The sequence below is a fragment of the Pinus tabuliformis genome, chromosome 1_1 (genome assembly GCF_031772625.1).
Source record: "Pinus tabuliformis cultivar Carrire ecotype Pingquan chromosome 1_1, CPIR1, whole genome shotgun sequence".
NCBI classification, from domain to species: Eukaryota; Viridiplantae; Streptophyta; class Pinopsida; order Pinales; family Pinaceae; genus Pinus; species Pinus tabuliformis.
Genome location: NC_142297.1, coordinates 918,484,384 through 918,556,472, shown reverse-complemented (window position 1 = coordinate 918,556,472; position 72,089 = coordinate 918,484,384). Strand labels below are relative to the sequence as shown.

The 72,089-nt window shown below is 33.2% G+C and overlaps 2 protein-coding genes and 1 pseudogene across 2 annotated transcripts; all 3 read left to right on the top strand.

The window, feature by feature from the left end:
• The first annotated feature begins 5,919 nt into the window (after window positions 1–5,919).
• On the top strand, window positions 5,920–7,054 carry LOC149217410 (myb-related protein 308-like). The gene is made up of 3 exons (XM_089391361.1): window positions 5,920–6,080; window positions 6,197–6,326; window positions 6,490–7,054. The coding sequence occupies exons 1-3, from the start codon at window positions 5,948–5,950 to the stop codon at window positions 6,839–6,841; spliced, it is 615 nt and encodes a 204-aa protein (XP_089247487.1). The 5' UTR covers window positions 5,920–5,947; the 3' UTR covers window positions 6,842–7,054.
• Window positions 7,055–27,526: 20,472 nt separating this feature from the next.
• LOC149217409 (myb-related protein Hv1-like) lies at window positions 27,527–28,734 on the top strand. The gene is made up of 3 exons (XM_089391360.1): window positions 27,527–27,704; window positions 27,829–27,958; window positions 28,114–28,734. Exons 1-3 carry the CDS (start codon window positions 27,572–27,574, stop codon window positions 28,463–28,465), a joined length of 615 nt encoding a protein of 204 aa, XP_089247486.1. The 5' UTR covers window positions 27,527–27,571; the 3' UTR covers window positions 28,466–28,734.
• Window positions 28,735–31,880: 3,146 nt separating this feature from the next.
• LOC149217408 (myb-related protein Hv1-like) lies at window positions 31,881–33,272 on the top strand (annotated as a pseudogene).
• Window positions 33,273–72,089: the final 38,817 nt, after the last annotated feature.

Genomic DNA, 72,089 nt, shown 5'->3' with positions numbered 1-72,089 from the left:
GGACAGAATCGTTGAAGTCGAGATCGAAATTGCTAAAAGTATATAGCCGAATGATGCAGCCATAGTATATTCTGACAAGTGTTTTTTTATGGCTCCTATGTATATATATGGCTCAGGTCTATATAATAAGAATTGTTTTTAATGCGATTTTTTGAACTTTCCCATCCATCCAAAAAACAGAATCTTTCATATTGATAAAATTTATTTATCATATTTGTATAGCTATATATTAAATTTTATTGTTATTTAAAAAAAAAAATTAAATTATCTAATTTTCATATTATTGATTAATTTTTTAGGGTGTTATTTCAGGCCCAACTACGGCCTTTTGGAGTTTGAGAAAAGCACTAATACCAATTTACTTGGGTGAAGTCTCGTCACGCTGTTGACGCGATGATATGGATGGATTGAAGGCGAAACCGAATCTCTTTTCTGTAAGGATGGAATCCTGCATATATATCATGGACAGCAACAGGCTATCAGGGAGAGGGGCAAGGATTGATCGCTTCAGATTTGTGATCGTTTCAACTCTTTTAAGGTGATCGATTTGAAGGGATCGCATGGTCGCTGCAAATGTTAGCGTAAGCTATTTTTAAATCAGGTAATCTTGTTAAACTTGCTACACGTTCCTAAATAATTGAAGGTAAAGTTTAAATATTACATTTTTATGGAGTTGTTTTTAGTGCTATTTTTTAAACTTTTTAGTGCTGGAATCTCCGAGAAAAAATTTGAAGTGAAATTTTGATTTGTGTTATTTAAATTGGTTTTTTAATTGCATATTCTAATTCAACGCACTGAAAAATCCCCAGGACATTTTGATTGTGCCAAATTACCCATCAAATTTGTGATTTCAATAAATTGATACAAGATTTTAGGGAAATTTTACCAACCAAAAAAAACCCTCCAAAAAACTGACTAGAGACAACTCCCATTTTTATAAATTTTATAAATGTCGTGTCGGCTATCAAGTAGACTGCTCAAACTGTCAGATATCAAAGTAAGTTGATCACGTTATCTATCTTAAACATGGGACCTCCTATATGCCTTAAAAAGTAAGGGTGCAATTAATAAATGGATACGTTTAGATCATTAACGAAAACATTACAAAAGAAAGATATATATTATTTTGAAATTAAATCTACGTTCCTGAAAAGTGAATTTGGGCAAATAGTTCATGGTTGTTGGCAAATAAGAGCTTGTCAAGTAGGTTATATATTTAACAATGTGTGTGCTTGAATTTATAATGGCGTCTCTCTTTTGATTAAGAAGCATTTATGGCTAGTTTCTAGCATGGCGTTGAGGTCGGTTCTGTGTCAAGAACAGGCGGCCTGTGTGTCCATGGTAGAGCATTTTTTTTCTTCCATATGCGGTAAAAGGGGCTCCAATCCACGATTTGAGTGACAACAAAAGATTTGAAGTTAAACATTTTTAAATGCATGGCTTCAAGGTCAACCGCAAGCATCTGATCTCTCCAGGGATAGCTTTCACTGCATAGAAGGATCAAAGTAGAAAGCTTCATTCCTAAAATTTCCACTCACGATGGCTTAGGCTAATGTCTTTTATAATGTCAGGATCAATAAGTCTCAGAAAGCAGACTCAACACAAAATGATTTATGACAAATAGGTATTGACAATTTCACACCTCACAACTCAATGGTTGATGAAGAAGCCTTGCAGGAATAGTTTTCTCACTGTTGTAACACAAACTCTTCTTCCCGGAAATTTCTTCCAAACCATTTTAGATTCGTAAAGAAGTATTTTGGGAGGTATGCATGTGATATCGCTAGTGCTGGTTGCAATATAATAGAAGAAAGAAATAGGGATGCTGAATTTGCTAAAGAAACATGTTGGCAATCATCTTCCAGTTATTTCCAAATGATTTATGTTGGCAATCATCTTCCAGTTATTTCCAAATGATTTATGTTTTAAAGAATACATTACTGCATATTAATGGTAACTTCGCAGTCAAATGAGAAAAACTGAACTCCATCAAGGGTTTGTCATTCGAACTATTTTTTAACCTTGGAATACTGTCCTCAAATTCAGTTAAAATTGGAGCAGAAGCATCCCAAGATAAATGAATAGACAGATAACACAGGCGCCAATGTTAGAACACAACCAGAAGAGTCTTCTGTCTTTTTCCATGAATAAAGCTCAGAATTTTTATCTGCTACCGGCTTTTAAGTATATGGTTTATTTACATACCATTTTGAAAGGAGATACATGAGCAGACAATTCCTTTTTAGCTAACGTACGGCTTGCAAGAATGGAAGGAATGCTGAATGTATTACGGGATTACACTACCAGAAACGACCAATGAAGAAAACAGAGGCCAAGTGTTTATAGCTAATGAAACTGATCATATTTACCCTTACGATTGAGATATTTAACCTATCATTGACCAATGTAGAGAAAGTGAGGCCCATACTACATCATTGAGAAAATTTATGAAGCACATACTACATCATTGAGAAAATTTATGAAGCTTGTGCTTCATATTGGATGATCTATTCATGATTATAGTTTTAAAAACTGGTCGGCTTTAACCCGAAACTGGTTAAACTTACTAGTTCATTATGCGATCGGGTCAAACTGGCAAAAAAAAAAATCTGCTTATAGGTATATTTCGCCCAAAAGAAACCACAAAAAGTGGCCCAAGCCGACCAGTTTATGAAGGATCGGCCCGGTTTTCCCGTAATCTAGATTGTTCCTTTATAAACCGGTCATTTTATTGTTGGGCCAGCTACAGACCCGATAATGCAATTTTCTGATTTTTGATGTTGTTTTGCCAGAAATTTGGAGTTGTTTCCCTTCAAAAACAACATGTCTAAGAAAAGTATGCCTCCCCTCTCATTTGCCTCACAAATATCAACCCTAGCAACACTAGCCATCAATGTCAAATCGTAATGTTAACTTCTTAAAGTAAAAGTGAGATTTTCTTTATTTTTCATTATCATCCTTTTAATTAAATTTTTAACATTACCATGAAATGACTCATGATCTTTGAGAGTGGTTTTGACCTCATTGGATTTCATATGCAAAAACTAGAATTTTAGAGTTCACTCAAAATTCCGCTGACTTAATGGTTTTTAGGATTTTATGGTTTGGGGGTTTGCAATGTTTCCATTTGATTCTTTCATGTATGAGAGTATGAGATTGGCATTTGATCAAGAGCATGAAGCCCTTTAAGGACCTTGATGTTGGTGTGATTGATTTTTGAACTTTGTTGATGTTGGTGGTATTGATTGTTGAAGTCCTCTACCATGGCCTTGACAATAATGTGAAAATAATACCCTTTTTCTACCACATTATAAGGTTGAGAAGATGAACCCTTCACTCAAACCAAAATCACTAGTTAGGCATGTTAAACTTCAATTTCTATCATATTATAAGGTTGAGCAATCCAAGTCTAAAGACTTTGAGCAAGATGATGTTTATGTATCTCTCGCTGATGATCCCATTTTTGGTAGGGCTGAATCAATGATGAGTTTCATGAGTGATCATGTTGCTTAGTGATTTGTTGTTTTGATGTCTATTTTTGTTGTTACTACTACCACTACTGCTAAGGTTACAAAGGACTTTTAGGAGTCCTCAAACACTCATTCAGATTATTTATGTAGTTCATGTTGATGATCCTTTGTCCATTAGTGGTGACAAGTTTGATCATGATGAGGAGTGATTGTGTTGATCATTGACATATAAACTTGTAATAGGTTGGTGACCGTATAGCTTATAACATTGTTTTTGGACTCTAGATGCCATTTAGAACCTCATTGAATATGTATTATGTTGCTGATATGTATTATAATCGATGCCAATTTGATATATTCACCTTTAAGTGTGGTATATAAATGAGCAAACTTTGTATATTTTATTTTTATTAGTTTGAAATTATTATTTTAAATCTTAAAAATAATTTTTTCCGTTTTACCGGTTTCAATTTGAAACCCAGTTTGATAAATAAACTGATCCGGTCACGAATTCTGGTTTTTAAAACCATGCTCATAATTACTCAGATAAAAAATTGTTTTTTCTCCTCGTTCTTTTTCAGATACACTCAATCTTAAAGAAATTCATGCATGTTTTCTTTAATTTCGAAGATATGTTTGTTTTAGTTTGAGATTTATTTATTTATTATTTTAAAATTTTCACGCTTCAGTGATTCTACATTCTTTGAGTTTAGCATTTGAATTAAATACATGTAGTGGAATGCATAATATAATCTGGTCAAGATTAAAAATAAGCCTTTTTTAAGTCTTTGTCGCTAATTAAAAGCCATCACATATTCTAGAATGAGTTTCCAATGGAAATGATCACTCGTACAAGGATCTTGATAATAGTTTAAGCCACACAGGATTGCGTGGAAATATTCAGTTTTTTCATTCACGAGCTAAAAACGAGGCTATTGACATGGGATTGCATGGGAATATTCAGTATTTTCATTAACGAGCTAAGGGTGTTACTTTTAAAAAACATATTGTTCCATGATCAAATAAAACTATGTTTTTGTTTCACAGAACTATTTTTTTAAGTTTAGCACCGATTAAAGCACATATTATGTTATATAGAGAACTTTGTATTTATAAAAGGTAAATCATTATATTTTTTTCACATTTTGTTGTTATGTTTCTACAAAACAAGTAGAAGGACCATAAAGAGTCTAAAAATGAGCGTCAATGAAAAGAGGTATAACTATTAAAATTTCTTGAAAAAATTGATATATATAATTTATATTTTTTTTTGGGTTAAGTGTGATTTAATTAATTTATTTGATTAAATGTGATTTAATTTAAATATATAATTTTTTATGGGAAAATCTATTATAATTCAATTGTTAAACAATCAATGAGGATAATTATCTCTGGCTATTAATTACCCTTAATCAAGGAAAACCAGGTTACATGGAATAACCCCGTGGTGGTTTGTAAAGGGGCAAGGTTTCATCCTTAATAAAAAAAAACCACGCCACATGGAATAACCTTGTAGTGGTTTGTAAGAGGGCAAGATTCACTTCCAAAGAAAATGAACTTTTAACCAAATACATATCTTTCTAAAACATAGTCCAAACCCATAAATAAATAAATATATATATATAAAACTATTTAAAAAAAAATTAAACATATAATTTTACCGTTATATAATTATTATGTTTAAAATGTATTATATATTTTATAATTGCAATTACTCTATTTAAAAAATGTTTAAATATAATTTTAATATTATAATTATATTGTAATTATGTTGGGCATTTGCCATATATCTCACCATTACAATTACTCTTTTTCAAAAGTTAAAAAATATAATTTATTTATATTATTTTCATAAACTTAATAAGCATCCAATTAAATTTTTTAATATATATATATATATTTAACTTATTACTAATATAGTTATGATTAATTATCACACACATGTAAAACCATATAATAGTTTACTTTATTAATGCTAAGTTAGCAGCAATATGCTACTCGGTACCAAAAGCACAAAGCACATATATATTCGCTTTTATTGTTAGAAGTACAATAATTGTCAAATATTTTTATCACAATTGAAGGTGATATAAATGAAAATATGTGAATTTAAAAAGTCACTGTTGATTTATTTCTGAATGCAGCCTTCAATAATAGCTTTGAACTTCTAAGTCATTGGACAAAACTTTCGTACACGTATTGGATTATTCTTCCTTGCGCATTTTAGGGACAGGAAACAGGAAACATGGATGCGAGAAATAAGGTATATGGTTCAACTGCAAAACCCGTTTACAATAGAAAAGACCTCAACTTAAATAATAACATCAACGTCATCTACCGAACAATTAGATATGTATTGGTCATCTCACCAACCAAACGAATATGATGGCCGCTTGGTGACCGCTATATTAGTCTTCCCGTTATCCCTTCCATTCGGCGTTAGCGACGCTTTCGTAGAAGTGCGTCTGTCTGTGAAAATGGGGAGATCTCCGTGCTGTGAGAAGGCTCACACTAACAAAGGCGCCTGGACCCAACAAGAAGATACCCGCCTTGTCGCCCACATTCGAGCCCACGGGGAAGGCGGCTGGCGTTCCCTTCCCAAGGCAGCAGGTTGCTTGCTTTTTCGGGATTAACAGTTTCTTCACTCTGCAATGGAATTAACAGCTTTTTCTAAATTGCATTGAAAGATTTTACCATGTATCTTTGCTTCATATTTTTAACTGCAGGACTACTACGCTGTGGGAAGAGTTGCAGGCTCCGATGGATAAACTACCTGCGTCCAGATCTGAAGCGGGGAAACTTTTCAGAAGAAGAAGATGAGCTAATCATCAGACTCCATTCGCTCCTGGGAAACAAGTATGTAATTTCATCGCCCCTATTGCTTCAATCCCTTAGGACCGATACTTATATAAATCAGGGATCTGTCATGTGCCGAGAGCTTTCAATTTTCATGACGAGTTATATTTGAAGTTTCAATTATGAACGAAATAAATAACAATTAATCTGTGAAACTGCACAGGTGGTCTCTTATTGCGGGGAGATTGCCGGGGAGGACAGACAACGAGATAAAGAACCACTGGAGTACACATATCAAGAGAAAATTGTCGAGTAAAGGGTTCGATCCGCAGACCAATCGCTCCCTACGCCCGCCTAACAACAGCAGCACTTCCCTTAACTCTCCACCCGCTCCCGAGCACAAAATTCCGGCGTTCGAGAGCAGGAGAAGGGCAGAGATAGCAGACTTCTTCCAACTCGAACGTTCGAAAAGCTCGCCGATCGAGTCAGCAGCTTCTACAGATGAAGAGCATCCCTGTCCCCACATTAATCTTGATTTGTGTATGGGCTTGCCCTCTAATTCTGCCCACACCTAACTTGTGGCAGTTGCAGTGAATCTATGACGCCTATTTAGTTGAAATGCAGTACGAGTAGAGGTAGAGTGAGGACAGAATCGAAGATTCACGGGGATGTACAAATTGCATCGATGCTTGACGTGAAACCCGAGTGCTAGTATCGGCTGGAGATGTCAATTGTGGAGTCTTCAAGCGGTGAAAACCTCCCCGCCTAAAAGAAATGAACTATAATCTTTCTCTACTGTTCCTATGAAATTAGAGGTTGAGATTACGTTCATTAGATAAACATTTTGTTCGTTTGAGTGCAATATTGATTTAAATTATTAAAAACCTGTGAGAACTTTCCCATAAATTATATTTTAAAAGGTCATTTTTATTAGTTAATAAATTTAAATATATAATTACTAGTGTAAATATGGATTTTTTTAATATATTAAATTAGATAAATTGAAAATAAAACCAATTTTTCAAAGTAATATAATGTTGAATTAAAAAAAACTAAAGTAATATAATGTTGAATTAAAAAAAAACTATTTTATTGAAGGGTTTTTAATATCTTCATAAAATATAGTTTTTAATTTAATGTTTTAGTGATTAATAACAATAAATGATTTGAACAACGTCCATATTAAAATTTATATATAATATTTTTCCAAAAATATTTAATATAAATCATAAATAACAAAACTTTACATTCCAACTAATAAAATAGTTGTTAGTCTTGTTTTATATAACCGTTTCTAGTTAAATTTAGCATCAAATTTAGTTGTTGGAAAATCTGCTCTCCCTATTTAACATGCAGGGATGATCTGATTGTTCAACTTGCCTTGACAATGAACCACACTCCGTTGATATATCATAATGTGATTTACACTAAAAAATCTTCTCATAACTTAATATGTATTACAAAATCCTCAATTCAACCAATAAAATTATATATATATATATATATATAGATATATTCTTAACATCATGAAAAATAAATTAGAATATGTATAAGAAGAAATTTACGAAAAGAAAGATTAGCTAATGTTTTTGTTACACCATATCATTTATCCCCATGTCGATAACATTTTCAGTCCATAATACCCACGCTTCACACTCAAATAATAAAATTGGATATATGAAATTTCATATTTCAGGTTTCCTTAAACTCATAACTGAAAAATAAATTAGAATATGTATAAAAAGAAATTTACCAAAAAGAAGATTAGCTAATGCTTTTTTTGACACCACATCATTTATGCCTCAAAATGTCGATAACTTTTTCATTCCATTATACCCACGCTTCACATTCAAATAATAAAGTTAGCATATATGAAATTTCATATTTCACGTTTCTTAAAGCTCGTAAATGAAAAATGAATAATTAAGTTTAAAAAAAAATGATTTTTTTTGTAAGTTTCATTTAAAAACTTAAAATTATAATTAGCTAAATTTATTATATGTTTATATAACATGAAGTCGTTCATAATAATCTTAATATCAATAATTTAATTTTTTATTTATTTATTATAGTTATAGTTATAGTTATAGTTAATTAATGTTTTTTAAAATTTATATGGTTTATTGAATTTTAAGAAGGGAAAATATTAATAGGATTTTTAACCTTGTATTTTATGTTTGAAAAGAAGTGAAAAAAGATTCTTATATCACTATAGTTTTTCTGATTTAAAAGATCAAGAATGTTGGTATTGTGATAAATATTTTGAAAATTAGATTGAATGTGAATATAAGATGGAAAATCTAAGAGAAAATTGTTTTTATCTTCAACCCTCTTACTATAACACAATTAATGCTCAAATTCACAATTACGCTCATAAGAATTAGTTTTTATCTTAAAAATGTTCATTTTTTTCCATAGTAAAGTCAAAAAAACAATTCTCAATTTTGAGATTGAGTTCATCACCTTCTTATAATATCTTAGTTTCCATTTTATAAATTGATAATCATTAATGGATGAACATTTAATGTTATTTTCTTTGGTAATAATTAAATCGCATTCCTCTATTTTAAAAATAAATAAAAAATAATATTGGCTAATAATAATTAAAAAAATGAATATACATGTTTTGTTAGTTTTAATTAAATTAGCTACCAAACCTTAATAATAATAGACTCATTGTGCTTAGTTTGCTAATAATAATACAACTTAGTAAAAAAGAGATGTTGTAAAATATTTCACTCACTCACAATCATAATGTCCATATGAAATAACATAACTTATATCAACTTTAAATATATATAAAGTAATTAAATGTTAAAAAAAATATTAGATTTTTTAGATATATGGAAAAGGTATATTTTTATACTTTTAAGAATATTTCAAATTATATATATATATATATATATATATATAATAAAATAAAAAAATCAAACCAATCAAATAAATAATAATTTATTTTTAAAAGAGAAATAAGAGGGAAAAAATAATAAGAGAAATATGTGTAATTCATTTAATTTTTTATATAAAATTATTATACGAAATTTCAGAAATATTAATAATAATATAAAAAAATCAATATTTATAATAAATAAAATATTTCAATATAAAGAGTTAGGTAATTTTGATGTATGTTTTGTAATTTGAATAATAAAATAAATAAACAAAATATTTCAATAGTCCTGTTAAATAAAATATTTAGATATCAAATATGTATAGATTAGATATGGTTGAAACACTTACGTATACATTATATAAAGCAATCAAAAAAAATTCTTATGTTTAAAATATTTCAAGTAATTTAATTGTTTTATATTTTGGTCCGCTATTTTGTTTGAAAACCAGTAAATATTTGTAGGAATTGAAAATTTAAGTTATGTACTCTACACAATCTAAGTGTCTAAAGAGATTTTCAAGGAACTAAATTCATATATGCATTCAAAAACATAATTTAAACAAGGAAAAATTACACATGTGAGATAGATATACATGCCCCAAAAAGAAAGAACATGTATAGATCCATCACACTTGAAGAGAATTGATCCCTCTCAACACTAAATAATTTTTTATTAGAATGAATCTATATAGGTATGATGCCAAATGTTCTCATCTAAATAATTAATTTGAGTTTGATTTTCCTTTCATCATATTTATTTTATATATACTTTATTGCAATACTACAATAATAATAATAATAATAATAATTATGAATGCATCACTGTAATTAAAACCAACAAAAAAATATTAAACTTTCATTAGAAAATAAAATAGCTAAAGAAATAAAAAATAAATATTTTCTCTATATAAATAATCTCTATATTACTTTATATAAAATTAATTGTTTTCCACTATTTGCCTAATTAATTTTGCTTAAAATCTGGTAGAAAATTTAAAAAATCATAAGTTTAAATTTTTTGATTTTATAAAGTTAGAATATATTAAAGATTTTCACAAAATTAAAACCACATATTTATATACTTAAAATTTGGAAAAAAATTTTAAAAATGATAAATTTAAATTTTTTTATTTTATAAAATTAAAATATATTAAGGATTTTCACAAAATTGAAACCATTTATACATTTGTGTGTGTTTGTCACTATTTATTAGTTGACTAAATTATTTTCTATATCTCCATTAAATATTTTAAATTTGTTTATTTTTCTTGATGAATTTTCCGAGGGTGGTGGAAACATCGTGGAGTTTGGAAAAAGAAGTTCATACAAGTGTAATAACTACATTAATATCAATTTACTTGGGAACTATTTAATTAGGTGATTGATTTGACCATTTATGGTTGAAAATCATTTTTTTTATCAATTTTTTTTTTTAAATTTAAAATACATTCATGGATACATAAATGGATCAACCTCTTGGGCACTAAAATTACTTAAATTTAATTTTTTTAAAATATCTTCCAGATTTTTGTTAAAATTAATGAGAAAAATAACGTCTTAAAAAGCCATTTCCTCTTATTATTAAAAATACATTTCCTCTATTAGTACGACTAATATATATATATATATATATATATATATATATATATATATATATATTCTAACAAATAATTTATTCAAAATTTGGTAAAATTTTTAAGAATCACAATTTAATTTTTGTATTTGAAAAATTCAAGTATGTTGATTTTTATATAATGTGTAATACTCTAGTAAATTGTGAATATTCTATTTACTTTTTCTATATCATGCATTTAGTCAACCATGAAAATTACGGTGGGAAAATATGTTGAAAAAGATTTTCACATTCAAGAAAGTTAAAAGATAGTTATAGGTAGAGGTGGTTGCCTTCTAAGATTACTCTTCCCACAAACAAAGGAAAAGGGAGCCAAGAGGGGAAAAATCCTTAGGCAACCTTGTGAACTTGAGCTTAGTTGGAGGAGGCCTAAGAGAGGAAATTGAAAGTTGTTTAGCTTGATTCCCTTAGAACAAGACAATGTTCAGGGAGGAAAGACACTACCAAAAGGGGGTTCTTGAGTTAGTTGGCCAATGAAATTCTAAGTTGAACCTTGTGGTCAATAAAACCCTAGGTTGGACCTGGTGTTGTCAGGGTCAATAAAACCCTAGGTTGGACCATAACACCCTAGGTTGGACCTAGTGTTATAGTCGAAAACTACTCTGGATGTGGAAGTGGCTCGAGGGGAGTTCTGGTAGACAATACTATACTAGTTCTCATTGGTTGAGTGGAACATTATTATCCGCAGTTATTTTCATGGAAGCAGTTATTTTCATGGAAGACAATACTAGTTCTCATTGGTTAGGTTGAACATTATTATTCCGAGTGATTTTCATGGCATTAAAAAATAGATAAGTGAAATGTGTTTTGGAACAATTTTCTTGTATGTAGAAAAGATTTAAGTTAGTCCCATGTTTTGTTGACAAAACATGGTCTATCCATTTAACTCGAATAGCCCTTAATTCTTAATATACTTAGCACTAGAAGGTATATGGCCGTTTAGTCCCACTAGTCACCCAAACTATAAACATAATAATGTTGTAGTTGTACGTATAATATATATTTATTTGGTCTATTAATAAATAGAAACCTTGGTTGTGTGAGAATAATGTTGTTTAAAGAAATTCATATGACACTACAGAGAAGAGAAGAAAGATGAGGTTTTACAACCAACAAAATTGAGCCCTGCTTTTCTAAACAGTACAGGTCGAAGCCCTTTTCCTTTCCCGTATATAAAATGGAAGGAAAATATCAGTCTTGAAATAAACTTTATATGCAGAGTTCGATAAATGTCTTTCATCAAGAGTCGTATTCACGGTACAGATTTAGACGAGTAAACATTTACTGTAAAAAATGCAGCTAAATATCATGAGGTTAAACGAAATGCAATTTGGAATATATATATATATATATAAAATAAACTCTCTGTCCAAATGGCTAATGGCAATGAGAGAAAACTAACCAATTCCTGAAAGAAACCAGTTTATAATAAGAGCACATGCTGCGAATGCCTTTGGAAAACATTGAAAGATATGTTAAATACATTGAATTTTCAAGATTGCCGAGAATAACAGTTAAGCCTCATGGGCAAGTTAAGGTCGGGCAGGTCGTAATCTAATTAACATAAATTCTATAAGAATCTAACCAGAGCGGCACAGTAATACTTAATCATAAATTCCTTACACCATATTTCGAATTTGACTCTTCAAGTACCTGTAGTAACATAGAAAAAATTGGAGGGTTTTATCATCACCTGGAAGAATCGTAGGAAAGAAAACAAGGGGGTCTTTCGATGCCGAACACATGCCCGTAAGAAATGGAACATAACATGGGAAAATTCTAGAAATAGGGGTTCGGTTAGAAACCTAAACACGCACAAGAGAGAATAACTTCGAGACTATAAAGAAAAACATGGTTGGAGTTGCGTATTTACCTTTAAACTAACGAAGAGCGGTTGAACTGCTGCGGAAGAACTCAGAAATTAGTTGAAGAATTACATACCTAAAAAAGAAGGAAGATTAATCGACCATAACAATTGGGATTTTATATATATATATATATGGGGGAAGATAGTGAATGGAATAAAAATTAATAAATTTTTAGTCCCTAGCTCAAGCCCAAAAACGAATTGCAAATTATCCGAGTATCGACGTCACGTGGCAAGACAAAGATGAACAGTCTGCGAGCAGAACGGTCCAAAACCAGGGAAGACTTTGAGGGAGGAGCGACGTCGTGGAAGTGGGGGTAGTTACTGCTAACCACTTAAGTCCATCAAAGCCGTAGATCAAAATCCTAGACATTAGGGCCATTGATCACCTTCCGTATTACCCCTTCCAAGGCAAATCATATTCCGAACAACTGGCAAGTATAGGAAACTCAGAAGAAGCATGTTAACACTGTTGTGTCCACGTGAGCATTGTGTATGAAATATTTAAATCCATATGGGCACATCGTGTGGTAGACATATTGCCAGATAGAACAAAGAAAATTAAAGAAAAACATAGTACTTACATTGAGAGAGGAACCCAACACAAATTCACATATGAATAAAATATAATGATATAAGTTATGTTAGTTTACAAGGAACTCCAATGATAAATACCATGGAGAGGTGAACTATATGCGTGGTACAAATATTTTATACCATGGAGAACCTCAAACACACATAATGTGATCCGAAGTTCACAAGAAAAAAAACATAACAATGTAATAACATATAGTTGGTGATCATATTAATTTATCTTTACCTTAAAAAGTATACAAATTTATAATAAATAAATAAATAAATAAAAAGAATTGTGTTATAGGTTTTTTCTTTATATATTAGTTAGTAAATTATTTTTTATATTTTTATAATTATTTTTTATTTTTTTCTACTTGTGGTTTGTGGTTTGAGGTTATTAAGTGGTCATTACATGGGTAATAATCTGGGAAGATCCATTTGAAGGATCTATTTGTATTTATGGGGAAAATTCCGGGAAGATCCATCCGAAGGGATCTACTCGTATCCATAATCCAGGAAGATTATTCACGGATGATAATTCGAGAATCCGATGGGATCATTTACAAGTAATAATATGAGAAGATCCATCTAAAGGGATCCACAAGTAATAATTTGCGAAGATCATTCATAGGTAATAATTCGGGAATCCAAAGGGATCATTCATGAGTAATAATCCGGGAAGATCCATCCGAAGGGATCTACCCATATCCATGGGTAATAATTCGAGAAGATCATTCATAGATCATTCATAGCTAATTATACGAGAATTTGAAGGGATCATTCACAGGTAATAATCTGGGAAGATCCATCCGAAGGGATCTACTCATATCCATCCATCCGAAGGGATCTACTCGTATCCATAATCCGAGACCTGAAGGTATCTATCCATATCCATAATTCAGAAGATCATTCATAGGTAATATTTCATGAATCCGAAGGGATCATTCATAGGTAATATTTCATGAATCCAAAGGGATCATTCACGAGCAATAATCCGGGAAGATCCATCCGAAGGGATCTACCCATATCCACAGGTAATAATTCGAGAAGATCATTCACAGTCCGAGAATTTGAAGGGATCATTCACAGGTAATAATCTGGGAAGATCCATCCGAAGGGATCTACTTGTATCCATAATCCAGGACCCAAAGGGATCTACCCGTATCCATAATCTGGAAGATCATTCACAGGTAATATTTCATGAATCCTAAGGGATCATTCACGAGTAATAATCCGAGAAGATCCATCCGAAGGGATCTACCCGTATCCACAGGTAATAATTCGAGAAGATCATTCACAGCTAATTATACGAGGATTTGAAAGGATCATTCACAGGTAATAATCTGGGAAGATCCATCCGAAGGGATCTACTCGTATCCATAATCCGGGACCCAAAGGGATCTACCCATATCCATAATCCGCAAGATCATTCATGGGTAATATTTCATGAATCCGAAGGGATCATTCACAAGTAATGATCCGAGAAAATCCATCTGAAGGGATCTACCTGTCATCTGGCCTAATCCCAATGGACTCAAGCAGATTTGACCCTGTGACCTCCCAATTCGCAAGGTACTTAGTAATGGGAAGTCAGCCAATTGAGCTATTCCCTAGGGCTCTATTTTCATAATTATATAGTGTATCTTGAATTTTATTGTTTCTTTAATTTTTTTTTTTTTTTTTTTTTTTATTGATTAATTTTCAGAGGGTGACTGCGATATCCTTGAGTTTGAAAAAAACACTCCAAATGTAACACCCTCAGGTTACGTGAAAAATTACTGCAGTTAATTTTATGTTTCACTCCATTTAAAATTTTAAATTATGTTGTTAAATATAACAATGACTGGAAGGTCACTATACATTTGGTTACCTAATTAATGCGTAATTAGGAATTCAGATATGTTAAGTAAAATAATAACTTTCTCCAATAATTAAAAGAAACAGTTATCAAGAAATAGTTCCCATCTACCCTCGAAAGGGAAATATAGATGGGGGAAATATTCAGTGAGCTCTCCTAGAGTTGCGTGGAATAAACTAGTGGGAAGAATACTCAAGAATAGTGTGGAGAGGTACAGGACTAGGCTGGACAGTGGAGTCCTGAGGCCCATGGACAGTGGAGTCCTAAGGCCCAAGGTACTCGACTGTAGCTAGATATACACTTACTTATCTATAAAGAAAAATGAAAGTGCTCGGGGGAGATTCTGGACATAATCGCCAGCCTCGTGGCTAGGAGGAGAGACTTTCTAGAAAGAAATAGATTTTATATATATTCTCAAGTAGTAGACACATAAGTAAAATAGCATGCTTTTAGAAAATATATATATATATATATATATATATATATATATATATATATATATATATATATATATAGATATATATGCAGTAGACAGATAAGAAAAATAGCATTCTTTCAAAAGACCATATGCTCGTAGGCAGAAGACAGATAAGTAAAGCATAACATTTCCAAAATGTACAATAAGGTTCAAAAAGTATTGTTAGAGTTATCAAAAATAATTAAGTAAAATTTTCTCGAATTTCATTTCTAAAAATTAAGTAAAATCTTCTTGAATTTCATTTCTGAACCAAACCATAATCGAAAATGCTAGTCTAGGCATAAATGGTAAGTCAATACAGTAAAAACTCAAATACTAAATAATAGACATGAGTATTACAAAGTGAATGTAATTCCTTTCTTCTATTCTTTAGATATTGTACACAAACTTAAAAGCTGTAGAAACCCATTTTATTAAACAGTGAAAACAGTGCCTTGAAGTATTATTACCAGCAATAGAACTATAATACTCATAATAGTACCGAGATTTCCAAACTAATTCCATGAAAAACCAAGCCTAGAAACTATTAATTAACTGTCTAAATACTTATATAGTTACTGTTCGAAATAAAAAAATCGGGAATAAGAAAAATGCAGTGATTCACATGTGAAGAAGTTAGTGGCGAACTATATATATTATGCAAGAATTTCCATTCCTTAAAACAGAAAGTAATCAAGTCCATCACAGTAGCAACCACATCAGTTAAGTACATGACGGATAGTTACAAGGCCAACTTTAAAATTATTAGTGAAGGCTACTAAAATTATTAACAAAATACCCTTCTTCCTTGTATAAATTCGCAGCAAAATTAAATATCAAATATATAAATATGAGTCTGAAATTCCTACTACAGGAAAACCCTCAAATATGTCATATGAACCCCAACTCAAAGTTATACAACAGTTTAAATAAAACCAAAGGGAGAGTTATGGGCCTTAGCCTCCGTCATGGAGCACACTACAAGTTTAATATTCCATAAAGGAAGCAAGTATGGAACCAAAGGACATACTTCCAACCTAAAAGCAACCAAAGTAGACAACCATGAGGACTTCGGCATATGCCTTGACAACCTCGAACAAAACCGATGCGCTGAAGGAGTCTTACCTGCAAAACAATGCTCTCATTTATCAACCAACTAAGGGTTTAGAACTTGCTAAGAAAGTGAACAAAAGGAGTGTCACGGGTAGGACAGTCACCTATGTGTCAAGGACTCCTGTTGTTGATGGCTCGTCTGCATTGCCACAGAAATCGAGACCTCTTTCATTTCAGTACTCTTGACTACAAAAATAAATAGTTAATTAACTAAAACATCAGAAGGTTTATATATATATACCTTTGTTAAGATTAAATTGACCCAGGTCACCTTTCGTGGCAGTCGAATACCCCTGAACCATTCTTGAGCAAGGATGACCATCAGTTAGCTTCCAACCTAGTTAATCAACAGTCGCAGAAACCCTACCTAAGCCACATGAAAAACTTGGACCGAGCATAGAGGAATAGATGAGAATACCTTGTGCTATTCGGTGGTTAGTGATCACCATTTCCAGGAAAGTTTGAAAGCTCTCAGGTTGAACCAGCTGTAACGCAGCAAGATCCTCCCGCTTACCAACTTGAATGACTAGCCAACCGACCCGATGGGGTGAACTGTTGAGTTTGTTAAATCCTAACCCTCTCGCACTGTTGGATTGCCTTCTATAGATTGACGGTTGAGAGTGAGGCCATTTGTAGCTAGCCATCTTATCACGTTGACCCTTGTAGGCCGAAGGAATGTCTATATTCACGATGCGTGGTCTGGACTTCAAGGTAAATTAATAGAATATCGTGATTTTGGGATTACACCATGGGAGTTAATGCAAACGATAAGGTTATGTGTGATGACAACCAGCTTGTACAAACACGTTAATTTAAATAGTGTTAAAATATGTAACCACTATAAGAAAACCCTGTGATTAACGTCCCTTTTTACTTCTTTTTTTGTGCCTAGAGCCCATTTTTGGAGCTATTTGTGTCCATCTATCAAATATGGTGCAAAACCTGATGAAAAATTTGCACCAAGTTTTGCACTAAGTCTTACATCAAGTTTAGCACCAGGTATTGTAATAGGTTTTTCACCAAGTTTTACACCAGGTTTTATGCCAGGTTTTATGCCAAGTTTTGTGCCATCCTTTGCACCATGTTTCGCGTCAAGTTTGGCACCTAATTTTGTTTCACCAACTTTTTCATCCTCTATTGCATCCACTTTTTGCGCCTACACTTGCATCAAATTTTTCATCATCTCTTGCATCCTCTTTTGCATCACTTTTTAAATCATTTTTTGCATCCATTTTTACATCTGCTTTGCGCCAAGTTTTGTATCAAGGTTTGTGTCTAGTTTTGCATCTACTTTTGTTGCATCCAATTTTTTATCTTGTTTTGCATCCATATTTACATCCTCTTTTTCATCTGTTATTGTGTCCACTTTTGTATCCAATTTTCTTGTGCCATAATTTGCACCTAGTTTGGCACCTCCCTTTGCACACATTTTTTCTTCTAATTTTGCATCCATGATTGCATCCTCATATACATATAGGTTTTCATCTTATTTTACATCGATTTTTGCATCCATTTTTGTATCCACTTTTGTTCAAGATTTGCATCAGGTTTTGTGTCTCATATTGCATCTACTTTTGCATCGAATTTTGTTGCATTAACTTTTGAATCCATTGTTGCACCTATGTTTACGTCCAATTTTGAATCCCCTTTTACATCTTATTTTGCATCTTCATTTTCTTCTTTTTTTGCATCTATCATTACATCCAATTTTTTTGTACCACAATTTGTGCCATGTTTTTCACGTACTGTTGTACCCACGTTTTCTTTCAATTTTGCATCCATCTTTGGATCAAATATTGCATCTATTTTTTCATCCACTTTTGTGTTGGGTTTTGCGTCTTATTTTGTATCTTATTTTTCATCTAATTCCATTACATCCATATTTTGAGTCCAATTTCGTTTCTCATGTTTCACCCATGTTTTCATCCACTTTTGCATCCCTTATTGCATCTTGTCTTGCATCTAAGTTTGCATCTTTTTTTGGTCTGTTATTACATCCACTGTTTTTGTGCCACAATTTGTGCCATATCTTGTGCCTACCATTGCAACCAACATTTGATTCCACTTTTGCATCTACATTTGCATCCTCTTTTGTGTCCAAGTTTGCATCAAATATTGTTTATGTTTTTTGGATCTACTTTTACATCCACCTCTGATGTGTACAATTTTGCATCTAATTTTGTGTCCACTATTGCACCCATGTTTGTTCCATGTTTACATCCCTTTTTGCATCCAAGTTTTCCTCCTTTTTGCATCCATGTTTGTGTCCCTTTTTGCGTTCATTGTTGTATCCACATTTGTTTCACTGCAATTCATGCTAATATTTATGCCTACTATTGCACCCATGTTTTCTTCCACTATTACATCCACATTTGCATCCTATTTTGTGTCGAAGTTTGCATCAACTATTACATCTACTTTTTCATCCACTTTTGTGTTAATTTTCTATCGTGTTTTGCATCTACTTATGTTGTGTCAACTCTTCATCCAATTTTATGTCTATTGTTGCCCCAATTTTTTTTTTTTCACTTTTGCATCCCTTGTCCAACACTCGTCACATTTTTTGCATTCGTGATATTTCTTATCACATTGAAAATTATGAACAACTGATGACAATGTCAATAATTATGCTAATGATGATAATGAAGATGATGACGATGACATGAATTGTGATTATGATGATAAAGATGATGGCGATTACAATGACAATGATGATGACGATGGTAATGACCTTAACCAATCTTCCCAAGTTTTAAATGTTATCATGGTCATAATCATAATCATTATCTTTGATGTCGTCTTCCAAGTCATCATCATCTGATCATCATTATCATTATTTTCATCTTGGTCATCATCAACAAAAATAATGTCATGAGCGATCATGATGATGTCCATGAGGATGATGACAACGATGTTGATAGAAATTACATTAATTATGATGATGGGGATGATGAAAAGTACAATGATATTGAGAATGGTAGTGATGATGATGATCATCGATCATCTCTCAAAAATAGAGTTGTTATTTCTCTTGCATATATCATGTGTCCTAACAACCAATCTATAGCACTGATAACATTTTTTGGGTTGATGATATTTCTTACAACACCTATATGTAGAAAATCTTGTAGATTCACAAGCTCATGCAATGTAATAAAGCACAGGACAAGAATCTACTTTTACTTTCAACCAGGGGAAGCCAATAGATCGATGAAAACAATATGAACAAGAAGAATATAAATCAATGGCACATAACACAATATGTATCTGGGGAAAGCCACTGCTCAAAACCTTGCTATCTGTATTGCACATATCAGAAATATGAGTGAAGATACAAAGCTTGTTCTCACTCGAACAATTCCGCACAAGTATGCTCAACTCTCTCAGGTCACAAGAAAGCTCTTGGCCAGAACTTAGCCAATGATTGTGTTTCCTAGACTAGGATTGTGTTTCCTAGTTTTACATACCTCCCTTAACTCAATTTCCAAAATTACACCTCCCCTCACTCCATAACATCTATTCCTAGCCCCCATAATTTTCCTAAGAATTTAAAGGCCCCCCTAACCCCTTCATCTCCCTCAATTTCAAAAAATGCCCAAATACCGGGTTTTTCCCTACACCAAACCCTAATTTTCCTTCCCATTCAACTAGGGTTTGCTATGGATTCTGAGACTATTGAGTAGAGCAGGCATAATAGAGGTCAAATTAGTATGTATGATCCAACTTCAACACATGACATCATGTCTTCACCATTTCTCAAGAAATCATTCCAAGAGACAAATCATTTGCCACATATTAGGATAGTATTACCTCAAAATTCGTTTCTAAAGTAACGAAAATGAATTTGGTAAAAGTGAAAGAAGTTTCTACCAATAAGCGACCAAGGAAAAAAACCCTCATTCAGTTTATACACAGGGGTTATTATTTGGGAAAAATTCCATAAATATTGTTTCTATAGGAGAGTTGCTCCATTTCTGGAGTAGTCTTGGGAAAATGAGTTTTTCTCAACCTTGGAGAGGCCATTTTTATTTCCTGGGGAGTCTATTAACAACTAGAAATCGTACACTTTCCAATGGTACCTTCCGATATGGATTTAGATCTCACGAAGGCAGTCAAATGTATCCTCAAAGTTGGTGCTGCACTTTTAGAGTAGTTGTGGGAGAATGAGTTTTTCTTGGTCTTGGAGTGTCCATTTTGCTTGCTTGAGCTGTCGAATGACAAATAGACATCCAAAAATTTCCATTGATATATTCAGATCTAAACTCAGAGCAGTGGAAGTCCCTCAAAAACCTCCTCAAATTTGGCGTTGCGCTTATGCCTCATGGCACTGCACTTTTACAGGTGGCGCTGTGCTTTTGCCTATTACTCCAAATTTCTTATTTTATTCAGTCAAACTTGGATTTTATGATGTAATTCCTCATGTTGTGAGTTGAATTGATGTAAATGATGGTAAACATGTCTTGTTAGAGTCATTTTGACGTTGATTCATCATCATTAATGGTGGTTAAAAGTCAAATGTATCAGTTTTTCTATTTTGAGGAGAGTTTCTTAACCTCCCTAGCCATTAGGTCTTGTTGGAGATATTCTTGTGATGAGTTCCTAGATTGAGGGATTCGACCCCTTAGAGTGGGGAAGCTTTTTTTTGGTCTATTTGTATCTAGTTTTGAGTCAAACTGAGGGTTGGACATGAGAGAGTGGGAATCTTGTACCTTCTGTCTCATCACACTTTTATAGGAAATCAAAGGCCATTTGCAGGTATTATCTAGAAATTCTTCTGGTATTAGTTTGTGATAATGTTTTTCTTCTTTTGATAGCTTCTATGAAAGATAAATGCATCTTGTTTCCATATATATGCTCTTAAGTGATTCTCATGAGAGATATTAAACATAATTCTTATGATTAAGCATTGTTTTGTAAGGAAATCATATTTTTGTACTTAGTCTTCTGATATATGAATTCATAGTTCACATGCTCATCTTTATTTTCATATCTTTTCAACCCTACACTACATCAACCAACTCTTAAAATATGACTAAGGCATACCTACTCATCTCCTTTATATCTCTTGCAACTGAACCCTTGAGACATAGCCTAGTTCCTTGATTTTGACTCCTGATCTAGCAAACCCTAAATCTGAAAAACCCTAGTGTTGTAATAACTAGCCTAACATCTTTTCCCACTCCATTCATAATTTATTATGAACTCATAGAGAGAGCCCTCTCTGGTTTAGCAGGGATAGCTGTTGAACCCTAAATGGTTTGAGGTTACCTCCGTCAATCTCCTTTCTCAGCCTTCGAACATTGTGCAGGATAACAGTTCTTATTGATATCACTTGGGTCTTTCCACATCAAAATAATTTCATTTAGGGCCTAAAATAGCCTCAAAAATTCATGACTTGAAAGACTATAGAAAAACTATAGAAAAACAACCAATATGGACTATGCTTTGAGCACGTGGAATAGGTGGGTGGCCATCAATATCCGCTTGGATAAAAAATTTATCTTCATAGTCAATATCTTCTTGTACATCTCCATTTACAACTAATCATGCCTTATATTTTTAATCATCCCCATCCACATTGAATTTTAGCTTGTAAATCCACGTTATCCAATAATGGATTTCCCATCAAGGAGATAAACTAAGTGCCATATATCATTCTTCTCAATTTGTGAAATCTCATCCTCAATGGCATAAATCCATGGTTCATTAGTAAAAATATTATTTAAAATTAAAAGGTTTTATAATGTACATAATAGAGAAGAGCATAATTTTCCATCTCATTTTATTGTTTTCTACTTGTTTCGTTGTAATTCTTCTTCTAAGCTCATCATAAAACATTTTTGATGGAGGATGTGCATTATCATTTTTGTTCCCATAATCTTTTGTATCCTTTGTGACGTAATAGATGTATATAACTTTGACAATAAACTCAGTAAAGGTTAACTTGCATTACTTATTTTAGACGACTGAATTGTTTGGTTATTATCATTAAAGAATAAATTCTCGATGTTCAAAGTAGTCATTGTATCCTCATCTTCATCCTTTTTATAATATCTTCCATCATAAAATATTGCATCCCTACTAACATACAACTTTTTAAAAAGTGGATTATATTTACTTTTACATTAGATTGTTAAAAAAAACTAATATATTAGTTTGTTAAAAAAATCATTTTTGGCGTTGCAAATAAGTCAAAATAGGCTAAATTCAAGCTTTATTTTTTTATGTATCCCTCCCAAAGGTCAATTACATAATGCTAAATATTATAATGTTATATTATTGAGAAAAGAGAAAATTTCCTATAGTTTATATCTTCTTTGTAGCCTAAAAGACAAAGCCATTGTTATTTGTTGATCACTGGGTTGGGAGTTCATGGAGATTAACCAAATCTCAAACCCATGGAATGATTAAATCAATGTTAGTGGCTTCTCCATGTAAAGGATGTATTTAGATATTCTAGAAGAAAGAAGATCAAGATCAAATCTTTTACAGTTGCCCATAGATTTTGGGCTTTAGAGATTTAGAGGACTATATCTAAATAGATGGTCTCCTAGGTTTGATCTAAAGTAGGAACCCTTATGTTGCATTCTCTGCATGGATTATATTACCACACTTCTCCCTTAAACTATGGTTTTTATACCCTTAAGAAATAGGGGACAATCTTGGGAGATATATACATATAACTTTGAGAAAGTCTCAATGATTGTATTCTTTTGTCCAAATCTACATTAGAGTAAATATTGAGGAATGTCTGCTAGAAGTAATGGAGATACAAATTGATTATCAAACTCATGAGAAAACATTGGGCTACAAGGAACTTCCATCACTATTATGCATGTGTTTATTTGCATAACAATTTTTCTAAAGATGAAGGTTCCTTCCACATTAGCAAATGAGGAATTTAGTTAAGAAAATCTAAAACTAAAGGAGATGACAATGTTTCGTTAACATCAAATCCTAAAGTGAGCCAAATATTTGTCTCAGCTAAAATCATTTTGTAGTTTTGGAAAATATTTAAATGGAAGAATAATAAAAAAGATGCATCCCTCCTTCCCTAGTTTATTAATGCTTCCTTGGCATAAAAATAATGGTTAGTGAAGTTTGGGGGAATTGATCCATCTCGGTGAATAGATTGCATGAAAATAAATGCAAATAAAGGACGACAGTTAAGCGATGAACAACTAAATTCCCTGCACTAGTAAAGGATGTTCAAGAAGAAACCAAGTATGGAAATGAACAAACTAGGAGATTTTCTAATGAGCTTAGAAAATTATTTGAGGTGCCTCTCAAGTAGAGCATGAAAAGGAGCATCTAATTCTATCCAAATACCAAACGAGTGACTCTGTGAAACCTAAGGAATCATCAATGACATAGAGGAAAATATAGAAGTGGTAGAAATGCATTAGAAATCAAACAAATAAAGTAGAAGAGGACAAAAAAGAACTAATGCAATGGGTGAAGAGTGGTTAAGATGAATTGATGGTTGATTTTCATGATAGAGCAAGCTTAAATAGTCCCTTAGTTCACTGACATCAACTCATGGAAAAAATTGAAGTATAGTTAACCAACATCAACTTATGAAAAAAATTAAAGAAAGAAAGAAGAAAGGGATAAGTTTAAGGCAATAAAATAATAGCCTCATAGTCTTGGTTGGCCAAGTTTGGCTACACTTTATGAAATTTCTCCTTAAATTTTAATGTAGTCTCATTGAATATTTCTAGGTTACGATTTGTGTAATATTACTTTAATTAGATTGTTATTTAGACCATTAATTTTGTGGAAGGGAAAGTCAAAACTCCACCTATTATTGAATGGAGAGTGTATTTGTATTTTTATTTGTGTTGATTATTGAATTTTTCATAATTATGTGAATCTTTAAGTTGCCTTAGGATGCAAAGCTTTTTAATCCACAAAAGTATCATTTTCTAAAGAAGAATTGCACCAGGTGAATAAAAAATGTTACTCCAAGTATTAAAATTAGCAAATGATAAGACTCATTCATATTGGAACTATGTGAATCTTTAATTTTTCTTAGGTTACAAAGCTTTTTAATCCACACAAGTATCAATTGGTAAAGAAGAATTGCTCTAGGTAATTAAAAAATGTTATTCCAAGTATTAAAAATAGCAAAGGATCAGCCTCATTGATATTGGGCAAAAAATGTTATTCCATGTATTAAAAATGGTAAATGATAAGCCTTATTGATTTTGGGCTTGGGGTTGGGATGAGCCTCATTGAGGTTGGGCAAAAAATGTTATTTCATGTATTAAAAAGCGCAAATGATAAGCCTTATTGATATTGGGCTTGGGGTTGGGATGAGACCCATGAAAATAGAGCTTCACGAATTATCAATTAATTGATAAAGAAAAGTATGATAAAAAATATGTTAATTTATAATGTGCGTGCTTGAATTTATAATGTTTAATCATTTTAGCTAACCTAACACAAACTCTTCTTCCCGGAAATTTCTTCCAAATCATTTTAGATTCGTAAAGAAGTATTTTGGGAGGTATGCATGTGATACCGCTAGTGTTGGTTGCAATCATCTTCCAGTTATTTCCAAATGATTTTATTTTTTTTAAATGCAATACTGCATATTGATGGTAACTTCGCAGTCAAATGAGAAAAACTGAACTCCATCCGTGGTTTGTCATTCGAACTATTTCAGTTAAAATTGAGGCCAATGTTAGAACACAACCAGAAGAGTCTTCTGTCTTTTGTCATGAATAAAGCTCAGAATTTTTATCTGTTACCGGTTTTTAAGTATATGGTTTATTTACATGCCATTTTGAAAGGGGATACATGAGCAGACAAATCCTTTTTAGCTATAAACAAGTTTGCAAGGATAGAAGGAATGCTGAATGTATTACGGGATTACACTGCCACAAACGACCAATGAAGAAAACAGAGGCCAAGTGTTTATAGCTAATGAAACTGATCATATTTACCCTCACTATTGAGATATTTAACCTATCATTGACCAATGTAGAGAAAGTGAGGCCCATTCTACATGATTGAGAAAATTTATGAAGCTTGTGCCTCAAATTGGATGATCTATTCATTATTATAGATTAAAAACCTGGCCGGCTTGAACCGGAAATTGGTTAAACCGATTGGTTCATTGCGCGATTGGGTCAAACGGAAAAAAAATCCCGTTTATGGGTTTATTTCACCAAAAAACCATAAAAAGTGGTCCAATGAAAGATCGGCCTGTTTTCCCATAAAGTAGACGATTCCTTCATAAACCTGTCATTTTATTGTCAGGCTAAGGACAAATCTCATAATGCAATTTCCGGAGTTTTGATGTTGTTTTGTGAGAAATTTGGAGTTGTTTTTCTTCAAAAACAATTTATCTAAGAAAAATATGCTTCCCCTCTCATTTGCCTCAAACATATCAACTCTAGCAACACTATCAATCAATGCCAAATGGTAATGTCAAATTCCTTAAGTAAAAGTGACATTTTCTTTATTTTTCATTTTCACCCTTTTAAGTAAATTTTTAACATTACCATAAAATGACTCAGGATGTTTGAGAGTGGTTTCTACGTCATTGGATTTCCTATGCAGAAACTTGAATTTTAGAGTTGACTCAAAATTGTGCCGACCTAATGATTTTCAGGGTTTCATGGTTTGGGGATTTGCAATGTTTCCATTTGATTCTATCATGCATGAGAGTATGAGATTGGCATTTGAGCAAGAGCATGAAGGACCTTGATGTTGATGTCATTGATTTTTGAACTTTGTTGATGTTGGTGGTATTGATTGTTGATGTCCTCTACCATGGCCTTAACAATAATGTACCCTTCACTCAAATGAAAATAATTGCTTAGGGATACTAAACTTTTTCTACCACATTATAAGGATGAGGAGATGAACCCTTCACTCAAACCAAAATCACTAGTTAGGCATGTTAAACTTCAATTTCTATCATATTATAAGGTTGAGCAATCCAAGTCTGAAGACTTTGAGCGAGATGATGTTTATGTATCTCTTGTTAGTGATCCAATTTTTGGTAGCATTGAATCAATGATGAGTTTCATGAGTGATCATGTTGATAAGTGATTTGTAGTTTTGATGTCTATTTTTGTTGCTACTACTACCACTACTCCTAAGGTTGCATAGGAGTTCTAGGAGTCCTTAAACACTCAGGGAGATTAGTTTTAGGAGTCCTTAAATCTAAAACTCCTTAAACACTCAGGCAGATTAGTTTTAGGAGTCCTTAAATGCTCAAGCAGATTACTTATGTAGCTCATGTTGATGATCCCTTGTCTAGTAGTGGTGACGAGTGGTTTGATCATGACAAGGAGTGATCATGTCAGTGTTTATAGACTCATAGTAGGTTGGTGACCCCATAGTTTATACCATTATTTTTGGACTCGAGATGCTATTTACAATCTCATTGATTATATATTATATAGATGAACAAACTTTGCATATTTTATCTCTAATAGTTTAAAATCATGCTTAATTTAAAATTTATAAAAATAATAAAACTTGTTACTAATATAGTTATGATTAATTATCCTACACACATTTAAAACCATATAATAGTTACCTGTGCTAAGTTGGCAGCAATATGTGAATTCAAAAAGTTGCCACTTTTAAACTGTGGATTTATTTCCGAATGATGCCTTGTATTATAGCTGTGAACTTTTCTCTCATTGGACAAAACTTTTCGTACACGGATTGGATTATTCTTCATTCCGCATGTTAGGGACAGGAAACCGGAAACATGGATGCGAGAAATAAGGTACATGCTTCAATTCCCAAATCCCAATTAGATATGTATGGCCCATCTCACCAACCAATCGAATAAGATGCCTACTTCGTGACGGCTATATTACTCTTCCGAATTCCCTACCATTCGGCGTTGGGGACGCTTTCGTAGAAGTGCGTCTGTCTGTGAAAATGGGGAGATCTCCGTGCTGTGAGAAGGCTCACACTAACAAAGGTGCCTGGACCCAAGAAGAAGATACCCGCCTTGTCGCCCACATTCGAGCCCACGGGGAAGGCGGCTGGCGTTCCCTTCCCAAGGCAGCAGGTTTCTTTCTTTTTCGGGATTAAATGTTTCTTCGCCTCTGCTTTTTCAATGGAATTAACATTTTTTTGTTATTTGCAATGAAAGATTTTGACCATGTAACTTTGTTTCATATTTTTAACTGCAGGACTACTGCGCTGTGGGAAGAGTTGCAGGCTGCGATGGATGAACTACATGCGTCCAGATCTGAAGCGGAGTAACTTTTCAGAGGAAGAAGATGAACTAATCATCAGACTCCATTCGCTCCTGGGAAACAAGTATGTAATTTCAGCGCCTCTATTGCTTCAATGAATTCCCTTACTTATGATCACCGATCTGTTTTGTGCCGAGAACTTCAATTTTCATGACGAGTTATATTTGATGTTTCAATTATGGACGAAATGGATAACAAATAATCTGTGAAACTGCACAGGTGGTCTCTTATTGCGGGGAGATTGCCCGGGAGGACAGACAACGAGATAAAAAACCACTGGAGTACACACATCAAGAGAAAATTGTCGAGTAAAGGGTTCGATCCGCAGACCAATCGCTCCCTACGCCCGCCTAACAGCAGCAGCACTTCCCTTAACTCTCCACCCGCTCCCGAGCACAAAATTCCGGCGTTCGAGAGCAGGAGAAGGGCAGAGATAGCAGACTTCTTCCAACTCGAACGTTCGAAAAGCTCGCCGATCGAGTCAGCAGCTTCTACCGATGCAGAGCATCCCCATCCCGGCCTTAATCTTGATTTGTGTATGGGCTTGCCCTCTAATTCTGCCCCCGCCTGACTTAGTGGCGGTTGCAGTGAATGTATGAAGCCTATTTAATTGAATTGCAGTAGCAGTAGGGTAGAGTGAGGCCAGAATCGAAGATTCACCGGGATCTACAAATTGCATCAATGCTTGACGTGAAACCCAAGTGCTAGTAACACTGGAGTCTTGAAGAGGTGAAAGCCTCCCCGCCGATAAAAAAAATGAATGATATTCGCTCTCTAATGTTCCTATGAAATTAGAGGTTGAGATTATGTTCATTAGAGGTTGAGATTAGGTTCATTAGATAAATTAATGGAATTTTTTTTAACATTTTATTTTTATGCTTTATAAGAGTGAGAAAAGTATTTTTACATCACCATAGTTTTTATTGATTTAAAAAATAAAGAATGTGGATTTTGAAATCTAAGAGAAAATATTTTTCATTTTCAACATTTTTAAAATAGTAAGGTGACAAACTCTTTCATCCCATAGTGTTTTTGGAAGTGACTGATGCCGATATTCACAATGAAGTTCATAATAATTCTTTCCTTAGAAAAAAAAAAAAAAAAAAAAATTTGAAATCTAGTTGATGACCTCCTTATAATATCTTACTTTCCTTTTCATAAAACAACAATCATTAAACCTATAAATTTAAATGCACAATGAGCAAGAAAAAGGAAAAATGTAAGAAAGATGGATTATTATTTAATGTTAATTCTTTGGTAACAATTAATTGTATAGGCATATGCATAATTTCTTCCATGCTCAACCTACACATATTCCATTTTAAGATAAAAATATTTTTTCTTAAATAAAAACAACATTGGCTAATAATAATTAAAAAAATCAATACACATGTTTCTTTAGTTTCAGTTAAAATCGTTATGAAAAGTTAATAATCACGCTCTCATAATGCATGGTTTGTTGTTGATATTTTAAAATCGTTATGAAAAGTTAATAATCACACTCTCATAATGCATGGTTTGTTGTTAATATTTCAAGTAATTATGAAGAGGATGTTATAAAAATATTTCATACTCACTCACAATTATAAATTAAAAAAAAAAAAAAAAAATTGATGCCCATACTAAACAAGGGGGGTTGCATGGCAGGGGAGTCCTTGCTACAAAAAAAATGTAAAAATATATTACTTAATTATTAGCCTAAACCAAGTGATTACAAAATAATTTAATTCAATTTGTGTATGAATTTATATGATTTTAAACTTTACTACCTTATATTAATGATTTTGTGTAGTTGATTTTCACGGAACTAAATGAACTTGAAGGAGTGAAGGAAAAATACCCCTAAAATTATTACTATAGCTAGCATGAAATCCAAATCTTTGAGTATTATACAAAAAAAATGTTTCAAATGTTTAGTTGTTTCATTTGATAATGGAGAGAAATCAAATTAGGAAGTCAAACACCTTCCCTTACACATACACTTAGGAGCATTCAAGTCTAATATGTATACCTCAATGTTGGGAAGAATATCATTGATTCAAACAAATCACTCATGTACCAAATATTGAATCTTAGTTGTCATGTAGCTCTAAATTCAATAAACCAAGTTTGATACACAAGTCATCTAGTCTAGCTAGAGATATCCATGGAGCTGCAATATATCAAAGTTGGGTTTATATGAGTGTGTGTTGATTATCTTAAAATGAAATTCAGGCTTCCTTTAAACTAATCAAAGCACACAGTAAGAGTGCTTACACTTACACAGATGTTAATATTATATATTGAGATTTTGTTAGTTTCTCTGATTCATTTTGTGTTTTGGGGTGTTGGTCTCTTAATAATATTACCAAATTTGCTTTGCAGAAAGAGGCTACACTGCAAGAACTCAAAAGAAGACGCATATTTGTGAGACAAAAGATGAGATCAGACATCAACCCGAGCAAGGAGGAAGCAACTGAAATCTTGCTTGGTTTTATTCATATCAAGATAATATCATGAGTGTTGAAGATGTACAAGATCAGTAAAGACCATTTACGTTGGTGTGAAGAAAAACTCAATAAACTGGTTGTATCCAAGGGCAAGCTGCATGGAGATTATTCACCTGTGTTTTTCCCATCTTAGAAATTAAGCCAATCTTGATTGTTCATGGATCTTAGCTTACCAACTGTTAACATGGATTTGTTAGTCTAAGGGAAGGCTAAATCTCCTCCCTTCTAGCTCCAAAAATGTACATAGAATAGAATATTTGTATTTACTTAGGACTTAGATCCTATAGGATGTAGGATCATGGCACAGAGTAAGCTCTAGGATGTAGGATCATGTCACAAGGTAAGTTGTTTACTTCAATGCCATCTCTACATTTTTTATGCTCATGTTTTGAAGTTTTAAAACATCCTCAAGGTAAATACCTAGTTGTTTTGTGGATAAATCTATGATAAAAAAAAAACGCCAGTAAAAAAACAAAATTGCATAAAATTTGACTTCTTTCTTCTATGCTATTATTTCTTATGCCATTGCCTTAAGACATTTCCTTTGCATCATGTGATGCAAATGTTAGTTTTACTATTATGATTATATTGTGATTATGTTTGGCATGTGCCAAATATCTTAAATTATAATTACCCTCTTACAAAAATTAAAAAGTGTAATTTATTTGCATTATTTTCATAAACTTAATAAGCACCCAATTAAAATTTTTAATATATATATAATCATGCTTAATTTACAACTTATAAAAATAATAAAACTTATTACTAATATAGTTATGATTAATTATCATACACATTTAAAACTATATAATAGTTACCTTTATTAATGCTAAGTTGGCAGCAATATGTTATTCTGTAGCATTGTTACCAAAAGCACAAAGCACATCTATATTCACTTTTTATTAGAGAAGTACAATAATTGTCAAATATTTTTATCACAATGGAAAGTGATATAAATGAAAATATGTGAATTTAAAATGTCAATGTTGATTTATTTTTGAATGGCAAGAGCTAATGGGCATATCATTGGGCATTAAATGCCCGGCTACATGCGCCTGGATAGCTGTTTAACACACGCACGGGGTGATAGATAAATAAAAAATAAACGCGTGTGTTAAACAGCTATTGGAGACATGTAGCTGGGCATTTAATGCCCAATAGTATCCCCTTTAGCTCTTGCCTTTCTGAATGGTGCCTTCTATAATAACTTTGAACTCCCAAGTCAGTGGAGAAAACTTTTCGTGCACGATTGGAATGCCCAATAGTATGACCGTTAGCTCTTGACTTTCTGAATGGTGCCTTCTATAATAGCTTTGAACTCCCAAGTCAGTGGGGAAAACTTTTCTTCCTTCCGCATCTTAGGGACAGGAAACATGGATGCGAGAAATAAGGTACTTCTTCCTTCCTTCCGCTTCAACTGCAAAACCTATTTTAGCTTTGAACTCCCAAGTCAGTGGGGAAAACTTTTCTTCCTTCCGCATCTTAGGGACAGGAAACATGGATGCGAGAAATAAGGTACTTCTTCCTTCCTTCCGCTTCAACTGCAAAACCTATTTGCAATAGAAAAGACCTCAACTTAAATAATAGCAACCACGTACCAATTAGATATGTATTGCCCATCTCACCAATCAATTGAATAAGATGGCCATTTGGTGACCTCTGAGCTTATATCAATTGCTGAGTCGCAGAATATTGAGCTTAAATCCAGAATATTCGGAAATCAGACGGCGGCTATACTATTCTCCCGGAGTCCCCGCTCTCTCTTCGATTCGGACTTGCTGACTGTTTCCTAGAAGTGCGTCTGTCTGTTAAAACGGGAAGATCTCCGTGCTGTGAGAAGGCTCACCCTAACAAAGGCGCCTGGACCCAACAAGAAGATACCCACGGGGAAGGCGGCTGGCTTTCCCTTCCCAAGGCAGCAGGTTTCTTGCTTTTTCGGGATTAACAGTTTCTTCGCCTCTGCTTTTTCAATGGAATTAACAGCTTTTTGTTAACTGCAATGAAAGATTTTACCATGTAACTTTGCTTCATATTTTTAACTGCAGGACTGCTGCGCTGTGGGAAGAGTTGCAGGCTCCGATGAATAAACTACCTGCGTCCCGATCTGAAGCGCGGAAACTTTTCAGAAGAAGAAGATGAACTAATCATCAGACTCCATTCGCTCCTGGGAAACAAGTATGTAATTTCAGCGCCTCTATTGCTTCAATGAATTCCCCTACTTATCAGGACCGATACTTGTATAAAACAGCGATCTGTCATGTGCCGAGAGCTTTCAATTTTCATGACGTGTTATATTTGAAGTTTCAATTATGGACGAAATGGATAGAAATTAATCTGTGAAACTGCACAGGTGGTCTCTTATTGCGGGGAGATTGCCGGGGAGGACAGACAACGAGATAAAGAACCACTGGAGTACACACATCAAGAGAAAATTGTCGAGTAAAGGATTCGATCGGCAGACCAATCGCTCCCTATGCGAGCCTCACAACAGCAACACTGCCCTCAACTCTCCACCCGCCCCCGAGTGCCAGATTCCGGCGTTCGAGAGCAGGAGAAGGGCAGAGATAGCAGACTTCTTCCAACTCGAAGGTTTGAAAAGCTCGCCGATCGAGTCAGCAGCTTCTACAGATGAAGAGCATGCCTGTCCCGACATTAATCTTGATTTGTGTATGGGCTTGCCCTCTAATTCTGCCCCCGCGTAACTTGTGGCAGCTGCAGTGAATGTATGAAGTGAGCCTATTCAATTGAATTGCAGTAGCAGTAGAGGTAAAGTGAGGCCAGAATCGAAGATTCACGGGGATCTACAAATTGCATCGATGCTTGACGTGAAACCCAAGTGCTCGTATCGGCTGCAGAAGTCAATTGTGGAGTCTTCAAGCGGTGAAAGCCTCTCCGCCGATAAAAATGAAGTATATTCGCTCTCGACTGTTCCAATGAAATTGGAGGTTGAGATTGCGTTCACAAGAGGTTGAGATTAGGTTCATTAGATCAACATATTGTTCGTTTGAGTGCAATATTGGTTTAAATTATCTGAAACGTGTGATAACATTCCCATAAAATATAAGTTCATTTTCATTAATCAATAAATTTAAATATATAATTATTGGTATAAATATGGATTTTTTTTTCCAAAGTAATATAACGCTGAACTCCCCAAAAAAAAATAACAACTTACAACATTATTTCCTCTTACAACTTTATTTCCTCGTTTTTAACATTTTCATAAAATATATTTTAATATTTTGATGATGATTTATAGACATTACAAACATTTTTATCTCTAAGTCAATAAGATTAAATGTGATTTTTCTTTTTTCTTTTTAAATATTATATTGGTGACATTTTATTTATTTTTATTTATATTACATAATTATTTTAAAATTTGTATCGCAGTTATAGGATTATATATATGTTTTAGTGTCCTCATAAGTTTTATAAGTTGTTTATTCATGTTATTTCAAAGTTGAATAGATCTAATTAGTTTGATAGATATTTTCTAATTATAATGTTTCTATATTTGTGTGTGGTGAAGACATTTGAGTATTTTGAGAAATTTTCTTGTATTTATATGTATTATTATTTGATTAATGGAGATAGTATGTTAATCACATTTGTGTGTGCGATAATCAATCGAGTAGAAAAGAATAGCTCATGACAATTTTTGTAGTAGGAGTCGACAATATGAAAAATTTTGAGTGTTGTGGAATAGACTAATGATTATATGGTAATGTGAGTCACACATTATATTTATAAGAAAGTTTATTATGTCATGTTTGACTTGATGTATTGGCTTATGTTATTGTGTATATTGTTGTAAGACCTAGAGAGGCATGCATACTCCTTTTTCATGTGTCCTTGATGACTTGGATAACTTTTCTAGTATATTTTGGTAACCTCTATTATGAAGTCATTTAACACTTGAAAGAGTAGGCCATGGGTTGGATGGATGCTCTATAAGTGGACAATATTGTTGGTTGTAGACTCTAATAGGTGAAGTTTTACGTCTATGGTGAGTTCATCAAGAATTTGAATAAACCATGTACATGATGGACATCATATTAGACCAATGGTTGTAGCGGTTGGTAACCCATGAATTTTGGTGGATGGTTGTTCCTTTATATAGACATATAAAATTTAGTGATGTTTGCATGTTCAATATACAAGATGATACTGATAGGTTGAAGTGAGGATAGAAGATTTTAATTATACGGTTCTTCAGCTCATAGTAGATCATGTTGTAGAGGAGAACATTGTTGAATACCTCAAGTATTAGACATTACAACAAGTAATCGTTAATAAGGACTGTTAGAATATATAATTCCTACTTGTCTTACATGTGATCATAGGCTTGAGAAGAAGGCGATTCGTATTATTTAGGATTTGGTTTGATATAGTTGTTTGAGAGATATTATCGAGCTAGATGCTTCCTATATTGGTGTGTGATTGAGATATTTGCTCAACTAGTTTTATCTATGATCAAGGAAACTTGTTTATCTTGAGAAATCATTCTTGTATTTATATGCATTCTTATTTTATTAATGGATAAAGTGTGCTTAGCACATTTGTGTGTGAAATAATTTCTACCCTTAGACATTTTAATGACAACATGGAACACCTCTTTCCACATGGGCTATAAAAATCAATTGTAAATTTGATTATTAATGTAATTGGAACTTTAATGTTCATAAAACTAGAACTATAATGTTGTAATATCAATATAACTTAAAACTTAGATCCCAAATTTTGTAATTTATAAATACTTAGTGTAATCTATCTTCAAGCAAATCCACCCAAAGGGATCACTTCCTGCGGGTAATTGGAACTTTATTATTCATAAAACTAGAACTCTAATGTCGTAATATCAAAATAACTTAACCCTTAGATCCCAAATTCTGTAATTTATAAATACTTAGTGTAATCTATCTTCAAGCAAATCCACCGAAAGTGATCACTTCCTGCGGGCTCAACCATGAAGCCTAACCTAGAGGGTGTTGAGAGAATTGAACCATTGACATCTCAATAGAAAAGTTGCTTAACCAATTGAGCTAGTCCTTAGGGTTGTCTAATTGATTAGTTATAAGTTACCTCACTACCTAATTTATTCACTAGGAATAGTGATTTCCTTACAAATAGTGAAAGATAGTTTTTAATGATGTCTTTAAAGTCTACATAGACACTGAAGTTAATACAAAAAATAAAATAATAAAATTTATTCAATATACACATCTTGAAATCAATGCACAACATTTTATATTATGATAAAATATTTTAGTGGAATATCTCTAGTAGTTTATAGATCACAATTCCTTCTATTGCACAAAGATGGGGAGCGGCGTAGACGCTAGTGAGTGGGATGTTTGTGGTAAAACGCACTTGAATGTTAATCCCTTGGTTGTGATAGCTAGGTATTGGGTTGAATGAGGAAAACCAAAACCATAGATAGTAAATTAATCCTTGATGTTTTATTGCCTAGCACAAGAATGAAACCTAAACAAGTTGCTGCCTATGGCCACGAGGGAAACATGTCTTCAGAACTATTTCCCCAACTGAAATTCATAACAAATAAGAAAGTTTATCCTTATCATTATATGTTTATGACTAATGTGCAGAGAGGCACATTCTACAACCCAATATGAGGGAGATGTTATGTGTATGACTAATGCGTAGAGAGACACATTCTACACCCCAGTATGAGGGAGATGTGTAAGTATGTCAGTATCCAATAAAATAATAATAAAAATAAACATAATGTCAACCCAAAACAAAAATGAAAATAACCATATAGATAAAAAAAACTAGAGTACAATTCAACACAAAGAATGGAAAATCCTGCTCTAAAATCTTTAAAAGAAAAAATTCATATCTTATAGATATATTAAAATATTTAAATACATAAATATTCTAAAATATTTAAAAGAAAAAACCATATCTTATAGACATATTAAAATATTAAAATACATAAATATTTCCACGGCAAAGTTATGATATTTGAAAATATTAATTTAATATAGTTTTCTTATAAATTTTGTTATTCTGCCATATAAAAAATATCACTAAATTTATTATTAATATTAATATTAATATTATTATTAAATTTAATCTTAATATTAATATATCATAATATTAATATTATTAGATTTAATAACTTTGAATTAATAACTTGAAAAAAAAAATACATTCAAAAGAATATAATTTATCTAGACATATCATAGATCCAAAATTAGATAAATCTAGACTAATTCTATAACCCCACACTTCATTAAAATATGAAATTTCATATTTATAATTTCTTAATAATAGTAAATGGAAAATGAATTATCCCTTTCTTAACATCAAGAAAAATGAATTAAAATATGTATAAAATGAAATTTACCAAAACGAAGATTAGCTAATTCTTTTGTTACACCATATCGTTTATGCTTCAAAATGTCGATAACATTTTCATTCCATAATACCCACGCTTCACATTCAAATAATAAAGTTGGATATATGAAATTTCATATTCCACGTTTCTTGAAACAAGAAAATGAAAAATGAATTATCACTTTCCTAACATCAAGAAAAATAAATTAGAATATGTATAAAAATAAATTTACCAAAAAGTATATTGGCTAATGCTTTTGTTACACCATATAATTTATGCCTCAAAATGTCGATAACATTTTCATTCCATTATACTTCACATTCAAATAATAAGGTTAGGATATATGAAATTTCATGTTTCAAGTTTCTTAAAAGTCGTAAATGAAAAACGAATAATTAAGTTTAAAAAAATAGATTTTTTTCTCGTAAGTTTCATTTATAAATTAAAAGCTTGGAAGTATAATTACCTAAATTTATAGGTAAATTTAAATGTTTATATGGTATATGTTGATAGTAATAAGTATGATTGAATTTTTATTTATTTATTAAAGTGGTAAGGTTAATCAGTGTTTTTTAAGATTTATATGGTTTATTGGACTTTAAGAGGGTAAGAAATTAATGGGAGTTTTTAAACATTTTATTTTTATGCTTGAAAAGATGTGAGAAGCATTCCCACATCACCATAGTTTTACTTAGCTAAAAGATCAAGAATGTTGGTAGTGTGATAAATATTTTCAAAATTAGATTGAATGTAAATATAAGATGGAAAATCCAAGGTAAAATATTTTTCATCTTCAACCTTCTTAGGATAGCACAGCTGAGGAAATTTTTCATCCCTTAGTGTTTTGGGAAGTGACTAATGCCGAAATTTCCAATTTCTTATCTTAAAAATGTTCCTTTTCTTCCTTAGTAAAGTTAAAAAGACAAATATCATTTTTGAGATTGAGTTCATCACCTCCTTATAATATCTTAGTTTTCATTTTATAAAACAACAATCATTAAACTTGTGAGTGTAAATGCATCAATTGAGCAAGAAATAATAAAGATGGATGACAATTTAATGTGTTTTTGTTTTGTTTTGTAATATACATGTTTCGTTAGTTTTAATAAAAATCTTTATGAAACCTTAATAGTCATACTCTCATTATAGTTGGTTTGTTGTTAATATTACAATTTAGTAGGAAAGAGATGTTGTAAAAATATTTCACTCTCACTCATAATCACAAATAAAAATATTTTGATGTCCATATGAAATAACATCAATTAGATCAACTTCAAAAACATATAAAGTAATTAAATGTTAAACAAATATTAGATTTATACGAGATGTACAATTATTATAATTTTAAAAATATTTTAACATAATAAAGAACCATTTAAACCATTTTAATATCTATATTAATTTATTTATTTCAATATCAAAATTATATATATATATAAACAAATATATATTTTAATATCAATTTCTTTTTTTTTGTAAGCTGCGGTGATTCTATTATCTTACAACCATTATACAAGTACAAAACTTAGGGGCCTCAGTCTGCTCCGAAGGGAGAACAGCGCTGAGGCTCCTATACTTCCGACAAACAAAAACGTTATCAAACTGAACTTCAGGGAACTAAAAAGAGAAGACTGCCCACCACGCAGGGCGGCGAGAACCACAAGACTGAAAGGGCAACCGAAAGGATAAAATATCCGCCGCGGCTCCCAGGAGAAGAAGAGACTAAAGCAGAGCTGAACCAACAGAACTAGAAGAAGGGAGTCCGAACCAAGCCAAAGGAACTACCCACCGAGTGTGGAATCACTTGGTCGACTTTTTTTCCCTTTCTTCTTGCCGACTTTGACCCAACCATTTGGACCTTGATGATCGAGAACAATTTGTAGACTGTTTTGGACTGGAGGCGAAAGCTCCTTGTCTGAATCCGAAGGAGATGACTCATGAGTTCGTTTCTGAGCGATGGGTGGGACTGTTGCTTCCTCGTGACGCACCGAGGGAGAAACCTGTTCTGTCTTTTCTTCAACGACTTCCACATCTTCATCCACGTCCTCTTCATCTGAGCTAGAAAACACGTCCATTGGGGGAGGATCATGAGGTTTCCAGCTTTTATCTTTTGGCTTGGATTTGGCTTTCTTTTTTTGGAATGGCATTGAGGGACACGAACTTTGTAGGTGCCCTGTGAGATGACAATATCGGCACCGAAATGCTGTATTCTCGTAATCCAGAGGTTGAGACCAATGTAAATCCCCTATTTTGAGAATGATCTGATCAGGAAGTCCCTTGCTTATGTCTATTTCTGTACAGATTCTGGCATATGTATAAATTCCTTTTTGCCCTCTTGAGGGATCTATTTCTAGGAAACGACCTAGGGTATTGCCGATGGCTTCAAATACAATAAAGTTCCATAAGTGCACCGGAAGGTTAGGGAGTCTAACCCAGATCGGGAGTTTGGTGATGACTGCTGTGGAAGGATCAAACTCTGGGAACCACGGAGTAAGGAACAGACCCGCAGAATTCCAAAACCAAGGGCCTTTAGTTAAGACTCTTTGGTAATCATCACTGTCAACAAACACTACTATAAAGAAGCCTTTAGAGCAGAAAAGAACCTTGCAATTGTTGGTCCAATTTGCCTGAATCCATTGGTACAGATCTGCTGTACTAGGCCAAAGACCATTGAACCTGCAGATGATGCCATTCTCTGCATACAACTGATAATGCTTGTCCAACATGGGATGTGCTAATTCAATGGAAGGAATATCCTCCGACTTGTCCACTACGAAGGGTTTGGGAGCTGAAGCAGGGGGAGCTTTTTCCTTAGGTTTCTTAGAATGGACTGCATCTTTATAGGAAAAGGCAGCAGCTGAAGAGGATTGTCCAGCAGCACCCCCTCGCAGACGCATGGACAGGGTAATGGAGGCATTTCTTTGAATATTATAACAGGACAGGGGACAGGTATCTTCCAATTGCTTACCTTCGTAAAGGAGACGCTGATACATTGTTGGAATCCCCGTCTTTTTTTCCATGAGTAGCTTGAGCTCCTGCACCAGATCCGAAGATCTCACCCAATGCAGCATTGACTTGCCGGAGATGTGTGCGATCAGAATCTGGAATGGTTTTGAGATTTCTGTTTTCTGCTGGCTACCGTAATCCTGTTCAGCGCTCTCCGTTTGAGCTGAGACAGAGAACGAGCCCCTGTTTGGGATAAAATCGCGCAGGGGCGTTTTGTCAAACATATCATCTGCATCCTCCTTGGTTCCGCCAACAAAGGGTAGCCGACGCATTCGTTCATGAAGGTTGCGTGGCTCGGCATTGAGAGCTTCTTCCTGTTTTCTTTCCCCATACTTATGAAGTAGGGATTCAGTCGCTTCCCTGTTAAAAGAGGTGAGACCACCGCCTTTGACATTCTTGATGTGCTGAGCTGCAGCGGCGGTCCTGGGAGCTATGGAGTTCAAGGCATAAACGGCGTCTCCGTCTACCACTCCGAGAGCCAGAGCGTCCCCGAAAGCAGCAGTTCTCGTTCTTTTAGTAGTGGCACCCGCGGCGGATCCTACTGCCAGTGCTCCCGCCCCTATGACAGCCCCATCCCTGTATCTCGTAAGGGCATACCTATTTTCGACACCATTCTCAGGCCCCGAAAGCTGCTTCTCGCTTCCAGGTATCAGTTGCGCAGAGGAAGGAGCATCGCCCGTATCTGCTACAGGAGCCATCGAAACCCTTACCGTGTTATTCCCGCTTCTTTTGCATTTATCTCTGTTTTGCGTCCGGATCAAAAGAGCGTACGAGGGTAAGAACTTGGGAGTTGCAGAGGAGGAGACCTGCGGGTTGAGCTGCCCAGGGCGCGAAAGAGCGGGGGCTGAGAACGCCATTGTTTCTTCAAACTTGCAGAGCCGAGAATCTCCCTTCAAATCCAAATTTGACAACTTCGTGTTTTCTATTATTTTCAATACAAAAATATTTTAATATCAATTTCAAACTAAAAATAAAATAAAATAAAAAATCGTAAAAAATCATTTGCTCTTAAAAGACTAGTAGAAGAGGAAGATGTGTAATCCATTTAACTTTTGATATAAAATTATTATATGAAATTTCAATAATAATAATAATAATAATAATAATAATAATAAAAAATCAATATAAACAATAAATAAAATATTTCAATATAGAGAGCTAAGTAATTTTGATGTATATTTTGTAGTGTGAATAATAAATTATACAAATAAAATATTTCAATGACTATGTTAAATAAAATATTTAGATATCAACTATCTATAGATTAGATATGGTTGAAAACCTATGTACACATTATATAAAGCATTGGAAAAGAAATTTCTTAGGTTTAAAACATTTAAAGTAATCTAATTGTTTTACATTTTGGTTGGAAATTTTGTTTGAAAGAACTTGTATAGATCCATGTGAACTTTGAATTTATCAAATACGAAGCGAGGTCAAATCTTTGGGGGTGAAAACCCTTTTTAACACTCTAAAAGAGGATTACACCTCAAGAGATTTGATCCCTCTCAACACTTAATAATCCTTGGTTAAGATGAATCTATATTGGTATAATGTCAAATATTCTCATCTAAATAACTAATATGAGTTTGATTTTTCTTTCATCATATTTTCTTATACTTTATTGCAATAGATAAAAAATTGTTAATGCATTAATGTAATTAAAACCAACAAAACAATATTAAACTTTCAGTAGAAAAGCAAATAGCCAAAGAAAAAAAAAAAAAATTATTCTCTACATAAATAATCTCTATATATTATAACAAATAGATAAAATGATTTGTTTTCCATTATTTTTCCTAGTTAATTTTGCTCCAAATTTGGTAGAAACTTTTAAAAATTAAATGGTTAAATTTTTTATTTTATACAGTTCAAATATATTAAAAATTTTCATGAAATTGAAACCATTTATATATATTTTCATATATATATATATATTTTCATATATATATATATATATATATATATATGCCTCTGTGTGTTTTTCATTGACTATTTATCAGTTGACTAAATTATTTTTTATATTTCCATTAAATATTTTAAATTTATTTATTTTCTTATTGTTGATTAATTTTCTGAGGGTGGTGGTAATATGCTTGAGTTTGAGAAAATAACTTCACATGATAATTGCATTAATATCATTTTTCTCGGGAATTGTTTACCTAGGTGATGAATTTGACCATTTTGTTGAAAATGCTGCGAGAAATTTCTAAATTAATTTTGTCTTAAATTAAATTAGGATAAAAAATTATAATTCCACATTAAAATACAACTTGTATGAGTTAAATAAGTTAATTTTACCTAGTTGGTTTAGTTAATTCGAGTTGAGAGTCTAACTTGAATCATAATTGAGTTTATTTTGAGCCGTAGTTAATTAATTCAGTTAAACTAGTTCCAACTGATGGATGAATGAATAGGAGGTCTAACAGTGGGGTGATGCTTCATGTGTTCAACCAATTAACTTATAATTCAACCATAAATAACTCATGCATGTGTGATCTGAGAGTTTCCCAGTTGAGATTGGAGTTCAAGGGAAGTATACTATCACTTGTATAATCATCCAAATGGCATAGGTGGTGTATGCAGTCAGAGGAAGATCCTAAAGGAACTGCGCGATTGAATGGAGGAAAATTCCTATTAAATAAAGGCCTTATTCCTCATTGAACAACACAAGGAAACAAGGACTTGGGAAAACAAGAAATTGGTTAAGTATTGGCCTATGAATGTTTAGGAAGTAGTGAGAGAGATAGAGATAGTGTAGAGGTTTCTTAGATTTGAGCAATGCATTGTAATATTCTCATATTTTCTTGCTAATGTAATATGCAGATAGAAGGGGTTTTTAGCTGTCGCTTTCACCCCAAAATCATTGTGTAATATGTTGATTGAATTCTTTCTCTTATATGCCTCATGATTTCTCGATCAATTAATTATTTTGGCTGATGAGTAGAGTAGATTTAGGTCTTTTGTTTTAGAAAATTACATCAATAGTTTGAATCTACAAGGAATTTTTACATGCTATCAAAGTAGAAATCACTCTAGAAGAGGAAAATACGAGTTTGTCTTTTGTAGGTGAAATCGAATTTGCAGTATGATTCTTCAGAGCCAACAGGATGTCGTTATATGGATTGAGACTTGAATATGCCCTTGAGGGTAATTCAAACTATATTTCTTGGAAGGATAGGATGGAGTCGGTGTTAGAAGACAATGGGCTGAAGGAATTCATAGGCATTGATATTCCTAAGCCAACTGGTGCTCAAGCTCTGGCACACTAGAGAAAAGGTGTTGTAAAGGCAAGAAGGAATATCCTAAAGGGATTTCAAGATCATATTTTCTCGAACCTCCACGGTAAGGAGAATCCATATGCAATGTGGAAGGCCTTGACAAACATGTTTCAAAAAAATAGTGACAATAAGAAGATGGCGTTGAAGTACAAGCTGAGGAAAATCAAGATGGAGAAGCGAGATAGAATACCAAAGTACGTGACCAAGTTCATCCAATGTTGGGATGAGGTTGGAAATGTTGGTGTTACAGTTACTAAAGATGATCTGGTCAACCTAACACTTCTAGGCCCGCCTAAGAGCTGCCACAAGTACCAGGATTCAGTAAATGGGAGGGAGAAGCTACCAAAGTGGGAGCATTTGTGGTCTAACTTGGTGCAAAAAGAAATTTAGCAGAACACTAGAGATGGGACCTCATCCAAAGAAGTAGAAAAGGATTTTTCATTAGTTAGCAAAGAAAAAATCCAATGGAAAGGAGTCCTGAGGCGAGGAGGGCAAGAAGAAAGACTTTTCCAACATGAAGTTCTTTCAGTGTCATCAATTCAGGCATGATGCCACGAAATGTTCATAGAATAAGTCAAGCAAGAAGGAGACTGAAGTAGAAATAACAAGTGAAGCTTTGGCTTCACAATTCGAGCTTGATTTTACTCTGATTACATCCATGAAAAGCACAGTAACGGGAATCATGCAATATCTCGACAGTGGTGCCTTGTTCCATATGATAGGTAAGAGAAATCTCTTCAGGGACTTGAAGAAGAAAGACCTCAAGCAAAACATTGAGTTTGGAGATGATGGGTGGTATAATGCGACCAGTATCAGTACAGTTACTCTTTAGAGAGCGTTTGGATCCCCTCTTAGACTCACAAATGTGATGTTTGTTCCATGACTGAAGAAGAATCTTGTTTCCATCGCAGTATTGGAAGACTGTGGCTATGATGTGATATTTAACAAAGGAAAGGTTTTCGTTAGACACATAGCCACAGGAAAGGTGAAATAGACTGGTGTGTCAGTTAAGAACCTGTATGGACTTTAGGTCGAAGAAGAATGAAAAGCCTTGAGAAGCAAGGAAAATGTTAGAGACTCGGTGGTTGAGAGGGAGCATAAATTACCTGTCAACATGCAGCCTTAGAAGAAGCCTTAGAAAGTTGTGGAGAAACCATTATTGGAGATGCAGAGAGGAGATAGGGTGGAACTATCCACTCAAGAAGATACCTCTAGTAGGGGGAAATTTAGAGTTAAGTGGGTAGAGGGAGCTCATGCAACCATACGTCCAGGTGTGAGGTGGGTGGATATGAAACCTTAATCCAAGAGTTTCAGAAATTGGGCAGGGTCCATTGAGGTGTGTATGTCTCATGGATCATTACCATATTATGGGGGCCCACATCATTTGGCAACAAGAGGATTACTACTAATCAAATATTGAGGAGTGAAAATCATTGTTGACAACAGAGTAGGAGGCTCAGTAGCAGGGTCAACATCAACACAGTTTTCCTAGTAGACAATTGCACACACAGTTGATTCGGTTTATTTTTATTTTATTTTATGTTTTTCAGTTGCATATGTTGCAACACCAATAGTGAGAAGTATTGCATATATTACATTCCAAAGGTGATGGATTAGCGTATATGTGGATCCCTTTCTAAATGAGAGGGCGTGTTGAAAATGTAGCAAGAAATTCCTAAATTTAGTTTTTCCTTAATTAAATTAGGAGGAAAATTAGACTGCCACATCACAAGACAACTTGTATGAGTTAACTAAGTTAATTTGACCTAGTAGGTTCAGTTAATTCGAGTTGAGGGTCTCACTTGAGTCATGTAGAGTGTCTCCTACTTTGTAGGAGCCCTAGTTGAGTTTGTTTTGAGTTGTAATTAATTAATTTAGTTTAATATAGTTAAAGTGAATTAAATTAGTTCCAACTAATGGAGGAACTAGTAGGAGGTCTAACAGTGGGGTGTTTCTTCATGTATTCAACAAATTAAACTGATAATTCAGCCATAAATAACTCATGCATGTAAGATCTGAGAGTTACCGAGTTGAGATTGGAGTTCAAGGGCAGTGTACTATCATCTGTATAATCATCCAAATTGTATAGGTGGGCATGTAGTTAGAGGAATAACCTAAAATAATTGTGTAATCCAATGGAGGAAAATTCCTATTAAATAGGCGCCTTATTCCTCATTGAACAACATAAGGAATTGGTTAATTATTGACCTAGGCTTGTCTAGGAAGCAGTGAGATAGATAAATATAGTGCATAGGTTTCTCAAGCTTGAGCAAAGCATTGTAATCTTCTCATATTTTTTCACTAATGTAATATACAAATAGCAGGGGTTTTTAGTTGTGGCTTTCCCTAGGAATTCATTGTGTAATGTGTTGATTGAATTATTTTTCTTGTATTCTTTGGGTTCTTAGTTGTGGCTTTCCCCACGAATTCATTGTGTAATGTGTTGATTGAATTATTTTCTTGTATGCTTTGTGATTTCTCTATCCATTAATTAGTTATGCTGATGAGTAGAGTAGATTAAAGTCTTTTGTTTTATAAAATTACATAAGCAGTTTGAATCTATGAATTTCTACACATTTCTCAAGGAAATTAAACTATTCTTTTTTAATAGAATCAAATGATTGAATCTCATACAAGATTGTGATCTTTTTATATTTCAAATACATTTATGGATGCATAAATGGACCAACCCTTGGGGCATTGGAATTAGACAAATTGAATTGCTTAAATTCAAGTTTCTAAAAATATGTCCTAGATTTTTATTAAAATTAACAAGAAGCATTTCCCTCAAAAAAATCCATTTCCTCTCTTAGTAAGAGGAATATATATATATATATCTATATATATATATATATATATATATATATATATAATAACTAAGTAAATTGTGAATATTCTATTTACTTGTGCTACAATTACTTGGTAGAGTGTGGGCCCATGCTAAATGCTTAGTATGAATAAGTGATGAATATAATTTTTTATTTTTTAAATTTATATAAATAACATATTTCATCTAGTCCACTATGAAAATTACAGTCGCAAAAGATGCTGAAATGTAGTTCCGCATTCGAGATAGTTAAAAGAAATTTAGGGAAATGATGTTGAAAGATAGTTTCACATTCCAGAGAGTTAAAAGAAAGTTATAGGTAGAGGTGGTTTCCTGCCCAGATTACTCTCCTTAGAGATAAATTATCTTAGTTAAGGAAAACGGAGTCAAGAGGATGAGAGGGGAAAATGTCTTAGGCAATCTTGTGAACTTGGAGCCAAGTTGGAAGAGGCCCAAGAGAGGAAAATGAAAGTTGTTTAGCTTGATGCCCTCAAAACAAGACACTCTTGAGGGAGGGAGGACGAAAGGGAATTCTTGAGCTCGTTGGTGAGTGAAATTCCATGTTGAACCCTGTGTGTTAAGTAAAATGCTAGGTTGGACCTGTTGTGGTCAGAGAAGTCCTAGATGGACCTAGTATGGTCTATGTCAAGCAAAATTGCTTTGGATGTGAAACTGGCTTGAGGGGTGGCTTGAGTGGAGTTCTGGTAGAAGATACTTGTTCTCATTGGTTAAGTGGAACATTATTTTTCCCCCAATTATTTTCATCGCAGGCTAGACATTAGAAAATAGATAAGTGAAATATGTTTTAGAACAACTTTCATATAGGTATTTATTTCTGGTTATATTGTGCAAATATCTGAACCTAACACTAATACCATGATATTGTAAAGAAAATATAGTAGTGTAAATAAATTTTGGCTAATCCCGTTTGATAGAACATGGTCTATCCATCCATCTACCTGGGATAGTCTTAAATTCTTAATATACTTGGGACTAAAAAAATATGGCTAGTCTCGGAGACAGGTCCCACCAGTCTCCCAAACTATAAACATAATAATCTTGTAGTTGTATTCATAGTATATATATTTATTTGGATTATGACTAAATACAAACCAATTTTGTCTCTGACTAAATACAAACCCTGGTAGTGTTTGAATAATTTTGTTTAAAGAAATTCGTTATGACTCTATAGAGACGAAAGATAGATTTTACAATCAACTAAATTGAGACTTGCTTTTGTAAAATAGTCAAAAGAGGTCGAAACCCTTTTCCTTTCCAGTATATAAAGAAAAAGGAAAGAATGTATCAGTCTTGAAATAAACAGTATATGCATAAATGATAAATTTTACAATCAACTAAATTGAGACCTGCTTTTGTAAAATAGTCAAAAGAGGTCGAAACCCTTTTCCTTTCCAGTATATAAAAAAAGGAAAGAATGTATCAGTGTTGAAATAAACAGTATATGCATAAATGTGTTTACAAAGAGTCATATCCACTGTAAAGAAGATTTAGACAAGTTAAAATTTAATGTAAAAAATTGTAGCTAAATATCATGAAGTTAAACCAAATGAAAAAAAATAATAAGATATATATATATATATATATAAATTTTCTCTAATAGCCATGAGAGAAAACTAACCAATTCCTCTAAAAAGAAACCAATAACCAATTCCTCTAAAAAAAACCAATTTATGATAAGAGCACATGCTGCCTTTGGAAAACATGGAAAAGTAAGTTAAATACATTAAATTCTCAAATTAGATATTTTCATGATCCATTTTTCTCAAATTTAATAAAGTTTTTTGAAAATTAAAAATTTATATTTTTTAATTTAAAAAATTCAAATATCCTAAAAAATTTCAAATCCATTTATGCATTTACTCATATATCTATATCTATATCTGTGTTTTTCATTTAGATTAAATTATTTTCTATATTTCCATACTTATATATTGCAGCTTCAATTTTATTGGTGTTTATAAATATTCTAAATATATTTATTTTTGTTATTATTGATCAATTATCTGAGGGTGACGGCAGCATTCGTGAGTTTAAGAAAAGAACTCCATACAAGTGTGATAACTGCGTTTAATATCAAATTAATTGGGTGAAGGGTCGCCACACGGTTGAGGCGATGAAAGCCGTTGATATCAATATGAAGGTATCCCATCATGTTAGTTTCACATATTTTTACATTACGTTTCTATTGTTAAACGTTTCTCTCCTAAACTATGAAATTATTCCGTCTTAAACATGGAGCCTCCTCCGTTGGTTTAAAAGAATAATCAATTCAAAGTAAAGTTTAAATATTAATTTTATTCAGCTTTATACATCACGGTGGGTCATTATGAATGTCGAGTCAGCTATCAAGTAAATTGATCAAATGGTATGAACGTCCTAGTATCTTTAAAAATATAATAGTGCATAAATAAATAAATTGATACTTTAAATTGTAATTTAAAATTTAATGAAGTTGTGTTTTATTATCATTAACATAATAAATGTGATTGATATAGAATAATAAATTTTAATAGATATAAATTTCATATTAATTTTAATATTGATATTAATAAATATATAAATGTAATAATAATATAATAATAATAAATGTTAATATTCTTTAAAGGATGGATATTTTTTTATCTTCACAATACACAAGCTCCTTGTCGTTAATTAGTGGTGGTATTTATTTTGGAGGTTGAAGGCTCCACCTAGAACAAGGCTATTCATGTGGTGTATTCTTCATAATAAAGCTCTTATGGAGGATAATCTTTAGAAGTGAACATTTCATGGCCTTACCTGGTATACTCTCTCTAGGTAGGAATTTGATTCCATTGATCACATTTTTCTGCACTGCCCTTGCACCATATCCATTTGGCACAATGTTCTTACATCTTTTCAAATCTCCCTACACTGGCAAGGTAATAATCTTTTGGAAGTTTGGCGATTGTGGTGGTCTGTTGCTCATCCCAACAAGGCTAGGAATATCCCTCTACTGATTTGTTGGTGCATTTGGCTAAAGAGAAACATATATGTTTTCTCTAATCATATACTCCATTGGCCTCAAGCGACTGCACATATCATCTCAATAAACAACAGTATCCCCGAGGATGATCGACCCCACAACACTTGCATCATCACAACAAAGAACATTGACAGGCACATCCCTTGGGCTTACTTTGATGGTTTAACACAAAAACAAGGATTTCGGGGGGTGTCCATTTTCATATATCTGATAATCATTTTTACAAAATGCAGATGGGTTTAGGAGATGGAACAAATAATTTTCCTAAGCTTATTACTCTGAGACACTTGCTTTACTTTGCACTTGAGAAGGGTTGCACTCACATTTAGATTTTTGGAGACTCAAAACTCATCATAAACTGGTTTAGTCATTAATTTGTATGTCATGTGCACACACTCCGACTTATATTGGATGAGACGCATCTTCTGAAATCTCAATTTGACAATATCTCTTGTCATCACATATACAGGGAGTGCAACCAGGTTTCTGACAGATTATCCAAGGAGACTGCGCTACAGCCTTAGGGGCACTAGTTGATTCAGAAGTAGACAGACCAAGACTTTTCTACCAATACCTTCACAGACCATATGATGATAAACCACATGACAGGGCCAATAGTTCCTCATTAGATGATATTTTTCAGAGATGAATGTGTATATATTTATTTCAGCTTTTTCATGTATATATTTTTACAGACATCTATCAGTTGTATTAACTTATTAGATTCCCATCCTGGGAAATTTTGAATAGCTACACTCTGACAGTGGCCACAACCACCCTTATAGCATATGTTCTTAAGCATCTACAACATGTAATTTTCAACATGTTAATGAAAATTAACATTTTTCCTTGGGGAAAAAATACAATAATAATTATTACATTACAAAAATATTACTATCATTATATTACAAATATGATAATAATTATTATATTATAATAATATCATAAAATTATTGATATTGTCAATAATATAATAAATATTGAAATTATTAATCAAATGAATTATTAATATTATACAGTAGGAATATGAACCCTTAGATTATTAAACCCAAGGGATTGATATTATAAACCCAAGGCACAAATAGACCCAATGGATTAAAACTAAAAACCCAAGCGGATAATATTAAACCTAAGGGATTAATATTGTAAATCCAAGGGATTAATACTATAAACCCAAGGTATATAAACCCAAAGATAAATATTATGAAACCCTAAATTAAACAAGGGTGACCATGATTGGCAACAATGTCACATGGTTCGAGTTCGAATTTGAGTTCAACAAGGATTAAACTTGATTTGAATTCAAATTCTCCAATAACTTTGGTATGAGGTTAGCCATTAAATTTGTTTATACACAGTCAAAATTTTGAAATAATATATATATATATATATATATATATATATATATATAATTCTATTAACTCAAGTTATAATAATCTATATAATTAATAAAATTTATAATAACATTATTATATATAATTTAAATTTTAAAATAATATGCTAAAAGTAATCAACTTAAATATACATAACTCAAAATGTGTTAATTTGTATTTACAAATAATAATTTTATTATTTAAAATAGGCTAACTTTATAAGGTGTTAATAATAATATTATGGATCATGGTCCTGATGATGAACCACACTTGTTGGTTCGAAACACGTCGGCCAAAAAATTCTCTCATGTGATTTCTATCGAAAGATTTTGTTTAATTCATTATGGATCACAGAAGCTTGAATACAGAAATAATATTATGTTCGAGTTACACTTTGCATATCATGTTAAAACTGTAACACACCATTTTCACCTTTCTACATGTGGTAGCCTACCAAATTGGGTGTTTAAGACCCAGGTATTTTGGTTTCTTGAGAAATTTCAAAGCAATACAGAAAAACTTACGTTGAAGGATTATATGTGGGTAATCATCCCGATTTTCCTAGACGCAATGAAATGTGCCATCGAAATTTGCCCAAACGAAATGAAATGTGCTCGGTGTTCATTGTCATTATAAGAGATGGAGGTCATTTTCATGATCCTTGCACTCCTTTATCTAAAATATGTTATTATCAAACCTGAACGTAGAGGTAAATCACCTTCACTGTTACAAAACTTAAATGCAGAGACAGAAAAAGATAATTCGAACCTAAATGAACCGTGAATGAACCTTAATCAATTTTTTGAAGTTCGCGTAATTCTTAACTTGAAAGATTAGGTTCACCAAACCTTATGACATTGGTTGGCAATGATTGATTTTCATATTAACACAACCTTTCCCACAATGCGACATTGGACCATGGTTTACCATGATTTATTTTCATATTGAGACAATATTTATAACAATGCGACGTTGGACCATGTTGATTTTCATACTGAAACAATCTTTCTCCCAATGCAATGTTGGACCATGTTTGACCATCGATGACCATAGTTGTCACAATGTGATGTTGGACCAAGACAGAATCTTTGTCACAATGTGACCATGGTTATTAAAAATGGTCGACCATGGTTGACCATGATTGACCATGGTTGACTATGGTTGCTTTTCATTTTGGGAAAATCTTTTTCATAATGCGACGTTGGACCATGGTTGACCATGTTGATTTTCATATTGAGACAACCTTTGTCACAATGTGATGTTGGACCATTGTTGACTATGGATAACTACGATTCACCATAATTGATGATGGTCGACCAATGTTGACCATGATTGACTATGATTTACCATGGTTGATTTTCATATTGAGAAAATCTTATGATAAACCTTGATATAAATATTATAAACAAAGGTATATAAACACTATAATAAATATTATAAATGGTAAAATAAACATGGTTGACCATGGTTGATTTTCATATTGAGAGAATCCTTGTCACAATGTGACATTGGACAATGCCTGACAATGATTCATTTTCATATTGAGACAATCTTTGTCACAATGTGATGTTGGACCATCATTCACCATGCTTGATCATCCTCGATTTTCATATTGGGACAATCTTTGTCACAATGTGACATTGGACCATGGTTAACGATGATTGATGATGGTTGAAAATGGTTGACCATGATTACGAACCCGATGGATTTATATTAAACCCTAATATTAATATTATAAATTCTATGAATAATATTATATCCTAGGAATATGAACCCTTAGATTAATAAACCTAATGGATTGATATTATAAAACCAATAGAATAATAAACATAAGGGACTAATATTAAAACCCTAATCGATTATGAACCCAAGGGAATAATATTAAACCCAAGGGATTAATATTATAAACCCTACGATAAATATTATAAACCCTAAAATAAACATGGTTGACCATGATTAATTTTGATATTGAGACAATCCTTGTAATAATGCGACATTGGAACATGCTTAACCATGCTTGACCATGATTGACTTACATATCGAGACAATGTTTGTCACAATGCAGCATTGGACCATGGTTGACCATGGTTGATTTCCATACTGAGGCAATATTTATCACAATGTGACATTGGACCATGGTTGACAATGATTAATATTAGAATCCCAAGGGAATAATAAATCCAATGGATTAATATTAAAAACCCAAGGGATTATAAACCCAAGGGAATAATATAAACCCTAAGGTAAATATTATAAATCATTAAATAGACATGGTTGACCATGGTTAACCACGGTTGATTTTCATATTGAGATAATCTCTACCACAATGTGATGTCATACCATGCTCAACCATAACTAAACCCTTGATTAATAAAGTCAAGGGATTGATACTATAAACCCAAGGGAATAATAAACCCCAAGGGATTATGATACCAAGGGAATAATATTAAACATGAGGGATTAATATTATAAACTCAAGGTATATAACCCATAAGATAAATATTATAAACCCTAAAATAAGGATGGTTGACCATAGTTGAATTTCATATTGAGAAAATCCTGGTTACAATGCGACATTGGACCATCCTTGACCATCCTTTACTCATGGCTAGAAAATAAGCTATGAAAGTGAAAGTAAAATAGAAATAGAGAGACATAGGGTTATGAGAAGCCCAATATACTTGAAGTTTCATTTTCCACTTCAAATAACCACATTAATTAATAAATGTTGTTAATATAGGCCAATAGATTTTAATATTTTTCATAAAATCTATTTATTATATATAATGGATATATGAAACTTATTAAAAAAGAAGTAACTTTTGATAAAATAATATAACAAACTAATATTATTGCTTTTATGTGTACAAATTTATTTTAAAAAATAAAATTTAAAATAAATTTAAAAAATATATATTTTAAAGAATTTTAAAAATAAATAAATTTTAAGTAAAATAAATTTAAAATAATTGAAAATATATTGAAAAATAAATAATTATAATTTAAAAATAATTTTAAATAAATTTTACATAAATTAAAAAAAAAATAATAATTTTAAAGCTAAACGAATATATAATTAAATTTGATTTAAATATTTTAATTTTATTTTAACTAATTAATGATATAACCTAAAAGTATACATTACTATATTATATATTACTTTTAAATCTAATTTTAAATAACATATTATTAATTATTAAATTTACTAAAATACATGCATATTATGAGCTACTCTACAGGAATACTCGGATAGAGAGCACACATCCTCATAAGTTAAATCTATTGGGTTAGGTAATGCTAGAAGAGAGAGCACAAATCTTCATTAAATTAAAATTTATTTGGTTAGTTAAACACGCATTGCTTAAAGTTATAAAAATAATTCATATTACAAACTGTGAATAATTTATAATATTATAAATGCATAGATAATAGATTAATCGCAAACAATGTTTCCAAAATATGGCCATATTTTCAAGAGATTTAGCGAAGGATAGGTTGAAATTTCACTTTGAGTTCATGTCAAAGTTTGAGCTTTTGGAATTTTTTAAGAAAAAATGTTATAGTAGAAATGTTAATAATTTAGGAATTTCAACTTTCTTTGATAATATTTTCTAAAATTTCACAATTTCAGATTTAAAAATTTGGCTAGAGGAGAAATCTTATTAGGATCGAGTTCTTAGCATCTAGAATCTTCCAGAAGAAAAGTTATAGCAGAAATTCCAACATGACATGTCTGCCTCATAAATAAAATTTTGGCTTCCACCTTTAAATTCCAAGAATGACTCCAAAACTCTTCCTCAACTTATTTAAATCAGAGAACAAATTTTGGGCTTATAGTATGTAGAGAAAATTAAAGAAAATGCATCATGCAATTAACAGTAAAGGTACGCAATTACAAAAATTGTCATGTAGTTCCCATGCATCCCAATTTGTTTAAATTCCATAACAAAGTGAATTAAGAAGCATTATACTTATATGATTTCAAAATTTACTTTCATAACCAACACTGAGATCAGTAAATTAAATGATAGAACAACAAAAAATAATCATGCATGCCACTAAAACATTTATGTCAGATATATCATTCATAAAGAAATAAATATTTATGTATTAGATCTAGAAAAATATTGGGAACTGAAGTAGGATAAGCCATGTTGAACCACACCATAGGGTCAATTATGCTATAAAGATTATCACTACTTGCCACATCATGCCAAATCTTGATGCCTTGAGGAGAACTTAGCTCAAGGGTATTTTCACACACTCATATTCAGACTAGTTTTTAACACCAAAAGTGAAGGCCATTCTCCTTCACACACACAGGAAAACTCAGTATGGTTTTAGGTGTGGTTTTGTTAGAAAGTTCGACCACTTGCTTACCTCTACTGTGATGAGGTTCTTTTGACTTATATTTTCAACAATGAAGTTCAATGAAGCACCTTTCACCCACATCCATGAGTGAAAAAGGAACACACCTTCATTTAGTTCTTCGAGATCACTTAGTTGGACCTTTTTGGTAGAAATGATGGTCCTAGATTCTACAACAATGATCCATTTCCCCTTGTATATATCTAATTTAGAGTCAAAACTAGCATATGAGTCTAAGACACTCAATTAGGTCACCAATGACTCCTTTGAGAAAAAATCAATGATATTGTGCTAAGGGATCTTATGGAACTTGCACCACTTTCCCATCTATTTCTTCGTCTTCCCATTATGTTTGTAGATCAGATGGGTTATCCTTCGGTGGTCCATCCAAGATCTATCCTTTGTTCTGCATGTTGCGGTTTTCATTGCCTTGATTCTTCTCTGAGGAATTTGCAGATCCAAACTCTCCTTTGTTATGTTTAAATTTATTCTCAATTTTGAAAACATATCGATACATCATGCATAGTGAGGATATGTCTAGAAAATATATTTATGTATGGATGCATTTTTGTAGATTGTCGTGGTACTTGAGCACCAAATATCAATTAGAGTCTTCAATACACAACATGGTGCACAATGTATGGAAGATATTTCTGAACTCTCTCATTGTTTGGTCCTCTCTTATCACAATGTTGTCCCTCTAATGCATTGGTCATTGTAGCTTCTAATAGGGTAATATTGTTCCTTAATACAATCCCCAAGAGTGCCCCAAGCGGGTACAATTGTAAACATTGTAGATTCCTTGTTGGCCTTTTTCTCATGGTTTGTCTCCCACTAATCCATGACATGGGGGATAACCTTATGGAGTGGAAAGGTATACTTATCTCTATTAAAAAAATTATGGACAAAAAATATCCTTCTATCATATTCAACCATTTATCTATAGCATCTACATCTATCTAACTTTCCAATATGGGAATATAAAAACTATATCTTATCTTGAAGGGAGGTTTCCTCCAAAGTGGTTGCGTGATTAAGTTGTGTTTGTTGTTGGTAGTGATTGAAGGATTTGTGCAAAATTCTTCATCACTTCGTTCTTTTCTCAGGTGAGGGATTCCTCAAGCAATAGTTTAAGAGGATCTCCTATTCCCTTATCTTTCTTTTCTTCTTCCATGGGAGAACATTTGGATCGGAAATGATGGTCTTGCAAAGGTTCAAGTAGCTTGTCCTAACTCCTTATATCCTGACCTTGTTGGTGTCAAGTGTGGAGAAGCAAATAAAGATTAGACTGCTTTGAAATCACTAATCCATATTTATGAAGGGGATGAAATTAAATATATATTTATAACAAAAACACAAAGATATAGGAAAAAAAATCTTATATTAGTAAATATAATGTGCTAAAACTGTAAAAATGAATAATGAAATAAACTCACTTGGATGTTGGTAGCTTATCTCTAAGGAGAGATCTGATGGGTACATGCATTCACTAGAGCACATTACCATGAGGCCAAAATTCCCTTTTTGATATATAGTAGTAATGAGGAGACCCTAAACATCAGAAAACCTAAACCTAGGAGATGAAATGCTAAAAGGTTTATGGTCCCTGATGGGGTTAGTTAGAACATCAAATTCTTGGGGTCGTAACATTCAAATATGATCTCAATTTGGTGCACTCAGAAGCCCACTGGGAAGGCCTAGCCGAGACATATGCACTATGAATACAACTAGGCTAGTTCCTATGAATATCACTTGGGTCTTTCCACATCAAAAGAATGTCATTTAGGGCCTAAAATAGCCTCAGAAATTCATGACTTGAATAACTATAGAAAAACTACTGATATGGACTATGCTTTGAGCCAGTGGAATAGGTTGGTGCCCATCGGTATCTGCTTGGATAAAAGAATTATCTTCATAGTCAATGTATTCTTATACATCTCCATTTGCAGCTAATCATGCCTTATATTTTGAATTATTCCCATCCATATTGAATTTTAGCTTGTTGATCCGAACTTAAACACGGACACAACAACTTACAAATATAATCATAAACACAGAGATGCAACAGAAAATCACTTCATTTCATTAATAGAAAAATATTGAACTATGCTTACAAACTAAATGGAAATAAGATAGCTTGGGCGATGGTAGCTTATCTTTGAGAAGAGATGTGGTGGTTATAGGCCTCTGAACTATCTTACAAGTAAAGCTCAAGGGCCTATTTATTATTGGAAAACATGAGAAAACACTGAAACCCTAACCCCATGAGATGTAATACTAAGAGTTTGTGGGCCCCGTTGGGGTTAGTTGGGCAACTACCTTCCTAGGGTCATAACTTGGTCATATTATATCGGTTTGGCGCCTACGATACCTTGTTGAAAAGGTCTCTATGAGTACTACCAGTTTCGCTGCATGCCCCTACCTATGGCTACAGGCCTGCTACAGACCCCAAAAAATGCCATTTGGTGGGTCAAAACTGATCCAAAAGTTGAGGACCCAAAAAACTGCTAAAAATAGTAAAAGCTGAAATGAACAAGGAAATAGATAAAACTAACAGGGGGTCTAGGTGGAATAGGCGGGCGGCTACCAATATCCACCTGGATCATTCCTCCCCCCTTAGTAAATAATTGTCTCATTACATGCAGAGCCTCCATGAGGTAGGGAAATTTCTATTGAACTTGGTCCCTGGTGAACCACTTGCCCTAGTGAAGGAGTTGGCCTACTTTAAAAAATCAATATAGATGTATCCTCTGTTGGTGAGTGTTGATATTTGTGCCCATGATCTGATCATTTGTGGCATGTTCCATCCAGTCCGGGTTGAGCTTTGTTGGTGTGAGTTGTTCTGCAATGTTAGATGTGTCTAGCAATGGTTGAAACTATGGTTGAAGGCGATCTACATTGAACATTGGGTGCAGGCCAAGGAACAGTGGGATGTTGAGCTCGAAGGAACTGTCACCGATGGCCTTGGTAATGGTGTATGGCTCATATTGAAGCGAGCGAAGCTTGCGGTGGGGTCCAGTAAGGTGCTCTTTCTACAAATGTAGCCAAATTTTGTCACCCACCTGGAACTTGTGTGACACTCGATGCTGATCATGGCACTTATTGTACTTAGCATTGGCTCTATCCAATATATCATGGACATGTTGGTGGATGTGTTGAATGCTTTCAATGAAATTGTTAGCCCTTTCAACTTCAGACTGAACGTGAGCTGAATCTACCTAAGGGGCTGCAAACCGTATGGCCACATTAATGGGGCATAACAACTGAAATCCTAGCCCTACCTGAAAGGGGCTATGGCCTGTTGAGAGATGTAGAGATCTATTGTAGTTTTGTTAGAAATAGTGGAGATTTCCATCCCACGTGCATGGATGCTTCGAGTTGTACAAGTGAAAAATGTGTATGATCATCCTGTTGACAACCTTTGTTTGGCCATCAGTTTAGGTATGGAAATTCATGAACTTAGCAAATTTTGTATCCAACATCGACCAGAGACTTGACCAAAATGCACTCAAGAATCTGTTATCCCAATCTAAGACAATGGACAGTGGGATCCCAAAATGTACCCATACTCTCTTAAAGAAGAGCTTAACAGTGGCCTCTATTGTGATACTCTTCTTGCAGGCCACCATGATGGCCATCTTAGAGAATCTGTCGACGACCACGAACACGCAATCATTGTCATGCTTAATAGAAGGAAGGCCCACTATGTAATCCATGTTGATAGATTCCCAAGGTCGGCTAGAAGTAGGTAGAGGAGTATATAGTCCTTGCTTCTTGATGGTTGGTTTGGCAATGGCACAAGCGGTGAAAAATCTAATGTACTTCCCAACATCCTGATGAAGCTTCGGCCAATAAAAATACTTCGGCAATACTGACATTGTTTTATCTACTAAGAAATGTCTAGCGACCCGACTATAGTGCACCTCCCAAATCATCTTGGAATGCTCACTTGAAGGAAGACAGATGTGTCCCAAGTGGCATAACGCTGCATCCTGAAGATGAAATTTTTTAACTTTCTTCCCTTCCAGGTGTGTCTAGTATATGCTACTGAATTCTAGATCACTCTTGTAAATATGCGACCACCCTGATGTCTCGTGCCCACAGGAGTCGAGCACAGTGATCAACACCATGACCGGTGGTTGGTTGAGGAAATCAAGGACATTATTGTTGCTTCTCTTCTTATACTTAATGTTAAAATGGAATTGTTGCAAATAGGTGGACCATTTTTAATGGCGATCGTTTTGCAACTTCCCTTGTGTTAGTATGAACTATAGAGGTTGGTGAACTATGTGGATGACCATTTCCTTCCCCAGAATGTAATGCTTCCATTGACAATAGGCCTGCACAATGGAATACATTTCTTTGTTGTAAGTGGGGTACTTTTGGACTTTGGCTAGATGTGCCTCACTGTGGTAAGCCATTGTATGCCCATGCTGAGTAAGAACTGCACCAATAGCATACTCAGAGGCATCTATCTCAATGTCAAATGGTTGTTGCAGGTCTAGTAATGTGAGAACTAGTGCAGAACAGAGGTGATTCCTTAACTTAGAGAATGGTTGTTGTTGGGTTTCTGACCAAAAAAACTTTGCTTTCACTCCTCCCTTGGTGACTTGACTTAAAGAACAAGTGATATGAGAGAATCCCAACATGAACCTACTGTAGAAATTGGCAAGAAACAAAAATTTGTGGAGCTCTGTTAGACCAGTTGGGGTTGGCCAATCTTGAATGACTTGTATCTTGGATGGGTCCACATGTACACCCTTCTCATCAATTATGTACCCCATATATTGAACCTGGGTTAGGCCAAAGGTGCATTTCTCCAAGTTAGCACACATCTTGTGTTGGCCCAGGGTTTGAAGGACTTGTTGAATATGGTGGAGGTGTTCTTCCCAACTATGGTTGAAGATCAAGATGTCATATAAATACACCACCACAAATGCATTGGCAAAGGGTTGTGAGATGTCATCCATCAGTCTCATGAAGGTTGCAGGGGCATTTGTCAATTTGAATGACATGACCAACCATTTGAAAAGGCCCTCCTTAGATTTGAAGTCAGTCTTCCACACATCAGAGGGTTTGATAGGCACTTGGTGATAACCTGACTTCAAGTCAATCTTGCTAAAATATTTGGCCCCCTGAGCTAGTCTAGAAGGTTATCAATCTGTGGGATTGGGTACCTATTCAGGATAGTGATCTTGTTTAGTGCCCAATAGTCAATACAGAGCCTCGAGGTCCCATCCTTCTTCTGTACCAATACAATCGGGCTCCCACAAGGTGGTTAGCGTGGCTGGATGTGCCCTTTCTGTAATAGTTCCAGAATTTGTGTCTTGATCTCATCATTCTCCAGAACAGAGTTTCGATAGATCAGTCCATTGGGAAGCGGTGCGCCTCGTGTCAAATCAATGGAGTGCTTGACCTCACAGTGTAGAGGTACCCATGTGGGTGAGGCAATAATATCCCTGCACTCGTCTACGACCTTGTCCATCTGTTGTTGCTATGGAGAGGAGCCCTGCTTGGAAGCTATGGCCACAACCTTCTTCTTGCCGTGGGGTTGAATCATAAGGAAAAAAAATTCCTAGTCTCGGAAATGATCTTACTGCATTGTTTTGGAGTGATTAAAGAGATGGTGGTAGGCGGGGCTACCTCCTGTATCCTGTACAACTTATTAGCCAAACTGATAATCACAGAGCGAGGTCTAGACTCATATACGACATGTCCCTTCCACAAGTATGGTTGTCCTAATAATACATCATAATCTTCAAGAGGAGTAACATCACACAATACCTCATCCATGAAGGGCTTGATGTTATAGGGAAGGTGGCACTGGTGGCTGACACAAAAATCTTGTTGTTAGGGAAGCCACTCGATGGTGTACGAATGTGGATGTGTTGTAGTCTTTAGGCCCAGTCGCTTCATGGCGTCTACTAAAATGAGGTTCTTTTGGCTCCCACTGTCGATAATGAGCTGTAGTGGGGAAACCTTCACCCACATTTGTGAGTGGAAGAGGCGTTCCCCCTCCTCTTGATCTTAAGACTCAATCTTCTTGATCTTGGTGGTGGCCACGATGGCATTGGGCTCCACATAAATGATCTGCTCCCCTTTGTTAGTTACCTTATTGGGTTATGATTCAGAGTCAGAACCTGCGTCTGATTCATAAGCCTTCAACTCGACCATTAGTGATTGCTTGGCCCGACACTCACTTGTATTGTGAATGGAACTCTTATGGAACTCACACCATTCTTCATGTCCTTCTTCGTCTTCGGGGTGTTGTTATTTGCTTGCGGCTTCAGCGAGATGTCCTGGGTAGCCCCACCTTGGCATGGTCCTTTTTTCTGTGGTTTCGGGGTGCCTTTTCCTTGCTTTGGATTCGCAGATCCAAAGTCCCGCTTCTTCTGTTTAATCTTCTGCTCAATCTTGAAAACATTCCAATACGCCATCCTAAGTGAGGAAATGTCCAGGAACTCCATCTCGTCCTCAATTTACTTGTGTAGATAGCCGCAACACTTGAGCACCAAATTTCGCTCAGTATCCTTGATACTGAGCTTCGTGCAAAGGGTATGGAATGTATTTGTGAACTATGAAACATCTTGGTTCCTTCCTTGTTGTAGCATGGTCCACTTTATGTATTTGTCTTCATAGCTCCCGACAGGGTACTATTGTTCCTTGATGGCATCTCGGAAATAATTCCAAATGGGTGCGGCTGAAAACATCAAGGGTTCACTCTCATCCTTTTTTTCACAGTAGGTTTCCCGTTAGTCCTTGATGTGTGGGCCGACTTTAAGAAGTGAAAAAGTAATAATTTCCTGATTGGAAAATTCATGAACTGAAAAATATTCTTCCAATAGATCTAACCATTTATCAATAGCGTCTTCATCTATCAAACCTTCGAATATGGGAATATCGAGGTTAACTTGTACCTTAAAGGAAGTGGCACATCCATAGTGGTTGTTGGATGAAGATGCATCATGTATGTGTAGTTGTCGAAGGATATGGACAAAGTTATCCATCATCACGTCCCTCTGTCGCTCGAGGGATTCCTCAAGAAACATTTTGAAAGGATCTCCTGCCCCCTCATCTTTCTTTTTTTCCACCATGGGAGGTCGTGAGGTTTTGCGAGGCTCATCTTGCAATCGTTGAACTAGATCAAGCACTAACTCCTTATACCCTGACCTCGTTGGGGACATGCAAATAAAAATAGAGAAAGAGTAGACCGCTATGACACCACTGATTTAAACTTAAATAGGAATGCAAAAAATTACATATATAATCATAAACATAGAGATGCATCAGAAAAACACTTCATTCTGTTAATAGAAAAATACAGAACTATGCTTACAAATATAATGGAAATAAGATAGCTCAGGGGATGATAGCTTATATTTAAGAAGAGATGTGGCATCTACATGCCTATGAACTATGTTACAATGAAGCTCAAGGGCCTATTTATTATTGGAAAACATGAGAAAACCCTAACAACCAAAAACCTAACCCTAGGAGATGTAACACCAAGAGTTTGTGAGCCCTGTTGGGGTTAGTTGGGCAACCAACTTCCCGGGGTTGTAACTTGGTCAAATTATCTTTTTTTTATGTGTTGGAAAGGTCTCTCTAAGTACTAGAACTTTTGTCATAGGCCTCTGCCTACGGAAATAGGCCTGTTGCGGACCCTAAAAAAACGTTGTTTAGGGGGGTCAAAAGTGCTCTGGAAGTTCAGGACCCAAAAGACTGCTAAAAATAGTAAAAGTTGAAATTAACAAGGAAACAAACAAAACTAACTGGGGGGTCTAGGTGGAATAAGCAGGTGGCCACCAATACCCACTTGGATCAATTGTAAATCCACGTTATCCAATAATGGATTTCCTGTCAAGGAGAAAACTAAGTCCCATGTATCATTCTTCTCAATTTGTGAAATCTCATCCTCCATGGCATAGACCCATGGCTCATTAGTACAAGATTCTTTAAAATTAAAAGGTATTATAACGTACATAATAGAGAAGAGCATAATTTTCCATCTCATTTTATTGTTTTCTACTTGTTTCCTTGTAATTCTTCTTTTAAGCTCATCATCTGACATTTGTGATGGAGGATGTTCATTATCATTTTTTCCCGAGAGTATTTTGTATCTTTTGTGACGTAATAAATATATATACCTTTGACAATAAACTCAGTAAAGGTTAACTTGCATTACTTATTTTAGACAACTCAATTCTTTGGTTATTATCATTAAGGACTAAATTCTCGATGTGAAAAGTAGTCACCATATCCTCATCTTCATGAGTGTTATAATATCTTCCATCATAAAATATTACATCCCTACTAACATACAACTGTTTAGAAAGTGGATTATAGTTACTTTTACGTTAGATTGTTAAAAATAACTAATATATTAGTTTGTTAAAAAAAAAAATTTTTAGCATTGCAAATAAGTCAAAATAGGCTAAATTTAGCCTTTATTTTTTATGTATCCCTCACAAAGGTCAATTACATAATGATAAATATTATAATGTTATCTTATTGAGAAAGAGAAAATTTCCTATTGTTTGTATCTTCTTTGTGGCCTCAAAGAGAAAGCCATTGTTATTTGTTGATCACTGGGTTGAGAATTCATGGAGATTAACCAAATCTCAAATCCATGGAATCATTAAATCAATGTTAGTGGTTTCTCCATACAAAGAATGTATTTCAATATTCTAGCATAAATAAGATCACGATCAAATCTTTCATAGTTGCCCATAGTTTTTGGGCCTTAGAGCTTTAGAGGACTATATCTAAATAGATGGTTCCTTAGGTTTGATCTAAATTACGAGCCCTTATGTTTCATTCTCTACATGGAGTAGATTACCACACCTCTCCCTTAAACTATGGGTTTTGAAACCCTTAAGAAATAGGCAACAATCTTGGGAGATATGTACATATAACTTTGAGAAAGTCTCAATGATTGTATTTTTTTATCCAAATATACATTAAATTAAATATTGAGGAATGTCTACTAGAAGTAATGGAGATACAAATTGATTATCAAACTCATGAGAAAACATTGGATTGCAAGGAACTTCCATCACTATTATGCATGTGTTTATTTCCATAATAATTTTTTCTAAAGATCTAGGTTCCTTCCAAATTAGCAAATGAGGAAGTTAGTTAACAAAATCTCAAACTAAAGGAGATGGAAATGTTTTGTTAACATCAAATCCTAAAATGAGCCAAATATATGTCTTAGCCAAAATCATTTTGTATTTTTGGAAAATATTTAAATGGAAGAAATATAAAAAATATGCACCCCTCCTTCCCTAGTTTAGTAATGTTTCCTTGGCGTAAAAATAATGGTTAGTGAAGTTTGGGGGGAATTGATCCATCTTGGCGAATATATTGCATGAAAATCAATGCAAATAAAGGACCAGAGTTAAGCGATGGACAACTATATTCACTCCACTAGTAAAGGATGTTTAAGAAGAAACCAAATATGAGAATTAACAAATTAGGAGATTTTCTAACGAGCTTAGAAAATTGTTTGAGGTGCCTCTCAAGTAGAGCATGAAAAATGAGCAAGTAATTCTAGACAAAGACCAAAGGAGTGACTTTTTGAAACCCAAGGAAATCATCAATGACATGGAGGAAAATATGGAAGAAGAATTCAATTTGATAGGTTTTATAGACCATGTGGTAGAAATGTCTTAGATATCAAACAAATAAAGTAGAAGAGGACAACAAAGAACTAATGCAATGGGTGAAGAATGGTTAGAATGAATTGATGGTTGATTTTCATGATAGAGAGCTTAAATAGTCCCTTACTTCATTGACATCAACTCATGGAAAAAATTGAAGTATAGTTAACGACCATCAACTTATGACAAAAATTAAAGAAAGAAAGAAGAAAGGGTTAAGTTTATGGCAATAAAATAAGAGGCTCATAGTATTGGTTGGTCAAGTTTGGCTACACTTTATGGGGTTCCTCCTTAAATTTTAATGTAGTCTCATTAAATATTTCTAGGTTACCATTTTGTGTAACATTACTTTAATTAGATTGTTATTTAGATAATGAATTTTGTGGAAGGGACGGTCAAAATCCACCTCTTATGAAATGGAGAGTGTATTTGTATTTTCATTTGTGTTGATTATTGAATTTTTCATCATTATGTGAATCTTTAAGTTGTCTTATGAGGCAAAGCTTTTTAATCTACAGAAGTAGCAATTTCTAAAGACGAATTTCACTAGGTGATTAAAAAATGTTACTCCAAGTATTAAAATTAGGAAATGATAAGTCTCATTGATATTCAGATTATGTGAATCTTTAAGTAGTCTTAGGCTACAAAGCTTTTTAATCCACACAAGTATCAATTGCTAAAGAAGAATTACACTAGGTGATTAAAAAATATTATTCCAAGTATTAAAAATAGCAAATGATAAGTCTCATTGATATTGGGATTGGGATGAGACCCATGAGAATAAAACTTCACAGGAATTATCAATTATTTGATAGGGAAAAGTATCATAAGAGATATGTTAGTGTTTCCAAAAATATTAAGAAAAATTGAAAGAGTTATAAATAAAAATGGATAGAATTACCAATAGAATATGTTCACTATAAAAAATACACAAGCGAAAATTTAGTGATTTATAATAATGAATAAATTGAATTATGATTTTAAAAACATGTTATTACAATTTTAGATTGTATTATTTTGAAAAATAAAATTTTCAATTTTATATAAATTCATACATAAATTTAATAAAAAACATACCTATTTGAAAATGTCACTCAAATTTATATTAAATTTTTTATGTTATTTTAATTTAATATAATAATATTAATAAAAAAATTTATGTTATTTTTAATTTAATATATTAATATTAATAAATTTATAAATATAATAAGGTAAAAATTTCATTATGCCCAAGTATGAAAACTAAATATAATAAACATATAGAATCAACGACAAATCAATCATATCAATCATACTATCTACCCAAATTAACAATAATTGAAAATATGAACTCTATTAAATAACAAATTGAAAAATATACTATAAACTTTTTATGTTTTTTTTTTTTAATTTAATATAATAATATTAATAAAAAAATTTATGTTATTTTTAATTTAATATACTAATGTTAATAAATTTATAAATATAACAAGGTAAAATTTCCATTATGACTAAATATAATAAACATATAAAATCAACGACAAATCAATCATATCAATCATAGTATCTACCCAAATTAACAATAATAGAAAATATGAACTCTATTAGATAACAAATTGAAAAATATACTATAAATGATAAAAATATATAAAGATGAATAATATTTTAAATGAAAAATGTACTATAAATATTATAGTATAATGGTATAGTTATATAAACCTGATTTATTTAATAATAATATAATCATAACAATATAACAATAAAGAATGAAAAACGATGAAAGGAAAGGAATGAAATAATTTAATAAGAAATAATGGTAGAGTTATATAAACCTGATTTATTTAATAATCATATAATCATAACAATAAAAAATGAAAAACGATGAAAGGGAGGGAATGAAATAACATAATAAGAAATAAAATGAGACATATATTTAATAATCATATAATCATAATAATAAAAAATGAAAAACGATGAAAGGGAGGGAATGAAATCACATAATAAGAAATAAAATGAGACATATCGATATAAATGATTGAAAATATAAGTTATGTAATAGCGTTAGTATTACGAAGAAGAATATGATATTTCTATAATACATGTTTTTTATTTATTTATTAAATCTACGCTATTTTATTATATTATGTACAGGAAAACATTACAATCAAAGAGTCAGGTTGCCCAAGGCCGACTGTGGCTCTTTGGGTTAGCAGCTCGCATCTCAGTATTAGCCTTCGCAGGGGCAGCATTTCCATATAGAACCACTTCCACATCGCGCCATAACACAACATTGTATTCAGACCATACAAAAACATCCCGCGCAAGGGCTTCGGGACAAAAATTCTTCCCTCGCAGGGGCGACAGAAGGCCTATGAAAGCTCCCCTACGAGACCTACTTGCAGATCCATAGCAAACATAGACATATATATGAACTATAGAGACACAGACAGAGACATATAACCTATACCAGACGTAGACAGAGACGGATGACTTATACCAGACCTAAACAAAAGTGGAAGACGACGGAGTGTGCCGCTGGAATCTATTCCTCTGGCTTCTCCTCGATAATTCTACACCACCCGTGATGTTCTGGGAAGCCGTCCCACTCTTCCACTGCGTCCTTCTTGGAGGTCGACGCCTCCTGCCCTTGGGGTCGGATGGGAGTCTGCTCAGGTTCCCCCGCTGGCTCTTCCTCGACAATTTCTGGTTGTTCATCTGGGAGCGCCCCCTTGCTGCCCGAACCTCCTTCATCCTTCGGAGAGTCCTCAATGAATAAGACCGAGATGTGTGCATTGATGCGGGAATTGTCCCTCGAGCTGCCAAGGGTGAAGATGGCAGTCCCAAACGCCGGAAGAGGGTGCGGTCCAGCATTGGGATTGCCCGTGTCCATGAATTTACTTTCCTGGATGGGAGTAGCCCCTGCCCTTCTGTAGCAGTAACAACAACAGTGGTGGTGGGATTCCGCAGCGGGATGGCGTGAAGAACCTCCTCGAGTGGAGCCCCGTCGACTGAGTAGCCTTTGCCTAGGTCTAACCATCTTTGCAGTGATGCCGGTGGCGTGAAGCAGAGCGGCAATTGAAAGCTTTCCCGTCTTGAGTCGCCTTCCCACAGAATTAAGTCCTCTCCCCACAGATCTGGGACGAAGCTCAGTATCACAGAAGCAGCAACCAACAGAGTATTCGAGCTCGAGACTTCCCTTAGCTTCTTGAATGCTGGCTGTAACAGCAAGCGCTGTAGCCTGAAAGAAGAGATTGCCACCAAAAACCTGAACTGCGTGATCTTCGCTCTGAGCATAGACCTGCGACATTCCTTTGCCCATCTTAAACCTCTCAACATTCTCTCCAGAATCGTCCTCCATAACTGCGCTCTGCAACCTCCCCAATTCACCTTATGCTACATTGAATGCCCTGTGCTTGCGTCTCAACTCTTAATTCCTCGACAGCGCGAGGCATTGAATTCCTCGGTTGATCTCGAGGTGGCCCATGTGTGGCATGTGGCACCTCACTGCCAGACGTACTACCACCCGCATCCGGGGATTTCTATAATACACGTTAATGATTATATAGATAATCTAAATTTTAAAATGAAAATGAGTAATAAATATTAAAATTTTAAATGAAAATGAATAATAAGTTATAAATTTAATTATTATAAATTTTATATATAAATAAATATGTCAATTAGGGTTATTTCTGACCGAAAATAATATTATATGTTTATTCTCTATCTCAAATATATAACATTGTCCATGTAATGTATAACAACCCTTCATTAGCATTTACTTGAAAGTTACGGTGTGTATTACATCGTTACAAGGTTACAAACTAGTATTGCAGATTTGCCTATTTTATAATGTCTTTAAAAGAGTTAGGTTTGTCTGTAACCAAAAAGGACAAGAAAGTTATGATCAGTTGAAATGATGGTTAATTGTAACTCTTATATTTAATTTATTTGAGTTTCCCTAGCAAGGAATATGTGGGATAGAGTCGTTGGAGTTGCAGATCGAAATTGCTAACAGTTTATGGCCGAATGATACAGCCATAACTATGAGGGGGAAGTTTTTTATGACCAATGTAAGAAAGTGAGGCCCACGTTGTAGACGGTATAATTGAGAAAAATTATGAAGCTTGTGCCTCAAATCGCATGTTTTACTCATGATCATCATTTTAAAAATTGGTCGGCTTGAACCGGAAACCAGTTATACCGATCTCTTTATTGTGTGACTGGGTTAAACTGGACAATTGTGTGATTGGGTTAAATTGGACAAAAACCCGTTTTATGGGTTTATTTCCCCAAAAAAATCACAAAAGCTGGCCCAAAATGCCCGTTTATGAAGGAAATTGCCGGTTTTCCCATAAACTCGACGGTTCCTCCATAAACTGGTGGTTTTTTTTTGCCAGGTCAGCTACATACCCCACAATGAAATTTTCAGAGTTTTGATGTTGTTTAGCGAGAAATTTGGAGTTGTTTCCCTCCAAAAACAACACGTATAAGAAAAATATGCATCCCTTCTCATCTGCCTCACACATATCAATCCTAGAAAAACTAGCAATCAATGCCGAATGGTAATGCTAAATTCTTAAAATAAAAGTGACATTTTCTTTATTTTTCATTTTTATCATTTTACGTAAATTTTTAACATTACCATGAAATGACTCAGCGTTCTTGAGAGTGGTTTCGACCTCATTGGGTTTCATATACAGAAACTAGAAGTTTAGAGTTACTCACAATTCAGCGTACTTAATGGTCTTCAAGATTTCATGGTTTGGGGGTTTGCAATGCTTCCATTTGATTCTATCATGCATGAGGGTATGAGATTGGCATTTGATCAAGAGCATGAAGCCCTTTAAGGACCCTGATGTTGGTGCCATTGATTTTTGAACTTTGTTGATGTTGGTGGTTTTGATTGTTGAAGTCCTCTACCATGGCCTTAACAATAATGTACCCTTAGGAAAATAATTGGTTAGGAATGCTAAGCTTTTTCTACCACATTATAAGGATGAAGAGATGAACCCTTCACTCAAACCAAAATCAATAGTTACACATGTTAAACTTAAATTTCTATGATCACTAGTTTTAAGAAGCATATTGTTCCATGATCAAATAAAATTATTATTTTTTTAGAATTAATTATTTTAAGTTTAGTATCGATTAAAGTATATATTACGTTATAATGAGAATTTTGTATTATTTTGTAAAAATAAATTAGTATTATGTTTTTACAAAACAAGTATAGGGACAATAAAGTCTAAAAATGAGTCTCACTGAAAAAATATAGGTATAATTATTAAAATATATTTATTGAATAAAAGAAAAATTGATATATATAATTTTTATACTTTTGTTAAGTGTAATATAATTCAAATGTATAATTTTTTTTTTTACAAGTGGGTAAATTTATCATAATTCAGTTGTCAAATCAGCAGTGATGACAACTAGTCAAATGGAGGTTGAATCATCACTCTTAATTAAAGAAAACCACGCCATATGGAATAATCCCTGGTGATTCGTAAAAGAGCAAGCTTCCACTCTTGCGAAATGCCTTTGATCGTTAATATGTTATGTTTCCTTACTTCCGAAAAAAAAGATTAACCAAACAAACACATTTTAAAAGCATAATCCAAACCCCACATATATATATATATATATATATATATATTATACACTATTTAGAAAATGTTTAAAAATATAATTTTTTTGTTATATTGTGATTATGTTTTGCGTGTGCCATATATCTTACGATTACAATTACTCTCCTACAAAAATTAAAAGAGTGTAATTTATTAGTATTATTTTCATAAACTTAACAAGCACCAAATTAAAATTTTTAATATATATATATATATATATATATATATATATATAATCACGCTTAATTTAAAACTTATAAATATAATAAAACTTATTACTAATATAGTTATGACTAGCATAACCATATTTACCAAGGTAAATATGGTTGATATAGGCCTATAGGCATATATCAAGCATATATGTCAACCACATTTTCCAATGCGGTTGATATAAGCCCATAAGCCCATAGGCTTATATCAACCACATTAATAATTATTATGGATATTTAGGATTATTAATAACAATATAGGGTTATTAATAACTATATAAATATTAACAACCAGATTATTTATATATATTACTGTATAAATATTATATTAATATTATAATAATTATATAAACTCCTAATATATATTAATTAATAATAAGAATGACTCATATTAATATTAGATTATTTTTATATTATTTAAATAACCTAATAATTTAAAATTATAAAAAAAACAATAATAATAATAATATTTGATTATAATATTATATTATTATTATATTATTTTAATAATATACCAATTTAATTATTATTATAATAATAATATAATCAATATTATTATTATATATTATTATAATAAGAACAATAAAGACTAATTATTTATTATTTTTGCTAATTAATAACTATACAAATAATAGCAACTATATTCTTATATATTTATGATTATTATATTAATATTATTATAATAACATAAACAAATATTATTATTATTATTAGACTTTAATATTTTTAATATTTATCTTAGAGTTTGTATACATAGGGTTAATTATTATTGGTATTTAGGATTATTAATAACTATATAAATATTAATAACGAGATTATTTCTATATATTATTATATAAGTATTATATTAATATTATAATAATAATATAAACTTTTAATATGTAATAATTAATAATAAGAATAGCTCACAATAATACTATATTATCATTATATTATTAAAGTAATATAATAATATAAAATTATAAAAAAATAACAATTATAATGATAATAATATTTGATTATATTATTATAATAATATTATATTATTATAATAATATACAAATATAATTATTATTATTTTTATAATCACGTAAATATGTTTCGGGTTCGCCAGTGTTAATTGTAATCAGCGATATTTATTCATATTCATACATATAAGTGATTGGCGATCGCTTATTGGACATCGGGCTTCAGGCTTCGGAGGAGTAGCGCATCATTGATAAGAAAGGTGGACCCTGCGATTTATGAATGCAGGGGTATAATATTTGAGATCTAACAAACTGATAGCAATCGCGCATTGGTGATGTCCCAAGACACATATCAATTGCCCATTCAGAATCTGCCGATGTGATTTTATTATTGGAAAGCGCGCTTTTCAACAAAGGGGAAATATGATTGTTAAATGAATGTTTGCAAGTCTAAAAGCATAAATCAATTATAAATGAGAAACAAATGATTTATTGATTTCTTAAAGATTGTCCCGCCTCCCTATCACAACTCACTATTTATCGCAATCGGAGTTATGAAAAGGAAATAGCTAAAATATAATGTTTCGGGTCCGGCTTACACATATCGCAATCGAAAATCACTGAATGCACCAGCATACGTATTCAGCGTCTTGCGGACCCGTCGGGATTTTAAACATATTGTAAATATGTTTTGGGTCTGCCACCATTAATCGCAACTGGCAATCTTTATATATGTACATACATATAACTACGAACCCACCGGGACTTTACAACAAAATATAAATGTGTTCTGGGTCCGCATTGCTCATCGCAATTGGGAATCGATGATTCTTGTGGTAATAACCTGCCCGCTGCACTTTTGTGATTGCAACTTATTTGCATTAGTCATATATATATATAAGGGGACCACTCCATATAACTTCTTATATTATGAGTTGATTTAATTCTTTCCTATATCGGGGTTGATTCTTTTACACCTCTTTCTTTTGCTAGATTATCCCGCTTCCCTATGGCAACTCACTATTTATCGTAATC

What these genes read in the sequence shown, in the direction of transcription:
- LOC149217410 (XM_089391361.1), top strand. Translation starts at nt 5,948, where the DNA reads ATGGGGAGATCTCCGTGCTGTGAGAAGGCTCACACTAACAAAGGCGCC. An exon ending in TTCCCTTCCCAAGGCAGCAG is followed by an intron (nt 6,081 to 6,196) that starts GTTGCTTGCTTT and finishes TTTTAACTGCAG; the next exon opens with GACTACTACGCTGTGGGAAG. An exon ending in CATTCGCTCCTGGGAAACAA is followed by an intron (nt 6,327 to 6,489) that starts GTATGTAATTTC and finishes GAAACTGCACAG; the next exon opens with GTGGTCTCTTATTGCGGGGA.
- LOC149217409 (XM_089391360.1), top strand. Translation starts at nt 27,572, where the DNA reads ATGGGGAGATCTCCGTGCTGTGAGAAGGCTCACACTAACAAAGGTGCC. An exon ending in TTCCCTTCCCAAGGCAGCAG is followed by an intron (nt 27,705 to 27,828) that starts GTTTCTTTCTTT and finishes TTTTAACTGCAG; the next exon opens with GACTACTGCGCTGTGGGAAG. An exon ending in CATTCGCTCCTGGGAAACAA is followed by an intron (nt 27,959 to 28,113) that starts GTATGTAATTTC and finishes GAAACTGCACAG; the next exon opens with GTGGTCTCTTATTGCGGGGA.